We start from the raw sequence: 72,089 nt of genomic DNA, 5'->3' as shown, positions 1-72,089 counted from the left end.
ACTCATATATATTGCTAATAGTTTTAAGAAGCAGCAGAACAGTCATATGTAAAAACGTTTATATTTTTTTCTTCAGGAATTTAATTTCTCATCTTAACCATGTTAGGTGCATATAATTTTAATCTGTGATTTAAGTAGTAACAATTATCTCATGTAAATAAAATGAAAATTATTTTATTTACATCATGATTAAATCATTAATTTAAATTAATACCAACCCTGATTTGTGTATTTTTCGACGATACTTAATAATAGAATTTTGATTGTAACAGGTACCAAATGTGGGCAGCTGTGGCAGAAAATCCTCATCCTTACAGAAGGGCCTATATATGTGCAAGTCATTTTCGCAGTAATCAGTATAACAGTGACTTCAGGTACAACTTACTAAGAGGGGCCATTCCATCAAGAGATGCTTGGTATCCCACTCAGGAACTACGATCCACTTCATCACCAGCCTACTTACATTAACATTTTTCACCTCCTAACATAATTGCTTCATTCATTGCACTTCACTGTGGCATCAATTTGAACCTGCAGCTTCCTCAACTGGCGAGTTTTGTGTGCACTATTTACATATTTTTAGAGAATAAATGTGGCACAATACTCCAGCAATGGGGGCATAACCAGTACAAGCACTGCCAGTATCGAAGCTCAAAATAAGGAAATGTGAAATATCGACTTATCTCTAATAAATTACATTGTACTTTTTCAAATATAGTGGTGCTTAAAAGTACCACTTTTTTCTTTGTATGTGTTTCTTAATGGTGCTTTTATTGAAAGCCTAAGATTAATTTGTAATTTCCTAGAAGACGGGCAAAATCCAACATGGCTGACGAAAACTACCAAAAACGTTCTGCCAACTATGAAGTCCAAATGTCACCAAACATTGCAAAATCAAAGGTGAAAAATCAAATATATATTCGTATTTTTAAAGAAGAACAAGCCCTCAAAAAAATGAAAATATATTTAATTTTTCGCCTTTGATTTTTTTTGGCGTTTCGTGGCATTCGAACTTCGTAGTTGGTAGTACTTTTCTGGTAGTTTTCGTCCGCACTTTACCCCCAAAAATCACAAAAACACAAAAAAAAACAATAATTTATCACCTTATCAAATAAAATTCAATTCTCATTGACGTCTTCATCGACAACCACTTCACTTCCAGTATAAATGACACAGGCTTTAAGGCAATCTAACCTTAAACCATGCAAGCCACAAAGAACTGAACCAACACTTTGTCGTACAGTCAACTGTGCATAAATAAACCACGTCTTTACACTAAATGAAATTCCCTTCGAACACTTATTACACCATAACATCTATAGAAAATTCAGTAAGTAATTTCTTTAAACCACAGAAAAAACAGTTTTCTCCTCAACATTCAACACAATCCTTAATCACCAGCGAAAGAACTAAACCAAAATCGACACAAAATTTAATAAATAATTTCAGAACACGGATTCCTTCCTTTCCCTCTTACTTCAAAGTTCCAACCTTGTGCACACAAAATAAATCATTGGCACTGAAAAGTGCCTTTTCGTAAGCATGATGATGCGCATTCGACAAATGCAGACAAATCTACAATGTAACATCACTCACGTCAAACAACCAGAAACAACTGACAACGTCATTATCCATTCAAAATTAATGAAAATTCTAGAATAAATTACAACTATAACCAATCAAATCGAAAGAAAATCATAAAATGACAAACTTTCAATAGCTTTAGCCATCAGACACAACATAACACTACTCACGTCAAACAACCAAGAACAACTGATAACGTCATTATCCATTCAAAATTAACGAAAATTCTAGAACAAATGACAACTATAACCAATCAAATTAAAAGAAAATCACGGCGACACCTAGTATAAAAAAACCTAGAACTAACATGTAAAAGTCACTAAAAGATCAACATTTAACTCTGAAATAAAAAAGTTGGTAATACGTACTATATTCAACCAAGTGCCCGTCTTCTATGAAATTACCGATTAATTATTACAGTATGTCTGTTGTAGATAAATTGTTTTCTTTGTATTCTCTTTCAGTGAGTGATTCATTCATTGTCTTTATCTTTTAACAAAAAATGTGTTTAATTTTGTTGACAAGTGTATGGTAATGGACTTCATTATTATTATTGTTATCTCATTTCGTTTAATGTCTTGATTTCTTCAGTTAATTGAAGGAATATAAGGGGAATTCATTCATCTGAAAAAAAAGTAGAGTACTTGACTTCTACATTATGAGCTATATAATTTTTGTAATATATAGGGCAATGATAAATCTAACGATCTTTAAGACCCTAAGTTAACATTACATAGTAATATAAATACAAATAATAATTACTAGTACAATGAGCATTTCAGTTGTGTCAGCTATAGGGCATAGGAGGGAGTCCAGTGGCAGCGATACGAATCTGCAGCTTCTGCAACTGGTGAGATTTGGGTGCATTATTTAGAATTTTTAGAGAGTAAATATGTTGATGTTTTCTAATGCCAGGCATTTGACAATAAAGTCATTTAACCTCTTGCACTCCAGTATTTTTCAAAATTATTGTCATGGTCAGCCACTGAAGCACAGATTTTTAGGTGTTCCAAATCCATTTCATGGTTTGAGTAGCACAATGGACAGTTAGGAGACTGATATATTCCAATTCTATGCAGCAAAATAGTCCCCCAATCGGATTTCCGGGCGGGACTACTTTAATGGTACAGAAGCAACTAAATTTCTTATAATGGAATGCTTGTCGTATAACATCAGCTAAGAAGAGAGTAAATATGGTACAATATTTTGTCTCTTCTCCCTTTATAGATCTCTTGGATATGGAACAACAAGTTTTGATGGAGAAATCATTGCAATAAGTGAAAGTCTCAGGAATCTTCTATGCCACATCAATAAATTTAAGAATGCAGTTATATTGTCAGACTCCAAAACAGCTATTCTATCAATAGTCTCTAAACACACACCTTCATCTCAAACAGCAGAAATAACTAAAATGCTCTCTCAATTAATATCACTCAATAAAAGAATTGTATTTCAATGGATACCATCCCATTATGGAATCCTGGGAAACGAGAATGCGGATGCTTTAGCAAAGAAGGGCAGCACTGCTACTTACAGACCTGTTACTAAATCTACGTATTACTCTGTGAAAAGATTTATTAAATCTACATACTTAGACTTCAACAAACAAAATTTGATAACACAATCCCAAGGGAAAAAATGGAACTCTCTGCATCATAATCCACAGTTAATTCCTGATTTACCCCGAAAATCGTCTGTAGCTGCATTTAGATTGGCAACAGGTCATGACTGTCTGGCCAAACACCTGCATAGAATTGGAATATATCAGTCCCCTAACTACCCACTGTGCAACTCAAACCAAGAAATGGCTTCGGAACACCTCAAAATCTGTGCTTCAGTGGCTGGCTGCCATGATAATATCTTCGAAAAATATTGGAGTGCAAGTGGTCAAATGACTTTATTGTCAAACCCCTGGCATTAGAATACAACAACAACAACAACAACATATTTTGAGCAATGGGGCCACAACCAAATCAAACACTCTCAGTATCAAAGCTCAAAATTAGGAAATATTGCGAAGTATAGACTTAACTTTAATAAATTGTATTGTACTTTTTCTAATATGTTCAGTGTTTTGAATCAACTGTGCATCAGAGAATGAAAAATAATTTTTTATTTGTATTTCTTAATGGTGTTTTTATTGAAAGTCTAAGTTAATTTTATGTCTGTTGTAGATAAATAGTTTTCTTTGTATTCTTTATCAGTGGTGATTATTGATTACTTAGATTTTTAATATCCATATATTAAACTAATGGCAGTTACTTTTAAAAATAGATGTTCAGCTCTGACGGTGTAAAACAAATAAAGTGATGTTTTATAAATGTTTATGAACGTGCGTTGTACTATGTCACAGCAAAACATCTTATGACTATTTTCAAGCTAATGTTTGACATAAAAAAAATTAAGAGCGAATTATAATTACAGTATATAACTGACCAATAATAACTTTGAAGTCAATATTCCAAAGTCAATCTTTGTTTTTATCTTCCAGTACATGATACATAACATTATTTAAAAATAGTGCTTAAGGTGTTTTGGAGAGAAGTAGCCTATCCTATCCTGTATCTCAATTACATATTTTATCTAGAAGATGCAAAAACTTTTATTAGTCAAATTTGATAAATTAATTTAATAAAAGGGTTAAATGACGGTGTTAAAAGAGGGAATGTGTTAATGGTTTTCAGTTTCATGTTCAACCATTATATTTATATTCACATGTTAAAACAAAAATGTGATATAAATATTGTGGTTAAACATGTTATTTAAACTGATAAACCATTACACACTCCTTTGGCGATATGAAAAATACTAGTATGTGTTGGTATAATAGGTATCTGCAGTACCGATCGGGCTCTAATGTTGGCATAATGGATACCTGTAATACCGATCGGGCCGTGTAACATGGGATGTAGTTCCGATGTTTTGCCGCCAAGTGTCTCGATGTCGCGTCAATAGCGTGTCGAAGGTAATGAATTGAGTTGGGGGTTTTTATATTTATTTGTCTATGATTACAATAGCGTGGAGCAGCATATTGGTATTGCTGTTATAAAATGGAAAACACTGGAACAAAAATAAATCTTGGGACTAATTTCTCTTCGTTCGAAAGAAACCTTCTGCTGGAAATTATTTCGCAGTATAAACCAATTAATGAGAATAAACAAACAAACTGATCGAAGTTGAAAGCGAAGAGTGAGGCTTGGAAGAAAATAGCCTATAACTTTGTATGAACTTATGGTCTGTCAAATCACAGAAATCATCCGCTCTGTTTAGGTATTCATGGATATCATTTTATAAATAATCCAGATATGTAAGTTCAGCATCTATCGCACCTGCCATATTGGATACTTCTATGCTAACAGAGAGTTAAATGATTTAACTGCATGAAATTGGACAGTTAAATTAACATAGGTTGTAACAGCCTGTTTATACTAACAGTAGTTGAAGAAATGCTTCAACTGTTAAGTTTACAGTTAAAATGGAATAACACACTGTTATAATTTAACAAAGGTTGAAGAAACCGGGCCTAACATAATTACAACGGAAATCGAGAAAAAGAAAGTGTAAGGAGCAGTAATTTTACCTCATATCAGAAATATAATTATTTTAGTAGATCTAGCAATTATATGAATGTAATTGAACTCAAACGTAGTGATGGAACTTTCATTGGGAAAAAGGAACAAACATGGGTCTCTTTAACCCAATATTTTCAATCGCCATTTGGATGTGAAAACGCAAACTATGAAACAAATCAATGTTATGAAAATATTAAAAGAAATGCTAAGACGGGTCATGCACAAGATACAGCGGAACATTTGAAAACTGATGGTGGTACTTTCACTCTCAAAGTTGATATTTGTACGAAGATTCTTTCAATTATCCAGGATCAAATAGAACCAATAGAAAATGAAAATAATTGTGATGCTGAATAAGCGTTAACATTATTTTCATATCTTATATATCTAACATATCTTCACACGTCATTAGTCATAATTACATGTGAACTCTTAAATCAGTGAAATAAAGAAATATCGTTTTGAAAATCTGCAATTATATCTGAGTATTAATACGAAATAATCACAGAAATGCTTACGTTAATAAATACATATCTTCTTTTTACTGTGGATGCAGTGCAAATATTAATATGAATAATTTTAGTATTTATGAACATATCTATTCTGAATAACTAAAAATGCTGAAGTAGTGATTGCAGCTAATTGTTTTCACTGCAAATATATCTCGAATAATAATGCAGCATGTAACATATGTTCTCTGGCAGCCATGAGTCACGCTGTAACAGGACGTTAAGGATTTAACTGAGGGAGTATGCTATGTTAATTTAACAGTGGGTTTAACATGATGATTGCAGTAACAACAGTTGATGAAACATCGCTTCCGTTAAGTTTGCTGTTAAACTGCCTTAACGTAATGTTAAATATTTAACAAGGGTTGGTGCAACTGGGCTGTAGTGTTGCAGACCGGCGCGGGTTGAAAAAGTTCATTGCGCTACGGGTTTCGGAGCGCATATCTGTACGAGGCTTAGTTCATAGCATAATCCGATAGGTAGCGCACATGCATGATGGATAAAATTGTCACGAGCGATAAATCCTTGAACGGTATAAGCCGAGCTTTAGACATTCGTTCTTGTTACAGTGATGAACTGTGTAGTAACATCATAGATGTTTATCAATTCAAAACTTTGCAGTGTTTAACTAACCTCTCCATAGTACAAATACAAAACTTGCTTTAAAATGTAATATAAATGTTGTAAGTAAATGTTTTTTTTCCCCACACAGCAGTGATTTTGTTTTTTCCACATCTGATAAATGTTATTGGATGTAAATAATGGAGAACACAATCACGATAATGCAGGAACTGTATCAAGTTTTCTAGTAATAATAATAATAATAATAATAATAATAATAATAATAATAATAATAATAATAATAATAATAATCTCTAATAATTAGTGTATCAATCTTTGCGTATGTAACAGTTGTGCAGCATGATTATTCGTTTTATTATATTTTCTGTGACGTTATCTCTGTACTAATATTGTTATTAATCTACTGCTATATCAATAATATTTTGTAAAACGTTTCCACATTGTCGCAGTATATAGGCGGAACACTATGTATGGACCTATCATATTATATATGTGGTAAATCAAATATTGAATAATTATTAATTAGCAATAATAACTGTATATCGAAGTTTTTCACACTATTTTATTTACAACTGCATGTTCCAGTTTTGGTATGTTCCATTGACTGTTCCATTAAATGTTTGTCATAAACGCAGAAAATAAAGCCTTATTTTTACCATGTGAGCAAAACATATGTGTATCTTATTTATCGTCTTCCATACAAGATAAGACATGTCAGTGAGATGACCTTGTACTGTGCTTCTATTTATTACGAGCGTATCACGACCGATCGTATCTCACTCGAGGGTGCGACACTCGACCGAGTTCAAGCGAGCAATTTAACTCCAATGCAGCACTCTGATAAGAACATACAAGATAATACAGACTGTCTAACATGAACACAACTAAATTACACTTGTGTTCGTATTTTCAGTTGCAAAGAGGATGTCCGCCATAGCAGGTCACATTCAGCTCAAGAGTGGAAGAAGTCCATGCATTCGAATTTCACGATTTTATATACCGGTATCGTTAATAACAAAAAAAGCGACATGAGCGACTTTTATCACGTTGTTTCTCACACAAAAATTAGCTTGTATAATGTTTTTTATTCAAATACCCGTGGCCCAATTGGGACGGTTCCCTTGTGAGTCGTGGTTACTATTCATAGCGATAAATAATAAACAAACATCCAATTTGATTTTCAACAATGCATTCTTGTTTATACAAGTTTCATAGTGTAATAACATGATACCAGTATTAAAATATAATTATGCAGTTGCACACTTTCCTTTTACTCTCGCCACGACTGTGACATAGCAAAACAATACCCGACTTTCACAAGGTGTTCACAAACAAACTTCAGAAAAGATTTACCAACAAGTGTTTTAAAAACAAATTTCACTGTAAAAATTAAAATGGAAAAAAAAAAAAAAAAAAAAAAAACAAAGAGGGAAGGAAAAAAGGAAGAGAGAGAGAGAAAATGCTGCTTCTTGGAAATTGCCACCTGAATCTGGCACTAGTGTCAATGATTCATATGTCTCAGAAATAGATTAAATTTCCATTGAAATGCAATCAGAGTTGGACCTTATGTACAGCTTGAATCTTTAAGCTGCAATAGTAAACAGCAACAACGTATGTGCCTCTATCACGTTCAGCTGCCTGGACTTTAACACGTGCAGGCATTTACATACACTGCTCTGTTCTCTGTAAAAACAAATCTATCAGTGTGTAAGACTGCTTACTATTCCATTTTATTGAGTGTTATTGTTATAATTTTAATACAACAGCCATTCCAGCTAAATAAGTACAGTACGGTCCATAATATGGATAATGATAATGATATTATTTTCTCCTGACATTTGACATTCCTCCCAGTGTCAAAGCTCTCCATATTTTTAGCGACAATTGTTTAGTACAAAATAAGAACTAAATGTGGTACTGACCTGTCTGCTATGTTCATGCAAACCACTTCATAACTACAGAACACATTTTCATAGTCCAGGCCATTACCTGCCTTGTGACCATGATTTTGGGAACATTGGAAAACATTTTAGACCTAGAGAGATTTTTACAGCAGTTCACTATGGCCAACAAATCAAAATTTGCAGAAAAAAGAACCCATTTAATATGACATTTATGACTAGAAAGCATTTCAAAGACATTGGTGTCCTACAAAGCCATATAACTAAGTGCCAGGTTCAGGGATAAACATTTTCTGAAGGAAGATTTTTTTGTATTTTCGGAGAAATTTAAGTTGGGATTGAGAATAAAACCTGCCTATAGTGCAGAAGAACCACACTACAGTAGATCCAGTTTCAGAAAGGTCGAAGTACTAATTATAAACGGAGAGTTTTCAACGTGTCATCAGTTGCCCTCGAAAACATACAAGAAGCCAGTGCATATAACACCAGAAAAAATTACTGACATTCGAGAGTTCATCAACTACATTTCCCTCCAGTCATCATCACTACTATAATGCCATTTTTGCTGGACAAGAGGACTCACAAGTAGCTGTTGTAGCAGAAGTGGAGGATGACGACATTGTTGGTTATTAAGCTGTCTACAACCTTGCCATCACCAAACGCGCTTTTACATCATATTTTGGTATGTAAACATACACATTCTTGTACAACTGTAAAACTGTTATATTAATTTAGTATTCCGAATGATTTTTTTGAAGTTACAAAATTTAAGAAAATATAAATTATGTCAACTTGCATGCTAAATTTTCAACAACAAGAATTTATAATACTCTGATTTCTATTTCTACTTTAACCACCACTCACCCGACAACAATGTGACTTTTATTCTTAATAATTCACCCTACAACAATGGATATTCCAGTCAACACAGCAACACTAGTAGTTATTGCCCTCCACAGTAGTGACAATGACAATACAGTGTATTATTGAGAAGAGCAACAATGTACTCCTAATTTCAATTAATGTTCACAAAGCACTATGTGCAGAACAAAATTGTCAGTTCACAGTTTGCTTGCCTTGGCTAGTTCTTCTAGCTCACTGTTCAAGGTCACTGCACGTCGAATTCAGGTCTTCCGGATGCGTCGCCCTCGCCTGGACACTGCCACAGTTACGGACTCACTCAAGTTCACTGCACGTCGAACTCAGGTCCTCCGGATGCGTCGTATTCGCCTGGATACTGCCACAGTTACGGACTCACTCAAGTTCACTGCACGTCAAACTCAGGTCCTCCGGATGCATTGCACTCGCCTGGATACTGTCACAGTTACGGACTCAAGTTCACTACACATTGAACTCAGGTCTTCCGGATGCATCGCCCTCGCCTGGACACTCATAGTTACGGACTCACTCAAGTTCACTGCACGTCGAACTCAGGTCCCCCTTGCTCGATGCTGTCCAAGACAAGACTTGAAGGCTGACTTTGACTCTTCTGTCGGCACTAGCACTTTTATTTATTACACCATAACTTGTGGAATCTTCGAGAGGAATATGCTTCTAGATGTTGTCCTTGCTCTCTCCGCTCCGCACCGTTACTGCAGCCATCTCCCCTCGCTCCGTATCGTGCTACAGCTCCTACCGAAGTTCGAGTTTCCGTTTCCCCACGCCTTCCTTCTCACTAGATGCGCGCGCAACTCCCTGACGCGACCAGAACATTCCAGATGGGTGCCACAATACGTTAATAGTTTTCAGTTCATGAAATGGTAAGGAAAATGATTAAATATCAAATTTGGCACTTATGTCGCGTTGATACATAGCGAGACAATCTTTCGAAACTTTAACCGCATTTATCTCGAAAGTAATATTTGGCACATACATCATTGTTATTTTAGGGCCTCAATTTAATTACTACCTATTACAGGCTGACCATATTTCTCACAGTTCTAAATGGAATGTTGAATTTGGGTTTAAAAGCTGTGTGGTAGTGATGATGGTGGAGCAGCATGTTTGGAAGTGAAGGACCTGTAGGCATAATTTTAATCAATTTCATTGATTAGGCTCGTGGTGGAATGGTTGGTCTCTCTGCCTTCCACCGTGATAGCCTGGGTTCGATCCCCACCTGAGTCATGAAGGAACTTATGATGGAGAAAGTGGACACCAGGGCTTTCTCTCGGAGTTCTCCCATTTCCCCTCCTCATTATTATCATCATTTTACCATACTCCACAATCATTCTCACTCTGTGAGATTCTGGGCCAGACCTCCAGAACAAATAAAGAAAATGGCTAAAAAGTTGTACACATTTTGTTTAATAAAGACTATTATTATTAATCGATTTCATTAATAAGACAACCATAAACGTGAAATAAATTAACTTCTGGAATGTACTGCTGTCAAACCTCACTGCTGCTCTAAGTGACGTCAGCAGTAGATGACACAGTCTAAGAAAGAAAGCATGGAATTCGGGAAGAGATGTCCCATCTGTGACAAACTGTTACACTGATTGTACACCCAGGAACAAATCAACATGATCTCACTGTTTTGTTAAGAGAACACATATGAGTAAACACTCCCTGCCATTACCTCAGACTGCAATTAGTTGATTCTTTTCTCTGTCAGTATATGGTGATAATATGGTATCATCTAAAACAAACTTGGCAGCATCGATAATTTTTCTATAGGCATCATGCAAGCTATGCCAGTGCTGCGATTCTGGAACTACATATAGGAGAGGCTCGCATCTACAATGTATATGTGGTCTAACACTCAAGCTCTTGTGCACAATGAGGGTAAAAATAGCGGAAAAGCAATATTAATATTGTGTAGTGTGTTGTTCTAATACATAAACTACTACGGATGACTGTAGTATATCATATATTTTGTACTAAAAGCACAAAACAGAAAAATCTGTGGATACTGGCTGTAAATCACATTTATTAATTTTTTTTTTATTTAAATGAATATATAAACTACCGGTACTATACTAAATTACTAAAATGTCAGTCCCCTATTCTTATAGAACTAAAGCTTAACATGTCATTAATTATAATGTAAAATATATTTTTAAATGATGCTAGTCCTGATGTAATATCACAATGGGAGTCAACTAAAGTTCAAGGATACACAGTGTTCTCTTTGTTGGAAAAAGAAGATCTGGTTAGCCCCAAAACACTGTCCTTGTGCCCGCCATATTTCTAGAAATTTGCAGGAAAGTATTTCATACAGAAGTCCTCGGATAGATTCAAAAGGCATGTGAAAAGACATTTTGATAAATGAATTAATTTCGAGAGAGATCAAATAAATGCATTCACAAGTATAGGCTACAATGTTTATGGCAGTCAACAAATTTTTTGTTGCACCATAACTGGAAATGATGCGTGTACACAAGCAAACATATCTGTAAGTGCTGACCCAATTAAATGTGATGCGAGTTTTGAAACTAATTATGATGTTAACATAAGAGTAGGGTTTCAGGGATATTCTTCTATTAGAGATAACACAGCATTGCATGACTTGACTTCAGTAACACCTGAATAGGTACTATTTAACTTATATCTTCAGCTCTTAACAGAATCGAAGGGTTATGTTATGTCTAACGAAAATGGATTAATGCTGTTTTTAATAAATATGAAAATAGGTCTCTCCTACTGAGCTTTGAGAATAATATTTGGTATGCATTGAACCACAATGTCCCGAATATTTGTATAAACACTGAGGAAATTAGTGTCAAGAACAAACAAACTTATATTCCAGCAAAGTAAACAAAGTGTTTAAGAAACTATGCCAGCTGCCTTTAAAAATAAATATTCCAATTGCAGAACCATTATTGACTGTATTGGAATTAAAGTAAAACGGCCACCCAGAATAGATGAGAGTGAACTTCTTAATTGCTGATCAGCTTTAAATCTAATTTTATTATTATGGTAGTAGAGCTAGTGATTCATTCATAACAAATTAATGGTAGTGGTCTGGGAACAGAGATGAAGTTATGGCTGATAAGGAATTTCTGGGAATAAAAACAAACCTTTCTGGCCATGGTGTTGTTGTAATGACACCACTACTCTTGCAAGAAGAAAAATTAACAGCTGATGAAATCGAAACAACATAGAGTGTAGCAAGTGTTAGAATTCATGTGGAAAGATGTGTTCAGAGGATAAAAATATACAATATCTTAAATAAATTACCAATTAAACTTCTTCACGTTATTCACATACGATCTGTTTTAACAAAGTTACAGCCTCCAATAATGCAATGAAATATGTTGTAAAGCTTTAGTACTCGTAATATCACATCACCTATCATAATATGCTTTGCGTACCGGCCGTGCCTCTTTTTGACCTGTTTCTTTGCGGGGTGAGGCGCAGAGGGGGAGAGTGGGAGGTCTTGGGTACCGGATGTGTCTACTACCCTATGTTCAACACATCGGCCTTTTCAGGATTCCTTTTGTCAGCTATGAAGCAAGATCAGCCATGGACAAGCGAATGTATAGGCTGTCCCCTCACAAAACAAATTATGTCCTCATCAATTCCTGTAACTAAACACTAATACCAGTGGCAGACTACAGTCTCTACTTGAGATTATCGACCTAATTGCGATTACAGTTGTCATGTGTACACATCCGTAAACTCTTTCTTCTATGGCAGTGTTTCTCAAACTTTTTTCACCGCGAAACCCCTTTTAATCTAAAGTGTAACTGCGGAATCCTTGTAATATTTTATTAGTATTTAATAGTTAACAAACAAATTAAAGATAGTATCTCAATAATTCTGTTCAGTGGGACGAATGTATTTGCCTTTTAAGCCTGCAATCTGGTTTTATGATGGAAAGTTGTGGTCTCATTTCTACTGTACTTCTGCATTTTGTTTTAGTGAACACATACACAGAGAATCCAGTGATGAAAGTGATAAATATTATGAATATTTTCCGTTTTAGATGTTCATTAAACGTATTGTTATTACACATTTTATTGGAATACTATTATTACGCATATTCTTGGAATATTATTATTATTATTATTATTATTATTATTATTATTATTATTATTATTATTATTATTATTATTATTATCGGTGGTTTCATGTTATTATTGATTCATATTTTCGTAACATTTATATATTTTTATAGCATCCACTAAGTATAAAATAGCCAACGGAGCAGCCCACTTGGCTAAGGCGCTTGCCTATCGATCCAGAGTTGCACTCGGGCATGGGTTCGATTCCTGCTTGGGCTGATTACCCGGTTGGATTTTTTCCCGAGGTTTTCCCCAACCGTAAGGCGAATGTCATGTAATCTTTGGCGAATCCCTGACCTCATCTCACCAAATACCATTTCACTATCATCAATCCCATCGATGCAAAATAACCTAGTAGTTGATACAATATTGTTAAATAATCAACATAAAATTTAAAATCATATAGGAACCCCAGAACATACTTTGAGAAATGCTGCTTTATGGCAATTCAGCACTTATTGTCCAGAGTGAACGAAGAGTGGCCTAGTGTGTAGATACATTTTAGGAAATCACCATCAGAGATAATAGCGATAGTGGTAACCACAATTAGAGTATCCAGTATTATAAACAGTAAAGACCCCTGCAATGGCACAGGATAATGTTTTCAGAACATGTAATATGCTGCCGTGCCGGTCCGAGCAGACCTAAGAGGCGTGGTTATAAGCATTAGGGAACTCTCGGTTCAGGACGTGAGACATGGGCAATATAAACATTCTTTCATGTCTTACAATTCATAACCTTCTTGTGAAGATATCAATATTTATGTCTAACAAAGTTTTGGTAAGTAGTAATAAAAATAAAAGTCTTGAACCTTACAGAGACAATCTTCAATGAACTTAGTATCTTTTCCTATTGAAATGTTCAACTGCTGAGGTTTGCTATTAATATATTTATACACTGCTCAAAACAATTAGGGGAACACTATGAATTACATAAATATTTTTTCATTGGATGAGAGTACAGACAGAAAAATTAATAAATACATTATTTTTGTGATATGAGATATATATTTGATGTCAACATTTACATCAATGTAATGTGGACCTCACAATTTTGTATCCGGTACTACAATTACATTCATTACAGATATATCTTTATAGAGCTCTTATAATTTAACTTTCGACCCCACTTCGACCCATTCCCAACTTTAAAACCTAACAACTTAATTTAGATCATTCAAAACTGACACTTTTACAACTCTGTTCTTGATTTTCAGTTCACTTATATCCAACATACACTGTTTCTAATAATACTTGTTACTAAAACATACTACACCTTTGTCCAATATATTCGTTATTATGTCTCTTTCTTGTGTACATTCCATTTTCAGATCTCACTAATTTTCTACATATTATACTTCGGTATCCTAGCTAGCCTCCCCACCATACTCCTTACCTATTTTCATTATCTCTATCGTTTTATTTAACTTCCTATTACACTCCTCTAATTCATTCAAAATTGATACTTTTATCACTCCATTGTTGATTTTCAGTTCACTTAGTCTATATCGAACACATACTGTTTCTAATAATACTTGTTACTAAAATATACTACAGCATTGTCCAATATGTTTGTTATTATGTCTGTTTCTTGTGTACATTCCATTTTCAGATCTCACTAATTTTCTACATAATATTATACTTCACTATCCTAGCTAGCCTCCTCCACCATACTCACCTATTTTCATTATCTTACTTAACTTTCTATTATACTCCTCTAATTCATATTTTATTTTAATATGTCCTTAGCCGTCTTCACCCTTTTCTCTTATAAACTCGTCTTACTTTTTCTTCTCTTCACTTCTCACCATTTCAGCCCTTGCACTCACAGAAACAATTTCACTTCTACTCTCGGCACTGACCTACCTTCCTTCCCACTAATCTAGTTAAATCACTTGAATGTTTACTCATCACTAAACTTCATTACATTTGTGGTACTTAAGCTGCTCTTATCTGATTTCTTCACATATGTTTTCTTCTTCTGATTCTTGATCTCAGCATTTCCTGGTTCTGTCTTGCTTCCTGCGGCACGATCTGCAATTCAGCTAATTCTCTGTCATCTACACATACCTGATCAACGATCTTATTATGATAGTTACTTTACAGCACATTTGTTGATTGAGCAGACTGTCCATCACCTGTCACGTATATTTTGTCTCAGTTCGAATTCCGATCTTTGCTTAACCTCTGTTTAGTTGGGCTGCTCAGTATTAATCCAAAATACATTATTTGTGACACCATTAAACACCATGCCAATAAAAACAAATGAATAATGAATTTTAATGCCAACAAACAACTTTATTAAAAAATTCTACCAAGTAAGCACTTGAATCTTGTCCTAACTTTTCATTTTAGTACCGTGTATGGCCTCCATGGCAGCTTGCCACCTTTGTGGCATATTCATGAGATTCTGAATTTCCTCTTGGGTATATCCTCCCATTCCTCCTTTAGAGCATCTCCAAGTTCCTACAAAATTTATGGAGCTGCAGGTCGGTTCCTGACATTCCTATCTAGAAGACCACACAAGTGTTCAATTGGGTTCAGATCTGGGCTGATTGCTAGCGACTCCAATACCTCAATTTCATTCTCCCTTAGGAAATTTCTGGTGACAGCCGCAGAATGTACTGTGGCATTATCGTGAACAAATAGAAATCCAGGCCTACTACAATGGCAGGAGACACTATATGTTATTCCAGAACATCCTCAATATACCGGACAGCATTCAGTCACTGGGGAACAATTGAGGATCGTTTTTGCAAAAGTCGATAGATGCAGAAATCAAGATTTTACAGATATTACATTATTTAATTTAAACATACAAATATTTATTTTATAACAACAATTTTCACAGGAAGCCTTCTTTGTTCTGAGACAATGAATGTAGGTTTGAAAAGTATAAGCACTTTTTTTCATTACTTGTCAGTTTTTGGCGCAAAATGTAAGAATTTTTGCAAAAGTCGATAGATGCAGTCTATCTTCATATGAATCCCATTACAACAAAATAAAATTGAAGAAAATTATTATTAGTGTCAACACAAAATTACAATTTTATCACAAAAGTCTTATGGGACACATCTGCTAGAATTGTTGTGTACAAGTTCTTTGCCTCACCTGTTACTTCGAAATACTGCATGAGTTTCTTAACATCATTCTTTTTTACTTTTTACACCATGTTGACTTATGGAGGAACAGGGGAGTTAACACACTACCGCATGTTTTAATTCTTGGTTTTAGCAACCACACTACCACTGGACACGCTGTATGTGTGTTCTGCACTGTAACAGAAACATTACGATCAGGGGCATATTTTGCGGACTACCGGGGCTACCGGCGGTAGCCCAAGGAAATTACAAAAGAAAAAGTTTATAATATAACATAATGTAATAATTTTGTATTATTAGTTTTACCACAGTAATTAAAATTAAAGTAATTGTTAGATTTATATGCGCTCTCTGCTCTCGAAAAGAAACAAGTTGTCAAGGCGGCATCGCTGGAGAAACCGCTTGCTACGTGAGGTAGCCTGTGACCCTACCGCGCTCGTTGTCCTTCGCACAACTGCCCCCCCCCCCCGCTCTCTTCTGTTCCTATCGTGCAGTGTAGGCGGGTGAGTTGCTGCTCTTGTGATCGGTTTCTTCGCAGGCGCGAAGCAACAATACGCTTAGCACGCTAGCTCATGAATGTAGTTGTGTTCTTGCAGTGCAGTATTTTAAATTTGTGATTTGTTCGAGTGTCTAAGAGTTATATTAATTGTGAATTATTAAGTCTTTAATTTCCCAATTAAGTGATATTGTGAAAAATATGGCAGAACAAGTTTCTGGAGAGGTTTGTGTTGAAAATGACTGTGTAATAGAAGGTTTATTAAAAGTGCCTTTTAACCGTCGTACATACAACGAGGAAGTTGAAATTGTGAAAATGGAAAGACCAACTCCTGAGTTAAATTTGTCCATGGACGTAAAAGAAAAACAGCATGAGTACACACGCCATTTCACTTCAACATCATATGGTAAGTGGAATTGGTTATGTGATAGTTCTAAACTGTCTAAACTATTCTGCTGGCCATGTTTGTTCTTTAGCCGCGAAACTAATGTGTGGTCAAAATAGGGTTTTCTAATATCAACTCCCTTCGAACGGCAGTCCTAAAACACGACAAATCAAAAGCTCATATTTGTAGTAGCATGATCTTTGCCAACTTTGGGAAGACAAGAATTGATTTACAGCTAGATAAGCAAAAAGCTCTACATATCAACCAACACAATGCTCCTGTGGAAAAAAAATCGGGAGATTTTACTGCGTCTTATTAACGCAGTCTGCTTTCTAGGAAAACAAGAATTGGCTTTTCGGGATCATAATGAGAGTGTGGAATCAGACAATAGAGGAAATTATATTGAATATTTAAGTTCCTTAAGTGAATTTGACCATTTACTGGCCAATCATCTTGACTTGAGAGTTCAACAGTATTTCGTGGTACTTCTCCCGCAATTCATAATGACTTAATATTTGCTATAAGTGGGGTTATGATAAAGAACATAAAATCTGAAATAGAATAAGCACCTTTTGCGGCCATTGTTGTTGATGAAACAAGTGACTGCTCTAATCAGAGTCAATTGTCCACTGTTTTAAGATACGTCGATAGTACTGCCAATGTTCAAGAACGGTTTATAGCATTCACAAATGTCAGTTCGGGCAAAACTGCTGCTGCTTGGTTTCAGCATGTGGAAGGTGTTATAGCAGAATACAATGTCGGCAATAAGTTAAATGCACAGACATACGATGGTGCTTCAGTTATGGCGGGAAATATTAATGGCTTAAAAACAAGAGTTCAAGGAAAGTATCCTCAAGCACTATTTGTCCATTGTTACAACCATGTTCTCAATTTAGTTTTGCAACAAACTACTTCATCCATTCCAGAATGCCGCATTTTTTTTCAAAACACTATCGGGTTTAGCTGCATTTTTCTCATCACCTCCTAAAAGATCAGAAAAACTCGAGAATTTATGAAAAAGAAACTCCCAAATGTAGCACCAACTAGATGCAATTTTACATCTCGGCTTGTAAATACAGTAAAGGAATACAGAGAACAACTGACTGCTTTCTTTGAAAATATCATTTGTAATGACTCTGAAAAAAACTGGGTTGATGATGTAATTGTGCAGGCTCAAGGATATTTGTATTTTTTTCACACAGTTTCAGAATATATTTCTTCTTGAAGTCTATGCTAGAGTGTTCGCACATACAGATGTGCTCTACAATATTCTTCAGACAAAAAGTCTAGACATAGCATACTGCTTGCAAGAGGTATCAAAGTTAAAAAAATACTATATTCGAGTTCAGACATAGTGGGTTTCCGTCCATATGGAGTAATATGGAAAATGAAAATTCTTGAGCCAATACAATGGAACCACCATTAAAGCAAAGAAAAGGAGATGATGAATTGAAATACAGGCAGCTGTACTACAGCATACTAGATCGTATGCACATGGAAATTACTGACAGATTTTCTGATTATGGAAAGCTTCAGTTCACATATCTTCTAAATTCTCAAAAATTTTCTGCTTATAGAGAAAACTTCCCGAATGAGGCACTAAACAAATTATTTCAATCCTATAACAGTCACTTTGATCAAGTACGTTTGAAAAATGAATTAAGTGTAATATATTCAGCAGAAGTCTTTGATTTTTCGAACAAGCCTATCCATGAAATATTATCTGCCATATGAAAACCAGCTGAACCAAGTTATTCCTGAAGTCCTTAAATTGTCAACATTAATTGTGACAATACCAGCTACGTCAGCATCAGTAGAAAGAACATTTTCTGCGTTGAAGAGAATAAAATCCTACTGTAGATCAACTCGTACACAAGAACGTTTATCCGGCTTGGCACTGATGTCCATTGAAAAGTCATTTCTACAGAAACTTCGCAAGCGGCCCAACTGTAATTTCAATGACGAAGTCATCAAAGTATTTTCGTCCCAATCAAGACGTCTGGAATTCATATATAAATAGATAATGAATTTTATTATAGGGACTTTAAAATATATTTTGTGTAATAATAGGGTCAGTGGTAGCCCAGGCCCTTAAACCAGTATACGCCACTGATTACGATGTTTTCCCAAAGTTTTAATGTAAGTGGTCACTTGCTGCGGAGCCATCTTAAATGACAGTATCAATCTTAACATCTTTTGAGCACTCGATTTTAAGTCCATGATTTTCCAGTCCTTGTTGAGATTCTTGACTGTGCCATGATTTTCTAGCATCTTGTGGTAGTCACTGGAGTCAATATGTCTTCCATTCTCCTATAGTCTTTTTCTATTCTTTCGAAAACACAATCTAGAGCCATATAGCTATGACGACGTATCAGAAAGAAAGAAGAATGCGAGTAAAAATATTGCTTTGCTCCAAAAAAAGCCATGACAGTTGCCATCATAATGCTATTCTTATTCTGACTAGCACAAGAATAAGAAAACAGATGAATGGTGGAAGGGGCATTAGTTGCGGATTTTTTATAGATTAAATAAAAAATCTAGAAATGCAGATGCGACTTAGTTACATCCCCTTGATGACTGGGTCTCCAACCAAGTATAGAATGACATATCCTTAATTTCTTGTGTTTTTGAATGTATCACAACACAGAGGTTGTAGAGTTATACTTGTCTTGCGTAGAACACTTTGCCCACCGATAATTTCGGCAGAGGTTGATTTTGTTGTAAGTCGAAACATATCTTTATTACTTCTGGATTATCATCTTTCATAATTTTGTAAAACTTGTCTGCACGGAGTTTTTGTAGTCTATATTGGGTCCTGAGTTCATTTTTTTGTCTCTGCCTTTATTTGGAATAGGCCTATCTTGCAGGTTGAGCAGGAATCAGTACGGGGAGTTTTAACTGACTAAAATATATGTTTATACTTTGAGAGTGAGTAAGTCTCAAGTAGTCCCAAGTTTTTTTTCTTTTTTTCACAGGAATTTGTCCACATTTTTTTAATAGAGAGATCTGGAGGCAGATATCTCCTACTAGATTTTCCCCCCAGTATAGTGGCTCTCTCTGCATTTATACATCTTTGTGTAATTTTAACTGTTATTGTAAGATTCTCATGCTTCTTACCTGCAGATTTCCTCCTCTATTTTCCCTTGGTGACTGTCCTGTAGAGTGGAATCTATTTTGCCAGCAGAGATAATCGCTCCTTTGAGAGACTAGTTATGCCTTGGAAACTTGACGCACAAACAGGGATTATCTGTCCATCTGTTTTCCTGATACTGTATTTAACTGACACACTTTGTTTTCCTTTCGAAGACTCGGTATTCACCACCCTACGCTTTGGTGATGTAATAGTCATGAACTTAATAAGTAATTTGTCTTGATTTATTTTGCATAAAATCTTAAATTTATTGTGAAATACACTAATGTCATCAAAGGTTAATTCTGTCACTTTACACTGCTTACTTCCTTTAGTTTTTGGATTGGAGGAAGAGTTTGCAAGTCCATGAGCGCATTTTATATTCGGTTCATGCTCCTTTGTTTTATGGTTCCCTGTACTCTTCTCTTTACTTCTGGATTTCCTACCACCCATTCAGTGGCGGCTCCTGCATATTTCTTAAGAGGAGGAAAGAAGTTAACAGCGCAAAATGACACCTTCTTGAGAGAAACAAGCTACAAATTAGCAAATTAGCCTACATGCATACATGTAAGACCAGGTAGTGTTAGGGTTGGCCTTCCCTTTTGTATAGCAATAATCTGTTTTTGTAAACTGAGTTTCCTAAATTGTCCAAAATATAAAATTTTTCCACTTCCATTCATTGTTGAATAATTGCACAAATTAACAATTACAAGGAAATTCACAACCTCACAGCATTTTTCACGCACACTACAGCATCACACGTGTTGGAAGAGACCAGCTACTAATACATAACCGGAACTGTTTTACGGAAATGGGAATGAGAAATAATGTTAGGAAAGCGAGAACACTGCACCTACCCACGTGGTTTGTGTTACCACATGTATATTTTACAAGTTCAGTATCACATGCTTTTGAAGAATATCAGCTCTTGTAAAGTCATACTACCATTATTGTTCAAAGCTGCCTGTGGCTGATTAATTTTTTTATGTTAAAAATAATGTAGTTTGCAGTACCTTCAATTTCAAATATATTTGTCCAAAACTGACAACTTGGCTGTTGTCCTGTCTAGTAGACAATGAATGGAAGTGAATTTCAGAGGCCAAAATATCTGCGATACTAACTTAGAACTGCTTCCTTTTTGTTTTATATAAATTCAACTTCAACTTTCAAATATCCTCGAAAGTTTCAAACCATGAATATAGTTTATATAAAGTGGAATGAATAATATATTTTTATTTATAATTTAAAAAAAAGTTTATATGGTGTCTTTCATAGCTTTGCGTTAAAACTGTTTTTATTGTGTCTCCTCCTAGATGACGTGTTATAGTCTGGTTGAATGCAGCATCATTAGATGGCAGCGGTAGCGAGCTTGCTGCAAAACCAGTCGGTTTCTATTTCCCGCCCATGCACTGATTCAGAGGAGGACCTCCTCCCTAGTGTTCATTTACTTGCTTTAAAACTCTGCTTCTTTCTCTGGCCCCTAGCGCGCTGTTGTCTATGTGCGTTAGCTGCAGTAAAGGAGGAATGGATTGACTTTCCTCCACACAATCTCGCATCCTTCTCACAGTTTTCTAGCAGCACATGAGTGCACGTGGTTTAAAACTCGCTCAACCGAGGTTTTCTTATAGCTGTGAACTTAAAAATTATCGAATCTTCCTCGAATTTCAAGGCATATAATTTCATTTGGTATTTACTTTCAAAAGAAGAAAAATGTGAGGAGGACGTTCCTCCCTTCCCTCCCCTGAGGAACCGCCACTGCACCCACTACTTTTTGAATCATAATCATTTCACCTCTTTGATCCATTATTCACACACAGAAACTATCTGGAATGTCACAACATTGGAAAATGCTCTTACTTAAAACTTGTCTGAAGTCACTCGTGAATGAATACTGTTTTGAAAAGTATTTCACTTCATATTCGCCACTTCACTGTCAAGTTGAGTGGGAGAAATCCTAAACAGTGAAGCTTTAGTTTGGGGAGGGAGGGAGATCAAATAGCTTCCGTCTCAGCGAAAAAATAATAGCATTCCAATAACTACTGAAGCTTTCCTGGCGACGTGATAATTCGAAAGTCACACCGAAGTTTGTCAGACTCCGCTATCCAGTCAAGAACAATACAACGGCCAAGATATTGAGACACACTAGCCTAGCACTGGTTAGAGAACGGATTAAACATCTCCGGTTCGAGCTGTCAGTAATCGACCAAAAACTGTTAGAATCCTGTCTGGCTCTCTCGAGTAGACTTTCGCCTATGGATTGGGACAGGGTGGATGAGTCCTCGTTCACACAAGGCATGGCATCTCTTCTGTGATGCACGAAACGACACACCAAGAAATTCGAAGGCCTAATCAGATCTACAGAGTCAGTACCGCCATTAGAGACCAGTCGCATCATAATCAACCTCATGGACCAGCAGCTAGATGAGGCCACCATATCAGTACTTGCCAGGGGTCTCAACTTCGCTCCCGCTCCAAAGAAAATTCCAGTCGCAGACATCATTAGCAGTATTGAAGGCGCTATCCACCAGCTCCCACCAGACAGCGCGGAGGAAATACGCCGGGAAGTTGCCAGGGCTGTTACCAAGGCCACCATTCCTAAGCCCAACATCAGCCGAGAGGAGAATAGAGCCTTGCAGCTGCTTGGGAAGAACGACAACTTAGTCGTTCTGCCAGCGGATAAGGGAAACGCCATAGTCCTCCTTTCCTCAACGCAGTATCAGGAGAAGATCGATCAACTACTGAACGATCCGGCCTATAAAATTCTCAAGAAGGATCCCACCAGCTCAGTAGAGAGACGCACCAACCAGCTAATCAAGAAATCCAGTCTCCGCGCCGAGAGTAAGCGGTTAGTTTCACCGTCAGGCAGTATACCACCCAGGTTATATGGTCTACTCAAGATACATAAGCCGGAGGTACCGCTAAGGCCTATAGTGGATGCGATTGGCAGCCCTACGTATCGCTTGGCCCGCTCTCTCACCAACCTGCTGCAACCACTGGTGGGTGGGTGCGTACATCATGTGAAGAACTCTACACAATTTGTACAGATCCTCGACAACATCAAAGTGAAACCGTCCGACCTTCTAGTCAGCTTCGATGTAGTGTCCCTCTTCACCAGGGTTCCACTCTCGGAAGCCATGCTACTGCTTTCCGATCAATTTCCACCTGACATCACGGAATTGTTCTGCCACACGCTCACCTCCACATATTTTCTACAGAACAACACCTACTATGAACAGATAGACGGAGTCGCCATGGGTTCTCCGCTTTCACCAGCCATCGCCAACTACTATATGGAGCATCTGGAGAATGAAATACTAGCTACAGCGCCATTAAAGCCTACACATTTCTTCAGATACGTAGACGATACGTTCGTCATCTGGCCTCATGGACAAGACACATTACCAGATTTTCTCAGGCATATGAACAGTCTACGACCCCAGATCCAGTTCACGAGGTTGAAACGAACGGTAAACTCCCATTTCTGGACATCCTTATCTCCAGAAATAACAACGGATCTCTTGGCCATGCGGTATACCGTAAACCCACACACACCAACTTGTACCTGAACGCGAATAGTTTCCACCACAAAGCACAGAGGATGGGCATACTTAACACACTGGCCCATAGAGCAGTCTCTATATCGGACCCCGAGCAATTAGACACTGAATTTCAACACCTGAAGCTCACCCTCCAGCAGAATGGATATTTGGCTAAAGACATCACGGCCTCTTTGAATAGAGCAAGACACAAGAAGCAGCAGCAGCAGCCCATCACGGACTCACTAGAAGCGGAAAAACCAGCCACAGCCTGTCTACCATTCACAGGGAAGTTGTCGGGAAAGATAAGCAGACTGCTCCACAAGAATGGAATAAAAACAATCCACAAACCTCCGCCAAAAATCAGGAACAAGGTCAGATCAGTAAAAGATGATCTAGGCCTCAGAGTACCAGGGATCTACCGCATCCCGTGTGAATGTGATGCGGCTTACATTGGACAGACTGGACGCACAATAGCGACGCGTCTTTCGGAACATCAAAGAAGCATCAGATTAATGCAGCCCGAAAAATCCGGATTGGCTGAACATTGCATTGAAAAAAGCCATAGGGCTAATTTCAATAACACCGAGGTCCTGGTAAAGTGTGCGGGCTATTGGGATAGAAGAGTAAAAGAAACCCTGGCCATAGCGGCGGAACACGGTAACCTGAACCGGGACTCGGGTCTCCAACTAAGCGCGGCATGGGCACCGGCCATTAAATTTCTCACCGCCCGGATGACGGGCCGTCATCAGCGGAGGACACATGAGAACTCGTCCGGCGAGCCCACCGTGAGACCCAAGGTCATTCAGCCGGAAAGCACAAAGCAAGACGACACGTCGGCAGCATTCTCGCCGCGGTCCGCACTAATAACAGCCAATTGGCGCACAGCTCCTCGGCTGACTCCCTCTGGCACTATAAATTAAGGAGCTAGGTACCCTCAGACATCATTTAACCCTGAAGATGAACATCCTCGAAACGTCGGTGGATCACCAACATGACCTGGCTGGAAGCCCGAGAAAATTTCGAATTAATAGCATTCCAATTCTGCCGGCAAACTTAATAAAAGTAAATTGTCTGAAATACTATGTTGAAAACTATTTTACTTTACCCTGCACATATTTCAAATAAGGACTCGAACATCTATCGAGTTTTGCTTTAACTAACTGACAGCATCTATCGAGTTTTGAAAAAACCTGGAATATACATTGGAAAATGCTCTTACTTAAAACTTGTCTGAAGTCACTCGTGAATGAATACTGTTTTGAAAAGTATTTCACTTCATATTCGCTACATATAGTATGAAACAAGTTTTGCTAAATATGAGTTCATAGATCCAGTGGCGAAGCGTGAGGTCAAGACCAAGGCATGCACTAGTCAATTACCATAATTTCTCTTTGAAGGGATGGGACACTGGTAGAGATGTTTATTATTATTATTATTATTATTATTATTATTATTATCATATTATTATTTCGTATTAGTTATTCCAAAGTAATTTCTATTTTGCATAATAGAAGAAAAGTTAATTATTTTCATTACTCACCGTTCTACTTATATATGAAATCCAGCCGCCTCTCCTGCTTGACGAATTCCTCAATAACTGCATCGTAAAAAGTTGAAGTTGAGACTGTCTTAATTGATTTTAACATCTCCTTTTCAATGGAGATGACAGCAAGTCCACTTAAACGGTCTTCACTCATCGTACTGCGGGCATAGGTTTTGATACGTTTCAGTGTGGAAAATGATCGTTCTACCTCAGCTGTTGTTACAGGAATGGTAAGAATGAGATTGCACAATTTATACAATTCGGGCAACATCTCTTGGAGTCCATTTGAAGTTATATGATCTAGAATTTCGCGGATACTTTTCATGTTCTGAAACGTAGGTTTCTTAAAGATAACATTACACTCACTTCGAAGAGAAACAGTGTCAAAATTTAGCTGCCGTACGTTTCTTGAAGGCTGGTTAAAGCAGACGTGGGAAACTCATTTTCGTACTGCAAGAACTTCGAAGAATCAAGAAGTTCAATGAATTTTAGCGACGCAATATTTTCAAACCTAGTGTTCATTTGCATGGTGATGTTGTCAAGAATTTCGACATAGAGTCTACGGAAGGAAAATGTTGGATCTGCTGGGGTGTCAAGAGCAACTGCTCTTTTTTTTCTCGGCGGCTGCGGTGCACCAGCCATCACAGCACTGCGATTATAGCAATCGGCGAAATTATTTCTCATTTCCGACAACAGTTTACTTGTTCCCATCACTTCCTTAGAGCAAAACTCAATGTCCATATGTTTAGTTTGGAGTATCTTATAAAGGTGCTCCGTAAGATCAAAAATGTCGGAAAAAACTGTGAGAAGAAAACAGTTTGTGAAATCCTCTAAAAAAGCAAGGAAACCCTTGGATGCAGCAACAGAATCACCATCCCAACAAGTTGGATTTTCTAGAATTGAATTAAAAACTGCAATGAAACTCTCATGGTCGCTTTTGATTACCCTGATTAATCTTTCATTATAGTTCCAACGAGTTGGTGCTACTTTGGGTAAATGACGGCCTGCAATTTCGTCCAGCAACTGGGTTCTTTTAGTAGACTGTGAAAAGAAAGACGTTAGACCGCTAAGGGTACTGAAAAATATTTTACTCTTTTATGTAGTTAACAGATTGAGTGAGAACTAGATTAAGCCTATTGGCTAGGCAAAGGACAAAGAGGGGATTTGGAAAAGACTGTCTAACCAATGCTTGTATACCACCCAGCATTCCAGAAAACACTGCAGCCCTGTCATATGCCTGAGCTACAATTTTCTTGGAACAATTCAGATCATTAACTACTGTCATGACATGGGTAGCTAAATGAACTGCAGAACGATCTTTACTTACGTCCATATAACTCAGAAACCTCTCCTCAATGTCTCCAGATGGAGACACGTATCTGATAACAGTAGAAAGCTGGACACATCAGAGGCTTCGTCTAGTAATATGGCTATAAAAGGAGTAGCTTGAATTTCCTTTCTGATGGTCCCTAATAAAACGTTACAAACACACTGTATTATATCGTTTTGAATGTTGCTGGACATGCCAGAAAAAATTGTTGAGCTGCTAAGATGCTCAGCTAACAAATTGTCATATTCTGCTATTAAGTTAATGAGCTCAATATAATTTCCATGGTTAAGTGAATCGAGGTTTTCGCGATGCCCGCGAAATGGAAGTTCCTGATACGCGAGGAAACACACGACATTTATTAAACGTTTCAGTACTTTGCGGTTCCTTTTCACTTTAGTATTGTGGTTTTCAACCGTCAATCGTCTGTGTTCATTTATTGCAATATCTACACGCACTTTACCAAATTCTTTATATGTAAGATACGCATTAATATGACTGACAGATTTTTCATGTCTGCTGATGGCAGTGTGTAGGTTGTTGAGGTCACAGTAGCCTGTACTGGTCCATGGCGATTTAACGTCCGAAATTTCGAACAGTAAACACGGCCAGCAAAATATTTTTTTTAATTCTTCGCACCCTGTCAACCACTTGTGTTGTTCATAGAGTTTTGTGTTAAAATAACGATTTATTCCCCTCTTATTACAGCTTATTAAGTTCGTTAATTTAGGTACTGGTCTGTCCCGAGAAAAAATAATTTGTTTTTCTTCGAAGTTCAATAATCGAAAGGGTTTTGATTTCAGTTTGCAAATGTCACATTCACATATGTCATTACACTCACCCATCTTTACAAAAGATAACAGTACACACTTCACTATAAGAAAAACACTTTAACACTGCACTATGCAAGACTAACTGAATTCAAATTGTGGATAGACACAACTCAAGGCTTCTAGAATGGTGAACAATAGTCCCGTTTCGGTCATTGTAGCCTACTCAGTGTCAGGATAACCATGAAAATTTATGGTCTAACTAGCAGAATGGTGTGCGTTATTCCACAGCATGCAGGGTGGAATTTGCTTTTCTGACGACAAGAGCGACGGGTTCTCACACCCTTACAAATTCCTTCCTTTTGTATTGGCGAAGGTCAAGCCTGTAGATAGTAACACACCTCGAGGCTATAAGGCAGTTTTGCCAGAGATGCATGCCTTGCATATAACATAGTGCAATCTAACCTGGGCGGACTTCAACGTCATTCATACATAAGTTTGCAGTCTAATATGCAACTTTTAAACCTGATATCAAAATCTGTATGAAAAAAATAAACAGAGCACACACAGTCAAACAATATAGGGCATGCACTGCATGCTCTAAATATTCGCCACTGCATAGATCGATTCTGGAGCTAGAAAACATACGATATCCATATATAAGTCCACACCTGTGGAGTAACGGTCAGCGCGTCTGGCCGCGAAACCAGGTGGCCTGGGTTCGAATCCTGGTCGGGGCAAGTTACCAGGTTGAGGTTTTTTCCGGGGTTTTCCCTCAACCCAATACGAGCAAATGCTGGGTAACTTTTGGTGCTGGACCCCGGACTCATTTCACTGGCATTATCACCTTCATATCATTCAGACGTTAAATAACCTAGATGTTGATACAGCGTCGTAAAATAACCAAATAAAATAAAATCCATATATAACTCATTTTCGAAAATTTCTGCATCTATCAACTTTTGCAAAAACGCTCCTCAATTACGAGATCCATAGGATTATAATACATAATACCAGCTCAGATCATTATGGAACCCGTACCAAATTTATAAACTTCCTACACATGCTACAGACAGTCTTTCCCTTGGTCGTGTTCACATCCTTAAATGACCATTACAATGTGTAAGACGATACCTGGATTTGTCAGATAAGAGTACAGATTGCCACTGGTTCAGGTTTTAATCAGTATGGTTAGGCAAACATGTCTTGATGCTTTATGTCGATTTGTTAAGCATGATTTTTTAACAGGCCTTTCTTGCCGTATATTTTTTCCCTTAATCTGTTCGTTATGGTTTGGTCTGAAACATGGACTCCGGAAGCCATATGGAGATCATTTAGCAGGTCTCTTGCAGTTTTTGTATGCTGTCGAAGAGCAGATGTGACAATGTATCTGTCTTGGCAGAGGTTTGTTTTATGTGTACAGCCCTGGCCAGGTATAATACTGACCTGTCTCTCTGTAGCTGTTGCATAACCTGGACATCACAGAAACATCAAACTCTCTAGCCACTTGTCGCAAAGCTTGACTTTCTTGTAAGAGAAGTAGAGCATGATACACTTCAATCTCATTTAAATGTTTTATTTTGTCAGAAACTTTTATAAGCAAGGCAATAATCAGCACTCTTTACCATAGTAATATCAGAAAGCTGACCAATTAGAAGTTGTCAGGGCCTTCCATAATCAAAGATTTCTTATTTCAGATATTTACTCTGAATTCAGGCCATGAATCTTTACAATTATTATCCATAGATGAAATTTATGTTTCAATTTATATATTTACCAATTTTCACTATCACAGCTTCAAAAATCAATAACCTATACAATTTATTATAAGTGTTCTCCTAATTGTTTTGAGCAGTGTATAAGTGACATATATTCAAACATGTCGAGAACATGAACACGTGACACTATGTAATAACTAGGGCTAGGATTTTTATGCCCTAAAAATCGCCAAAATATGCAGTATAATATGCATTTATGAAATTAAAATTCCAGAAATATGCTCTATAATATAAGAAATATGCCGTTACCCATTTTTTTATAGTTTATTTTAGAGATATAAACTATACCTAGAATGACAACCAGAAGAGAAAATGGTGAAATTCAAGGAATTTCACGGCATATAAATTTGTTTCAAAACAGAACTTATTTTCATAAACTTTCATTGTATCTATATTATGAGAGCTGAGTTTTAATGTACGAGGGTGTGCTGAAAATAATGCCTCCTATTTTTTTTATCACTGTGAATTTTTTTTTTATTGGGTTATTTTACGACGCTGTATCAACATCTAGGTTATTTAGCGTCTGAATGAAATGAAGGTGATAATGCTGGTGAAGTGAGTCCGGGGTCCAGCACCGAAAGTTACCCAGCATTTGCTCGTATTGGGTTGAGGGAAAACCCCGGAAAAAACCTCAACCAGGTAACTTGCCCTGATCGGGATTCGAACCCGGGCCACCTGGTTTTGTGGCCAGACGCACTGACCGTTACTCCACAGGTGTGGACATCACTGTGAATATAGTTAAAAATATTAGTGATAGTACATTGTATTCAGTGAACTTTCTGCTTTCTGTGACGCAAGTTTTATATCTCTGCCAGTAGAGAACTCTGAGTTATAGCCTGAAACATGATGGCATGTACCTGCACTATGTCAGTGCGTATGAAGCAGCATGCTGTGATCGAATTTTTAACAGCAGAAAATGTGCTCCTGATAGTCATTCATCGGAGATTGAAGGCTGTTTATTGTGATCAATGTGTTGACATCAGTACTGTGCGACGTTGGTCTGCTCGTGCTCATAATGAACCACAGTCTCACTTGTCTGCACCACTTCGTCAGAATCAAAGAGATGTCCTCTCAGGTGTTCTTTAAGTTTCGGTAACAGATGAAAATCTGATGGTACCAGGTCGGGACTATATGGAGGATGATCAACAACAGTGAAACCAAGATGCTGAATATGTTCTGTTGTCACTGCACTGGTGTGTGGACGAGCATTGTCACACTGTAGGAGGAGCTGCTCCATATCATACAGTCTTTTGGGATATTCAGGGTGTGATGCAAATGGAATTCATGCCTAAAGGCACTACCATTAATTCTGTAAGGTACTGTGAAACTCTAAAAAAAACTGAAGGGTTCGTCCAGATATGGAGCAGCTCCTACAGTATGACAATGCTCGTCCGCACACCAGTGCAATGACAACAGAACATATTCAGCATCTTGGTTTCGCTGTTGATCATCCTCGGTCTCATCTCGCCAAATACCAACTCACTACCACAAATTCCATCGATGCTAAATAACTTAGTAGTTGATACAGCATTGATAAATAACTAACTAAAAATAAGTTCCATACAGTGAATTTACAGTTTTTTTTCTACAATTATTGTTTTTTCAACATTCACTAATAAGTCAACTATTACACTTTGAAAGATGCAATCCACTTCTGTCCTGTTTCTGCTAACAATAGGATTTTTTTCACATACAGTATAACTCTGTTATTACATTCGTCAAGAGACTGTCACCTTAAAGCGTTAAAAGTGGGACAGCGCTATAGATGGGAAAGAGTTATGAAATGGGGAAAACAACTTTAAGACACCACTTCATACAAAGGAAAGTACCAGAAGTGCAACTTCCGACAGTGCACACATGAAGTTTTTTTCAGGAGAGGATGAAATTTCGTTCTTGCACTCGTGGTGCAATGACCCTCAGTACAGTCACAGCAACATATTTCTTCACCATGCTTTTAAACCTTATATTTCGCAATTTATATGGAATTTATTACTCATTTCCAATCTCAAAAAAGTGCTACAAGCAGGACTTGGAAGTGTTACACGAGGGTAAAATTATGCAGGATTATATATGAGGTTAGAAGCCAAGGGATTTAAGTGCATTTAAATTATATATTTGAGAAAATGTGGTTGAAAGTACTTAAGCCTTCGTAAATTCAGTGAAATTTTGTATTTCAATTCTAGTGTGATGTGGTTGAAAGATATATTCTAGTGTGATGTGGTTAAAAGATATATCTCTTTGTCACTAAATATGAGATGCTTTACCTTGCCTTGGATGCACTCAACTCATGTTCTTAGAAATGTCACTTGTAACCCTTGGCTTCTCACCCACTCATATGAAAGGTTGAGGGACCATATAAAAAGAGCATAATGAACAGGATAGTGTTATAAGGGGGAGCGTATTAACGAGGTTTTACTGTATTTATAATTCAATTCAAAAGCAGTAGGAGCAACTTTTCCCTTGGAAGAAGATCTATAAGCCTATTTTTTGAATATGATTCTGAGTTCTATGCATTAGGCTTTCTCCACAGTTGAGCCCGATCGTCTTTAAAATAGTATATTCATTGTTTATGTAACATATGACTCCAGTGATATGTTTGCTGGTCCCTCCAAAGCCTGCAAGAGATTGGCACATATATATTTACAAATATTTCGATCCCATAAAATAAAGATGTCATGTTATGGAATCCGGATTATTTAGATTTTTTCAAATTGTTGTCTTACTTGGTTAACATACTTACTTCAATAAGAGTGCTGAAGGAAGTTATTACAATGGTAATGAAGATAATGATGATAATGTTATTGTTACTATGATTATTTTATGCTTACATCTAATTTTCCTTTGTAACATAAGAGAGTTGCAGACTTCCAATTACTTCTGCTGAAATGAAACTGCTTTGTAAGGTAAGAGAGTTGCAGACTTCCATTACTTCTGCTGAAACGAAACTATGTTCATCTGTCCACTAATGCAAAGATTTTATCGCCGTTTCAAGTGAGCTTTTCAAAAAAGCTGCCTACAAGCCCTAATTATTGATTGAAAGCCACATTCAATGACAATATAGCACATTTCTTCAGCTGTTAACGTAAAACAGTAATTGAAACGGATCATACTGTCTCCTCAGCCAGATGCCACTAGTAGTACATGCACGGTGCCCTGAATTGTATTAATGTAAAAATTCTAAATTCTGTTATGGTTAGTATGAATACTTACACTTTAAAGCTTTCTCTTCCATGAACATCCAGAATACTTATTGAAGGACTTCTTCAAAAGTGTAAACAAACAATGAACCAGCCTGAGTTATGATTTGGTGAAACAGTGTTGTGCAGCAATGATGCATAGGATTAAGAATACTGCATCACTTGTTGACTAAAATTATAAAATTGCACTGTGGTTGATGACACCTTATGCAAGTCTAGAGAGACAGAAGCAAGTAGCTTACTCCAAATTAGCGATAGAATGAGCTACAATGGAGCTTTGGTCAGTTGAAAGAAAGTTCCTGTATCTTGATTATGGTGTAAGAAAGATTTTATCCACTATGTGAGCAGCATGTTCGACTGCAAAACTGCGGGCCCAGGTTCAAATCCTGGTTGGGACAAGTTATCTGATTGAGATTTTTCCTCAACTCATTAAGCGCAAATGCTGAGTAACTTTCAGCACTGGATCCTGGACTCATTTTGCTGGCATTATCACCTTGATTTCACCCAGACACTAGATAACCATTGCAAAAAAAAAAATAATAATTTCAATGTACCATTATTATTTATAATGTGTTCGCATGTTGCAAAACATCTTGAGAATGATTCTCTGTTTGATGAAATGAGTAATGTCAATGATTTAAATAGTGACAAAGATCATAGTGATGATGAAGTTGCAATATTGAATGTGGTCAACAAAAAGGGAACAGAATTACAGGAACTGTATGCAACATGATGGTAGACTTTTTTAAAATAATAACTGTAACTATACTTACATGCATCATGATCTTAAAAACTACAAATGGAACATCGTTATTAATGAATTATTTTTCTTATAATACTTAGTTTCAAGATTTATTTAACTTAAGTTGTTTGATAATCACCCTCTATGTTATAAGAACTCTAATGACAGCATAGAAACTGTATCTGAAAGTTTTCACAATAGATACTTATATAGTGTTAAGCACAATTGGATTTTTCATCTCTAATTACTTGGGCAATAGCTTAATTTTCCTGATGCTTTCAAATCAACTTTGGACTTGACTTTAGACATATTTTTATGATTATCTTAAGAGTAATGTGTCTTATACAGTACATATCAAGGTGATTGTTCACTGTCTGGAATACCTTTCTTTTATTGTCTAATCACAAAAACACATAACATGCCACAATCAACAATGTCCATCATAACACAGAGAGATTTTTTCTGGAAGTTTCATTGACTTGCAGCCGGAGAAATCCCTGTGCTCTGATCATACTGTGTCTTGTTCTTGAGCAGATATCCAGCTAGAAAGTTGATAGGGTCTGGTGGCCTGAAAACATCACAACAAAAGAATAATGAGAACTGGCATTAAATTGAAGGGCACTTTCAAGAAATATAATATTATAAACATTACACTAGTACCAACTTGAGGTCAAAATGAAACCAGAACCATCATATTACTTCAAAGCCTATCCTCTTACAGTTTTAACATTAAAAGTTCAATTTTCACATTTTAATCCCATTTTCACTCTTATTGAGAGAGAGAGGGGAAAGGCAATGCACCAAACACAAACACAGTATGCAAACAACGAAAGAAATCTCTGTGTACAACAAATATTACATAACTCTATATGATCATCTGTGCATATTTCTACATACAGAGTGACTCATACAAAGCTCATGCTTTTCTTCATTCAACTGAACAGGAATACATTTCAATCATTATCACTATTGCTATTATTATCGTCATTACTATTCTTATTGTCACTATTATTATTATTATTATTATTATTACAAAGTAATGCTTATGAGTAGAGAGCTAATTTTTAGACACAAAACAGAAATCACATTACAATAAGCCATAGTAATGTCCACGTTCGATTCACGACCTGAACCTACCTCCATATAATGTGCCGAATACCTACTGGTATAAAGTCACATGCTATAACGTCAACAACACAGCTTCAGTGTTGGAACATACTACAGACAGTATAATTATACTGTATCACAGTGCTATTCAAAACACCAAGCTCTTCATGTATATGTAGATTCTAAGAGGACTGTAAAAGTCATTTTTTGTAATGAAATGGGGAGAAAATGTGACATGTTTATTATGTAGTAAAATAATATTACTAAGTGTATAATTAATCTTTTAATTTATTTCTCTTTGTTTTTGTCAATCTATTTATTTTAGGAAACTTCTATTCTGTAACTAAAAATGAAGATTCGATAAGTGACCTCAGATTCTTTAGAGGTACTGAAGTCTGTGAGGATCTTAATCATCTCAATTGCAGACTTCAAGAGAAATATATTTTAAACATAAATCATGCTTTGCAGCTGTAAAAGCATTCCTATACTGCTTAGATTTATGGAAATCCCAGCTTCTACATAAAGTGCTTTACTATTTTGTATGTTAAAATCACTAAACAATATTTCTAATCAAAAGAATGAACAATGTTGCAACCTTTTGGAAAAACTTAAATCAGAATTTACTAGCCATCAATGAGTATCTGAATATTTTCAGGCAATAGATTTTTTATTATTTGCAAACCACATGTCGATTGATGTTAGCAGTGCTAATTTAAATTTACAGCATGAACTAATACAAGTGCGGAAAGATGTATTTTGAAAAGTAGAGATTTATGTGAAGAGCATTTTTTAGAGCACGTGAAAAATCACATTATCCTAAACTCAGTCATTTTCATAAAAAATAATGGCAATATTTATTTTACCTATCTCTATGAAAACTCTTTTGAAAGTCAAAGAGAAGGCTGCATTTATCTGACAAGTTAGAAGCATCACTAAGCATTGCTGAATACACAAGTGAACACATTTCTTAAGATGTTCTGTCATAGAAAAAATAAACGTTATTATAAACACAAAGAGATGGCTACTCCATTTGCTGCCTGACAGTTGGTCTATATGACATTTTTTTAAGGTCGTGAATCCAACGTGGTTATCACTGGCCTATGCACTCACTGAAAGTCGCAGTTTGGTGGGCAATATCAGCAGAGAGAATAGTGGGTCCAACTTTTTCGACGAAACAGTGAACACCATACAATACTGATGTATTTTTATGAATTCGTTGAGCAACTGGATGATATTGAGCTGTGTCAATGGTATTAACAACTTCTCATGAGTTCAAAGTACTGATCCAAAGTGTCTTTGACAACCACATCTTCTGCAGGAACTTCTTGCCATCAAGATCATTGAATTTGACCTCACCATACTTTTTTCTGTGAAGTTACCTGAAGGAGAGAGTCTATCCTACATACCCTCAACTTTCAATGATTTGAAGGAGAACATTACACGCAAAATCAAAGGAAATGACAAAACCATTTATGAAAAAAATATTCTATTTGACTACTTAATTGCATTACAATTTAATCAACATAGTAACAGAACTGATAAAAATTCCTAAACAGTCTATGCAGCTGTCAGACAACAGTGCAACAATAATGAAGACACATCAATCTGTTCAAACATTACATCAATGAATCTCGGTGAATCAACCAAGTTGTATAGTATATTTGCCCTTTCTCAATTAGACCAATATTTCACTTCAATCAACATTATAAACTAATTTATATTCTTCAGTATATATTTTAAAGATAATAAATTGTAACAATTATATCAACACACACAATTTTAATTGATGATAAATATTGAAAAATTACTTCAAATCTCAATTTATATTAATCAAATACATGCCATATTTATCCGCTTCAAACACATTATTTCATTTTTTAGTAATTTAAGGTAATTGCATTACAGTACAAAACGTTACTGAGGATGGGGCAGCACTATCCCCAAAATATGTAAAACAGCTGAGAATCAACTACACTCAAATTTTAAGTCTTAAAATAACTATTTATAACTATTATATAATTTCAATTATTATTTTGATTAAATTGTGATTATAAAAAAATCTTGACCTTATTGTCTATTTTACGATATTACTATCAAATAAATAAAATCTCGTTCTTAATAGGGAAAATTGGATAACACAAGTACATCATTTTTACACATTCTAGCACTGAGGTCTAGTGCTCTACCTCCATGCCCACCAAGTGCTTTTGTGGTGTGTAATTTGATAAAGGCTTTTATTTGAATTTTTTTTTTGTTTTATTTACTTCTTTATTTAATGACGCTGTAGCAGCTACTAGGTTATTTAGCGCTGATGGGATTGGTGATAGCGAGATGATATTTGGCGAGATGAGGCAGAGGATTCGCCATAGATTACCTGACATTCGCCTTACAGTTGGGGAAATCCTTGGAAAAAAACTGAACCAGGTAATCAGCCCAAGCGGGGATCAAACCTGCGACTGAGCGCAACTCCAAACTGGCAGACAAGCGCCATAGCTGACCAAGCTACACCAGTGACACTTGGATGTTGCATAACTTATTTTGAGAAATGTAATATTTCAAGTTCACAAACATAAAATTTTGAAAAGGAGAAAAAAATAAAGTATGTACATATTCACCAACCAGCAAAAACGAACCCCTGTTTTGTACGACCTCTAATATTAGTATCCTTTCAATGACGTTCACGTACTGTATTCAACGAGACTCAGTGATTGTGAGGTAAGCCATGAGTGAAATCTGACCAATTTTTATGAAAAATGTTATCTTTAAAAAAAATACTCCGTACTTTTTATTGTAAGAAACTATATTTGTTTTTTATTTTCCGCCATTTTTAAATGTTTACAGGACAGCATTTAACTGACGCTGCGTGTCACTAGGTTTTAAATTCCTGCAGTCTCCATGCCCATTCTTTTGTTGCAAATGTGTGTGTGTGTGTGTGCCTAATGCCTAGACCCACTTCACTTTGCGTGATTCGGGTTCCACATACTGTGGATAGATGGCAGAACTGTGACCCTTTTCAAGTTGCACACCACATCGGCGAGCCACACTATGCATGATGTGGATCTGTGAAGAGTTATGTCGAGTACTATTCTGAGTGTATGTGTAAGTGTTCGTGTAAGTGTAGTGTAGGGAATGGGTGAGGATGATGAAGTTGAGAAAGGGAGAAGGGGAAACCCGGTGCCAGCACATAGCCTACTCCTCTCGAATAGCAGCAAGGAGCCACCAGGCTTAACATCCCCATCCCATGGACGAATCACTATCAACAGTGACATATGCCTTCTCTTCATATGCACTGCGGAGAGATGTGGGATTTAACCCAGGCATATTGGTGCACAATTTAGTGATTAGAAGTTCTACCGCTGAAGTAGAAATTTTACATGAAAATCTTTGACCTTGCCAGGAATCAAACCCGGGCCGGCTAGTCTGGAGGCAGATGCACTACCACAAAGTTAACTCGGTGGACTTTGTTGCAAATGTCATCTCTAATATTTTGAGTTCAATTGTCCTAATTTTAAATTTACCACTTGTATAGCTCGTTGCCTATTTCAAAAGCAGTGTTCAATCTAATTTTAAATTTACCACTTGTATATCTCGTTGCCTATTTCAGAAGCGGTGTTCAATGTCTTGAGGGTTTAATTTCTAATAGCCCTTTTAGTCAAAACAAATTCCTTATTCACTTTACATAAAACAAACTTTTCGTGACAACTTTTGATTTGGTTATGAAATGTGCAGTATATTTTAGATATATAATATTTCTATGCTTTATGAAGCTCACATATTTTAGAAAGTAAAATAAGAGATTTGATTTATGTACTTTCTCTGGTGGAATCATTGTTTACATTTGAACAGTATTCTCGCACTTGTGTTTAGTTTCCATGAATTAGTTTTACTTTCTTGTGGTGTTTCGTACATTTCAGTGTGTTCGTGTGACATAATAAGTAACAATAAAGTACATTAATAATATTTTAGTGTTATTTTAATTACTAGTAGTGTGTAGGCTGAATTCAGAATGGAGTTACAGTTATAGAAAAACAAAAAAAGAGGCCTTCGAAGAAATCCAAGTTAGGTAAGTTAGCTTATGCTAAAAAAAATTAAGTAAAACTGCAGAAAATCCAGTTTGTACTGTAAGTGAAGCAGAAACATCAAAACATGGTGCATCAAATGATAATTCATGTGTAGGCCTAAGTAGAAGTGAACAAAAAATACATGCATTTTCCAAGTGTGTGACTGAGAATGAAAATCAGTAAAATGGTTGTGAATATACATTAGTGCATACCAGTGTCTTGAGTAAAATAGTGAAAAATGTCTAGTCCGGATCAGCTTACTTCATATCCTAAGGGTGAAACCTAACAATTTTTCCCCCATTACTACATATGCTAGTGAATTGTGGTGATTTTCATGTTTGCAAGTTGAATTTTCTTTTGCTAACTTCGTTTCGAATTTCGATACTGACAAATCCTATAAATGGTAGTGATTTTGTAACTATTTATGTTGGCAGCTGAGACACACTGGAGTTCCATGAAATTAAAATTGTACTAGATTTCTGAGCCAGTTACTGGAAGCTAGTGAAATTTGAAAATAGTAATAATGAATTAATATCAGTATTAATACATAATAGTTATTTCATGTGTTGCGTTGTGGTTACAATTCAAAACTATAGTTAGGTAAGTATAAAGAAATAACATACTTGGGTGTGATAATGTAGGTGGGTAATTGATAGAAATACCATTTCATATTTTAATGAATTTCTTTCGTGTTTAGATTTTTATTACAATAATGTCAAAAAGAGGAAAAAGCATGGCAGATGGCAGTGTAAAGTGTGCTGCGAGAGTGGGGATAACTTCCCCTACTGGCGTTCTGTTCTTTCAGATTTAACCGAAAGAAGATAATGAAGAAGTAATAATTATGCTCACAGAGACAGCAATTGTAACTAGAATAGCAAAATTATTAGGAGTAAGTATTCTTAAGCATACATTTCATGGTCATATTCGGTTTTCGGAGTTAGTACTAATAATTTCTTGTGGTCAAACAAAATACATTTTTAGGTTAGGTCTCATGAATCAATTGTTTAGTCAAACCAATGAATTTCTTATTGCCAGACAAAATACCAAACATGTTGATCTCTTGCTCGTATAGTTTGCTTACGAAAATATGTTACAAGTTATTAAATTAGCTAGAATATCTTTCCAACATAATGGTAAAGTACAGTAAGTAAATAAGTCATTCAGTACGTAGGATTGTGATTTTACTTCATATGTGATATCTGGTAACAGTTGGCAACATTGACAAGACGGCAATATTTACTGTTTAGGAACTGTTCTTATGTGACCCTCACTATACTTTGTGCAGAATGTAACAGTAAAACTGTCGAAAATGAAATAACTAAACAATTAGGATTTCTTCTAAATTTATTGTGAAATGCAGTGCATGTGAATCTGTGGCAGCAAATTTATATAGGTCACCAAGAATTTCAAAAGTTAACATTCCTTGACATAGAAAAAGGTCATGCTGCAGTGCAAAAATTTTATCTGTGATTAGGGATGAATTGATTGGGAGCAAAGCCATATGCAGAGGATTTGAACAGTCTGATAGAAGAGGAGAAAATTAAAACAAATGAAGTTTTGAATTTGGCCTCTGAGACAGTTCGTCGTGCCCACAAGGAAGTTGATGTTGATGTAAAAAACAAAGAAATTATTGGTATATGTGTCTCATATGATGTAATCTGGCATAAATGAGGTGACACAAGCAACTATGGCATTGGTGTGGTTATAGATTTTCTGACTGGGATAGTGTTAGACTTTGATATACTTTCCTAGTATTGTGGGAAGTGTGCAACAGTTCAACATGATCTTGACAAGGATACCCCTGAATATTATATAGTCCCGTCGCTCTAATTTCCGGCAGCCAATCGTGTTGCAGGTGGCTACATTTAAACGTGTGCGTCTTGTGATTCGCTTATGAAGACGTTATTCATTTCTTAAGGCTCGATAAATGCTTAATATAATCGCCCGCCATTTTGGCTCTTTCATTGGCACATGAAGACGTTATTTGCCGCTCAATTATTTGCTCAATTACAGTGCGTTTGATTTATTATCATAGGAGCTACGACATGATAATGTTTAACGGTGTGGCAAATAGATTCCTCGTATGGTAGCTCGGCAACAAAAGAACAAAAATGGCGAACGATACTACCTGCCTAGACTTTATAGAGCCTTCACTTCCTAAGACATAAGCAAAGAGGAGGAGTCACGCCAGGAATAACAGCATCGCGACTATAAATGGCAGGCTAAATATGTTGCATCAGGTAAATGTGAGAAGAATAATTATTCTGGTTCTTCTAATGCAATGGACAGAGATGCTGCAGAAGTTCTATGGAAACGTTCTGTTGCAGAGCGATAGATGAGATATATATACTCAAATGGTCTCAGATGGTGATGCCAAAACACATGTCCATCTGAATGACATCCAGGTGTTTAGAAGGGGAATTATAATTGAAAAACATGAATGTGTTAATTGTGTTGCCAAGCGACTGAATACTGCTCTTTGAAATGTGGTGAAAGAGTGGAGTGTGAAAGGGGTCACTCTTGGGGGAAGAAAGGAAGGTAGTTTGAAAATAGACAAAATCAACATGTTAACCAGTTATTGCAGGAATGCCATAACAAAGAACATTCCTGATGTGCAGAAAATGAAGGCTGCTGTTTATAGTACACTGAAGCACTATATCTCCAAAGATGATAATCCGCTCCACGAATCTTGTCCTAAGGGACTTGATTCCTGGTGTTGGTATAACAGACAGTCCTCTGAAGGATGTGTTGACACATATCAAAAAAAAAAAAAAAAAGTGAATCTTACCCAGCAAATTGTGAAGATAATGCCAATAACAGACTTATTCATGTAATTTGGCACAATTGCGCTAAAGAAGTGCTTGTCTCAAAAAGAAATTGGAATTCTCTGTTGTTCAAACTGTGAGTTCAACATGGATTGTGTAAGAAGTCTGGAATTGAAAGACTCTACGAAATGACTCCATTCTAATCCCTGCCTTTCACATGAGCTAAAAGACAAAATGCGCATCAGAAAAAGTAAATCAGTGGCCTCTCCAGCAGGAAGAGAGCAAAACCCAGTAAAATGTCCAATGAAGAAAAGAAGAAGGTTTCCAAGGGGGTAACATATGGTACAGGGTAGTTCTGAACAAATAAGATGCATGAAAAACATTACTTGCTTATTTTTCAAAAACAAAATTTTCTACATTTCCCAACATGTAGAAAGTTCCAATGCATTGTAATTTTAGTCCTATTGAGACAAAATGTTGCATCTAAGTGACGAAAAGTATGAGAATGAAGACTGAGTAAGTGTGTTTTGATGAAAAATTTATTTAAATTCATATTTCAGATAATTAATTATGTATATGGAATATTTTTTTCGAAAATGAAATATCACAAAAACAAAAAAATCCACAAGTCAAATTATTAACCAGAGACATGAATCAGGCTAAAAGGCATCATAAATAGCTAAAATAGGCAGGCAAAAAGGCATTATAAATAGCTAAAATACGCAATAAAAGGCAATTACAAAAACTAGACCCATTTATTTACTAGATTACACTATTCAATAACTCGATCGTCATATTTTAAAAAACTTTGAAGTTTTAAATAAAATGCTAGTGTTGTACTTGACACAAACATGTTTTTAAAAGGCCTATGTATTCCAATGCCTTATTCGTTGCACACAACAACCAAATGCTTTTTTAAGTTCTCTAGGGTTATGTTGAGTCTCCTGTCAGATAACACATATCTCATATGAGAAAATGACCTCTGAACTTCGACAGAGGTTATTGGAGCAAATTTAAAACATAGCATCATTGTAGGATCCATTTCAACTGCAATAGAATTGTCACCTTTTTTAAATGTTTCTAAGTTTATCAAGATCACAATTTTTCGAAAACACATTTTTACACTTTTCCCTAACTAATGAACCCCATTTCCCTGGTACACTGTTCAATCTTTGCACTGCATCATCCACAATTTTCACTGACTTCGCCAAAGGCTGCCCTCTTTCTTGAAGCTGGCAGATCACTTGTGGTAGGAAACCAAACTCGGCCGCAATGAAAGTTAAATCTCACTTCCGAAGAATTGAGAAGTTTCTTTGCTGCTACAATTGAAGATGCTTCTTCTTCCAGTGCATTCACCACCTCAGTTATAGTCAGGAAATTTGAAGCATAGTAAAGTGCTGCTGAGACCCATGTCCCCCATCTCGTTATGATAGGTTTGGGGGGGCAGAGGTATATTTGGTGCAATGGATTTAAATGTCAGAATTCTTGATGGGGCTTTCAGAAGATCTTCTTAATACTGGAAATCAAATTATCGACATCTGGAAACAAGCATTGTATCTCTTCTGACACTCTGTGAAAGCCGTGTGTTATGCAGGTCACATGAAGCATGTTTGGAAATAGCACTTTTAAAGTTATTCCAGCCTTTTTCATGGATGGTGCAGCATCACTGATGAAAAGTAACACGTTGTCATATTGAATATCTTCAGGCCACAGTAACTGTAACGAACTGGTGAATAACTGCGCGATAGTTGAATTGTTAACTTTCTCCAGACACTCTGTTGTAAGCAGGAATGGTTTCATTGATTCATCTTCTGAAGGATCTAATGGCCCAACAATGACATTGGCAATGAAAAGACCCATAGGATCAGGTGACTCATCAATATAAAATCCAGATCTTATTTTTAATTTTATCTTTAATGATTTTCATTGTGTCATCGTAACATTCACTTAAATATCATTTTCGCGAACTTGACTCGCTAGGCAGAGATTCGTTTGTATACTTCTCCAAAAACTGTCTTAATGTAGGATTCTGTAATTTCCACACAAAGGGATTTCAGCAGCAAGAAAAGCTTTACATAAATCGAATGCAAATTGAGATTTTCGACTCGATGTTGCAATTACTGTTGGAAGCAAAGAAATCTTCTTCTCAGTAGCCTTGGAAAGTGCATTTTTGTGTTTGGTTGTACTGATATGAAATATTTCTTTTCGTAGTTCACTGACTGCTCACATATGTTGCATGTAAGTACTTTACCGTCAGTACAAACTATGTCGGATCCAAAAGTATTAACGTAACTTTGCAATTTACTGCGTAAAGGAACACTCAATTTCGGCATCTTGCTGCTAGCTACAACAACATCGCAATGAAAGCTGAAAGAAAAATAACTGTTAAAAATAACATTAGACCCCCACTCATTGTTGCCTTGTCAAATAAACACAAGCGATAATTAAAACACTTACTGTTATACATTTTTTGCACGGCAGCACTCATTGTTGCAAAGAAAATATGAACTGACTGAAAGACAATAATATACATTCGGTGAAGTCACTTTCATCGTAGCAGTTATAGAAATAAATTAAAATATACCTGTACGCAATTTAATAATAAATTAATAAATAATAGATAAATAATCGAATAAAGGCAAAAAAAAAAGCATTTATTTTGTAAATCAGGCATTTATATTAAAAAAGGCACAAAAGGGCAACATAAAACTGTGACGTTTCAATCACAAAGGTACAGATTTACTTTCAAAATGAAGATAGATTTAACACATTTAAAAAGGCATTCTGCCAAATTTCCAGTCTCTGTTAATAACATTACATAAAACTTGATAGCACATTAAAGAATCACATGCATGGGGGATATCTTGATCAAAAATCAAAATATTTCAAATAAAATTATAATGCAGGTGGCATTTTTGTATGTAAGTTATATATATATATATTATATATAAAAGGTAAATATTTTATTCCTCAGAAACTATTAACCCTAGCCAGTCTTAAGGAAGTTGGTTCGCTTTGTGCAAGTTAGCAGATAGTAACGTGTAGTAGAGGCGTTGACCTGTGTTAAACCAGTGAGTAAGTGTGCATAATAGTGAAATGGAGGACAGTACAGGGAAACAAGACCTAATGGAAATGAACGAGAGCATGGCAGAGCTAAGGAAGAAAATGGAAGAAATTCAACTGGAAAATGAAATTCTGAAAAGCAAATGGGATCAATTTGAGGAGGAAAAGAGGAGAAAAACTAGTTATTTTTCAGAATAGAAGAAAACAATAGAGAACAGAGTATCGATACATATGAGAAGATATTAGGAGTGTGTTGGGTGTGTTTTGGCATGGACGTGAGTGATGGACAAGTGCAGGAGGAAAGAAGCAAATACAAAATTCAGAACAAGTTAAGCCAATATTAGCATAATTTACGAGTTTGGTTATGAAGGAGAGGATTATAAAGAATAGAAGAATGCTAGGGAACACAACGATCAGAACAGATGACTGGAGCTACGAAGTGATAAGAAAAAGAAGAGTTTTAATCCTTTTTCTTAGAGCAGCACGAAAAAATGGACAATTCGCGAAACTTATCAAGGACAAAATTAAGATTCACAATTTGGTTTTTAGTGTAGAGGAGTGCTTAGTAACGTTAAAGGATACAAATGTAGGCTCAAAAGAAAAGAAACAGAAAAATTTTGAAAGAAAAAATCAAGAATATCGTATCTAAAGGCGAGGTTAGTGACACAAGTGTGGTGAGTGTACGCGAGACAAATTGCAAATGTGTCAAACTCAGCAAAAATTTCCGGAAAGCAGGCAGCAACGTCAACTGAAGAAGAAACAGGAGTGATGCGAACTGGTTTTCAGCAAGCACAGCAGAATAAGACCTCAATGCAAGCGAATGGAAATAGTGGACATCAGATGGGAGCAATTCCAAAGTGGGTGAAGAAACTAAGATCTAAATCGAGGCTGATGAGAAGTAGAGTAATGCAAGTTGGAAATAGTCCAGGGAGCAGTGATGAAGAAAGAGGGGAAAACAAGGTGAAAAAAAAGTATGACTTAAGGAAATGGTGTGGAGGGGAAATAAATCATGAGAAAAGAAAACGAAGACCTAAAAAGTAGCAATGTGGAAGAGTGAGTAGTGAAAAGTGCAAATAATTAGAGATTTAGAGTGAGGGATTGTGTCATACAGGAGGGAGTTATAGTATTTTTGGTATAATAATGGGTTAGGAGTAAATTTGTGGAAGAATTGATGACAGACAAGGAAAGACTAGTGGAAGAATTGCAATAATAAATTAAAAATAAGTAATCTCCTAAATGACTTGTGTAAAACGGTGAGTTGGCACTGTATACTAATAATGTGAAGTGCCGCCTCACCGAAAGGTATATTGCTTAAATACCAATATACATTCATTCATTCATTAACCATAGGAAGATGAAATTTTATCAGTTTTTTTATTGCAATCAATAAGAATGTGTGGTAAAAATTTCACTCATGGCTTACCTTGCAGAGCAGTTAAGATTAGAGAACTGTTGGAAGTTTGTTAGATATGCAATGCCAACTATTTCAGTAAATTAATTAAACATGCATTCAAAATGATTATGGACACTTTTATATTTTAATGGATTTGTAATGTAATACTAAATTGTGTCTTATAAATCCAAATGTTTTCCATTCAGGAACTCTCATAGAAACAGTAAAAATAATGCCGAATCTCAAGTGTTTATATTCGAAGAACAATTTCTTCTCCTGCTAGATATTTCTAAATGCATCTTTAAATGTTATATATTTATAATACACAATAATTTCTAATAACTTGGCATGGAAAATATTTCCGAAAGTTTGGACTCTGCAAAATCTGGAATGAGATTCAGTAAAAATTCAAATTCGATATTTGTAACTTAGTAAAATTTTATGGCCCATTAAGCATACTAATCAAATCAAAATTAAAAAATTTGTAATTAAATTTATTTTATGCAGAAATCTTCTATTCTGCATTCATTTTGAAAATAGCGCTAAACTATAGAATATATGTAAGGAAATTGTTCCAGCATTAGTCACCATGTCAAGTCTTAAACCAAAAGACAGCAGAAACAAGTAAACATCAGTGAACATGGCTATGCAATATGTTCCAAACAATATTCCTAGACCAAAGACTTAACTAGCTTAGTAGATGTTGTTGCAAAATATCAAGTTAAAATGAGTAATGTGTTTAATCAGCAAATAAAGGAAAATATTTTCAAACAGCGCATGATAAGGAAGTATTTTCTCTGGAATGATTACTGTTCAGCTGGCCTTGATTTCTCGTATGTTGCAGCACAGATCTAAAGTCATTCCAGAAAGATTCTTAGAAAAGCATTTGGCTAAAGAAGTAATCCATTATTGAAATGAATGTAATAACTTTGCCCCATCAGTATGTTAATTTTATCTTATTCAACCTACTATGTATAAACTCAAATGCAACACCTGCAACAACTTCTACATAGGACAGACAGGCAGATCATTTCAAACACGTTACAAAGAACACATCACAGCCATAACAAAACTACAAAACAGTTCCACATATGCAGAACACATCACAAATGCTAACCACACCTACAGAGACAAACACAGACATGGAAATTTTACATATTCAACCAAAAAGCCAGAAACTAGACCAATACGAACTATATAAACACACAATAACACATCCAAATGAAATTCTCAACACACAACTCATTTTCAGAACACACTCTCTTTGACTCCACATTACACTACACAAACACACCCCCACAAGAAAAACAAACAAAAGCCTCCAAAACCAGCACCAATTCTGGAAATGGCCAATAACAGACTGAAACTAGTTAACCAGGTACTGTAATATTTAACACGCGACAGATATATAATACATATTCCGAAGTGATATAGTGTTAAAAGTTGTACAATCAAGATTTATTTTATAATTCATGCATAAAACACGTCAATAACAATTTTATATTTCAAATACACCTAACATAATCTCCCCACATTTACAACACAAAGGCCATCCACAGTTAACAATAACATAGTTAAAGTTTTAATAATATACTTATAATACTTAAATGAATCTTCGATATCATTACGCACCATACACAGGACTGACATCTGATATGTGTTGCATTATATAATGATAAAATGAAGCTGAGAGATGGTATAACTTTACAAATTTGCATGTATCTGGAAAAATAAATATGCACGTTTTCATAATACCGGTAGTGACAGGTTAGGTTTGGTTTGGGTCAATGTAGAGTATCCACCGCCCACTGAACGAATATTGGTTAAACGAGCGTTGAGCGACTTCCGCCGATTTTGGAATAAACACCGACGCACTTAGGTTAGGTTAGTTTAGGTTTTTATTATCCCATCAAGATGTTTAGGATTAGTGTAAAACTGGCCTATCTCCAATGTTATATTAGTTATGTGTTAAATAACGCTATGTCACAAAAAATGCACTATGTGAATAATGCAACACTTGCACGTCAACTACTACGGTATTTTCCCATTATCAGGAGTGTTTTCGCGCATAGTGTAACATAATGGTGAAACCACTGCGTTACGTGTAATTTAGTGTGACAATGTCTGAGAAAATCATCGATCGAGTATATTACAAACGAAGGTATTTGGGGTGGGTTTGCAGCTTCCACAGTGATCACAACGCGTCATTCGAGTGGTATGCTACAATTTTTAGATTATTTTAAATGATTTCAATACTTTTTCCTCAGTGTGTTGTGAGTAGCAGGATCGAAGATACATCACTGCTTCAAACTGATATACCTTTCCTTGGCTAATGTTGATAGAGCTTGAAGTAAGATAGGGACAACAGTTTGATCCAAATATTGTCTAGTTGGCAAAGACTGTAAATCCACTCGTGATTTCTTTGTTGTTACATCACCCATTGCGACGTCCTTTTCGCACGATATTACTTTCTGAAAATAAAAAATAAGAACATTCCAATCTTTCCCAATAAACACAATAAAACGAACTACAAAAACAGATTGAAATCTACGTACGTGTGCTGACTCAGAAATACCGTTACTTCCAGAAGGTTGAGGGTCAGTTTGCTCTTCAGTCGTCGGTTGATCTAGATAATAAATAACACGTGAAATAACATAATTTATTAACACAAAACATAACCGTGTTGTTTTCGTAAATCATACATTAACATTTGGAACTCACCAACATTTAAGACTAAGAAGTGGACAAATATGATGGTATCCATACTGTAAATTAACTTATCCTAATATTCAAGGAAATAAATGTTCACAATTCTTACACAGTCACTTATACTTACCCGTTGCGGATGCCATGTTCAATTCAATAACAACTCCATAACTAAACAGCCATTACATAGCTTCATACAAGTTGTCTTTAACAACTAAAGTTTGGCAATCCTTTTTCAAGTTGACTGTTTATTGACAAAATAAATTGCAAAGTTGGTAACAAATAGTGATCGGCAGGACCACAGAATGGCAGGACCCAAAACATTTGAAAAACTTACAAAAACAACCAACTCACAACGCAGCTTCGGACGTCATCCACATGGCGCTAATTACACTGAATTTCAAATTTAATTTCAACCATTTGTTTTACACTCGAATGAAAACATGTAATTCTGCACAACAATTTGCCTATGCTGAGTTCAGACGTTTTAAAATTTGTCACAAAATTGACAAAGGATTTAAGGAAATCCCAATGATTGCGTGAAACCCTTGATCACAATATAGCAGATGACCACAGAGATTAACCATCCCCCAGCTAGAATTAACCCTACTTACAAAGTTTCCCTAACAGATGTTAGAGGCGCTAATGTAGAAATTGATCTTGCTGCCATCTGTTGACCGATGAAGAACTTATTACATCTAGCAGCGCCCCAAGTAGCGAAAAGAAAACCTAATTACTCCATGCACGGCCGACTTGATGCTCGCTTCACTTCTCTTTACCGGCCTTGACAATTCATTTTGATTCCTGTGTGTTTCTTTTTAAACAGATTGTTTCTTCTTAAGTACCAGGTCATATTTGACCCTTTCCTTTTAAAAAAAGTGTAGGGAATCATATGGCAAGTTTGAGCAATGCCTGTGTTAAAGCTATAATGGAGAAAATATGAAATTCCCGCCAGATGGCACTGACTCCCAAGGTTCACTGAGGAATGTCTTTATGGTTTCTTGTACGATTATTATTAGTAATATTGCGCTTCTTTCTACTGGTATGTGAGTTTATTGTGATATGATTCAAAATGACGTATTGTGTACTATTGTGTACTTCGAATAGAAAAAAAAGAGTAGAGGAGCAATACCATTCCACGAATTTCCGAGTGACAGGGAAAGATGATTATATTTCGTGACCATAATATTGTACGAAATGAAAATATAAAAATTGGAGTTGTATCCTTCGAAGAAGTGGAAAAATTCAAATATTTTATTTTAGTAGGTTATTTTACGACGCTTTATCAACATCTTAGGGTATTTAGCCTCTGAATGAGATGAAGGTGATAATGCAAGTGAAGTGAGTCCAAGGTCCAACACCGAAAGTAACCCAGCATTTGCTCATATTGGGTTGAGGGAAAACCCCGGAAAAAACCTCAACCTGGTAACTTGCCCCGACCGGGAATCGAACCCGGGTCACCTGGTTTCGCGGATAGACGCGCTAACCGTTATTCCACAGGTGTGGGCAAAAATTCAAATATCTTCGAACAAGAGTAACAAAAATAAATGACACTCGGGACAAAATTAAACGCAGAATAAATATGGGAATGCCTCTTATTATTCGGTTGAGAAGCTTTTGTCATCTAGTCTGCTGTAAAAAATCGGAAAGTTAGAATCTATAAAAACAGTTATATTACCGGTTGTTGTGTATGGTTGTGAAACTTGGACTCTCATTTTGAGAGAGGAACAGAGATTAAGGGTGTTTCAGAATAAGGTTCTTAGAAAAATATTTGGAGCTAAGACCGATGGAATTAGAGGAGAATGGAGGAAGTTACATAACGCAGAACTGCACGCATTGTATTCTTCACCTGGTATAATTAGGAACATTAAATCCAGACGTTTGAGATGGACAGGGCATGTAGTATGTATGGGCGAATTCAGATATGCATATAGAGTGTTAGTTGGGAGGCCAGAGGAAATAAGACCTTTGGGGAGGCCGAGGCGTAAATGGGAGGATAATATTAAAATGGATTTGAGGGAGGTGGGATATGATGATAGAGAATGGATTAATCTTGCACACGATAGGGACCAATGGCGGGCTTATGTGAGGGCGGCAATGAACCTCCGTGTTCCTTAAAAGCCGTAAGTAAGTAAGTAAGTAAGTACTGTAAGTAAGGGAAAGATGCGAAAATGGCTTAAAGTGATTTCACGCCGAGACTTTGTTCCTAAAGCAACTCCCCATTTTCAGTCGTTTGTAGTTTACATTTCAGGGAAGAAGATTATTCTAATAATGCGAAATTTAGACTATTAAAACCAAATCCTGTGCCAACAATATTCCCTCATTGTCCTAGGTATAAAGTGACAGATATCAGAAGACCATGACGAACAGTTACTAAAACTGATCTCCCTCCACCCAAGAAACGCAAATGTTTTAGTAATATTGGTTTTTCACTATTTTAACAAGATGTTCCGAATGGCCCAGCATCAGTTAATGACATTCCCTTCTTGCTAGTTGAAAATTACCATAAAGCGACGCAAACAGACGTTGTTAACTTTGTGGAGCTAAAAAGAAATAATTAACAGATTGCATGTGAAAATTACAAAACTTAATCAGGTGTTACAAGGAAAAAAAAAAAAAAAAAGGATCGTATCGTTCAAGGTTTTTGGTTGCCTCTGACAATAGTACTTATAAGAAAAGCCATCATGAACATAACAATTTAATAAACAAGAAACAAAGTAGAGAGAAAAGAAGTTACAAATGTTATACAAGTTAAGAACTGTGAATACATAAGAATGAATAACCCCAAGAAAGGGGGTGGGGGTAATAAAAAGATATTAAAGGTATAATAACGGCATAAATTGCCGAAAGTGAGAGAACTAATAACTAAAATAGAGTAAGAAGTGAAAACAATGGTAATATACACTAGGAGTGATCAAACACCCACAAGAAAGGTACAGTTCCCCGTGGCACACGGGCTCTGATAAATTCAATAAAGTTCAACACTCCAACCTTTAGCTGAATGCCGGTGCTGGTCCGCGTAGAATACGCAGACTCACAAACTATTACCATTAATGCCACCATACACTCGGAGAAACTTCACTGTCGTATAAAGGATGTTAACTATCTCACACTGTCTAGAATATTGTAATTAACAGAGCTGGCCAATGCTCTGTTAGAGACGAAGCAAACAGTCACCGCAACATCAAAGCGGCGTTCTCTCGATAATGAGTCCCACGCGTAATCGGAGTCGTTCCCTTTCAATCAGGCGGGTCGACTCAAACCCGACGATGGCGAAGTGCAAAAAAGCGACGAATCCTCCAGTGAAGGTTGGAGACTCCGTGGTCCTCTCTCTCTGTCTCGCTGCCAAGAAGAGTGCCGTCTCTTGAGGCCGCTCCTAGCTCCTCCAGCAGACAGCGCACCGCTCTCTTCTTTCTCCAATCAGAGGAGGAGAAAATAGGAGTGCGTTCACAAAATAAAAAAAAAAACAATGTAGCCACCAATATAACATAGAAATCCCCGCAGCATAAACTGCACCACAGAAGCAAGATGAGACATCGAAAACAACCGAAAAACTCCAACTAATTGAAAGAGATCCGTTACATACGGAACAGGAAAATGTGAGGAAAGAGGCCGATGAAGGCAGTATTCGTGGATTCTATATCAGCTTCTTAATCATCGAAAGAGAATACCAAACAAGAGTATATTAGAAAATTTTTGTTCAGAAATTGAGCCGTTACTGTGTAGATGCCCTCTCTTGCAATGCCAATTTGTGATGAAGACGGCCAAAATCGACTTGCTAAAATCATTACTGTGAAATTTGTTACACCGCTTCTAGATAACATTGCAGCAGCTTTAACTGAAAAGCTTGTTTCTTCGAAGAATGCGGCTTATAATCCACTGGATCGCAAAATCTTGAAATTATGATTCTTGAATCTGCTATATCAAGTGAAATGTATAAGTGCAGAGAGTGAAATTATAAAATTCAGTACAAGTTATAGTAAATATTTACCCAAGTGATTACTTTGAAACATCGTAGTTTAGCCTAGGGGTGCTAATGAATGAACTACAAAATTACGCCTCCTTCATCATGTTACTTAAACTGAACAGGTTACTATGTGGTACCTTCCCTGCTTTTAAACTCACGCTTTTATCATAATTAACAGAACTAAACATAATAATACTTATTATTTTCATTAATTATTTATAAGTGTTATTATTACTCTTTAATCATTTATTTTAATTCATATTGAGTATTTCTTCTGTGGACACAAAAGCTTGGCAGCCAGCGCCTCGTGGTGGAATTGAGAAACAACCAATTTCAGGAAAATATTACAATTGTCAAGGCCGTATACAAAAAAGCGAAGGTAACATCAAGTCGGCCGTGCTCCATGCAGTTAGCACCGCACGATAATTATATTGAACTATAAAACGTCTTTGATTATAGCCATTAACTTTGGTCAGATTAGACCTAGCGGTCCGAATGTCGATTTTTGGGTCTGAATGGCGGATCTTTTGAATTTGCATTCTGCCCGGCATAAATACATGTAATCAGTGTTTCGCTTTAATTTGATCAGTATTTTTGTGTTTTAATTGTTTAAGTGTTGTTTGTGGTTATAGTGTAAATTAATAACAGTTGTCCTTGACATTAATAATGTGTTAAATAAGACATTTTTTCGTGCCCATAGTTGGGTTCAGTTTTATTGTTAGCAACGCATTAGACATACGATATTGAAATGGCTAATGAAAATATCACAAATATGCGTCAGTTGCCCTCGCCTGAGGATACTCAACACATTGTGGATAGTGATTTAGAATTACGATATTGTTCCGTAAATTCTCCTGTGCTAAAAACTTATTCACGTCAATCTACTTCTAAACTAAAACCATCAACATTCAAATCAAAACAGGTAACATCTGTACTGTCAAAGAAATTTAAATCAAGTGATGAAAATAAGAGTGATATAAATGTCACTAATCCACTATCTGGTGTCTTGGATTCAGTAGTTCATCCTGACGTGGAATTAAACAATTCATTTGAACCTCTAACTCACGAGATGAAACTAGAACCTCAGGTCAGTCAAAATGATTCATTATCTTCAGATTCAGTAACAAAATGTACCAATGATGATTCCTTCAAAAGAAAACTAAGAATGCCTCCTATAGTAGTCAGAAAACCTTCCGAAGGTAATCGAAAATTACAATGCCTTTTAAGTTAACCCATGAAAATCAGTTATTCTGCTGACGGCATTAAGTATCATACTCAACGAGTTAGATACTATAGAGAGGCTGCACAGTCTAGTATATACAGTCGCGAAGCTCAATACGTAGTAAATATGCAAACATTAGATAGTTGCTCACCACTAGTATCGCTAATATCGACTCATTACAGGCAATGCAAAATAGTACCGTCACAGTCTATTGTTTCTAGCACCCTCAAAACTCAAGCTTCGTGACTGTATATAGTAGACTGTGGAGGCAGTATACGTCTGATAAGCGCTCCCTGCGGAGTCTGACAGTACTATGGATCGTTCCCTACAAAACATGGCGGTGTGTAGTACCGCCAGCCTCCGCAAGGAGTGCTTATCAAAGGTATACTGCCTCTCTATTATTTTGATAAATGTAATGATTTTTTTTTTCATTTGTGTTTATGTACTGGTACCATTATATCATATCATTTATTTTTGTTAGCTGCCATACAATGTACAGATAGACATGTCAGTATATTTAATTACAATAATATTCTTGATGCGAATAAATATTATGAAAACAAATAGTCCTTTAACACCACCTTAAACTTATTACAAATTTGAAATTATGTCAAGTAGTAATTTGGTTATAATATGGCAAACGGAAACAACAGGAGACTTTGAATAATAAGGTGTCTCGTAGTTTCTAATGGATACTTTATTTCATAAATCTTGTATGATACAGTTTCAATAATAATATTTCACAACATATCTATTATTATTACGATTACTATTACTAATATTATGTATTTCTATTAATTGTAGACTTGGGTCAGTGGAAGAGCAGGTCTTAACTCTGCCGGGTAAAATAAAATAAATTATTATTATATTTTTCGGATACATCAATATTTAATTTAAACATTTCGCTATTGTTTTTGTAAAAGGATTGATTTATAAATGAAAAAGTAATAATTAAGACTTTAAAATTTCCAAAAATGTCTCATTCACTCGGATTTAAATGAAATGTATCATAAATCGTAATATTCGTTTCTGAATAATTAAACTCTCTCAATACAGGTACCATTGCCCCAGAGAATTATAAGATAAGACGGACTGAGAATCAGCGAAATATCTGCATTAATAAGTAAGTAAGTAAGTAAGTAAGTAAGTAAGTAAGTAAGTAAGTAAGTAAGTAAGTAAGTAAGTAAGTAAGTAAGTAAGTAAGTAAGTAAGTAAGTAAGTAAGTAAGTAAGTAAGAGTTTAGTATTTATTGTGTTTATAGGGCGTACTCCAATTTTCTTTTTATTAATGCGTAGGGCCACTGCCATCGTGATCTAGACCAGGCCGTAATGCAGGTTGTGTGACGTCACTCGATGAGTCGGGCTTTTCTATTTGAGTATACGGAGCTGAGTGAAATATATTACTTTATAGCGTGTCGGCGCTCAATTTTATTTAGTGTAATGTGTGTATAAGACCCCTTCACACTTCTTATTGCATAATATGTTGCAGAAATAATTACAAAACTGTGTTATTTTAATGTGAACGGAGTTTTACATGGTAACATAACCTGGTTGCATCAACATTTTAAGTTTGGAATGGAAGCTATTTTGAGATTTAATAAAGAAGAATTATTTATATTGTAATTTTAATTTAGCACGTCTACCTTCCTTACTTGTAGGTACAAAATTTACCACAGTCCCTCCTATGAAATTAGTGTATGTACAGTTGTGTGTTAATCTGGTAGGTTAGATAAATACAATTCATTACAACCCAGTAAAGTAGGGAACAAATAAATAATACAATTACATTTTCATTCAATGTAATATGTGCATAAGTTCCATTTATGTGTTGCATAATGTGGCAGGAATAATAAATAAAACTGTGTTATTTTTATGTGAAGAGAATTTACCATGTTAACATAACCTATCTGCGTCAACATTTTAGGCTTAAGTTGAGAACGAAAACGGTTTTGAGATTTAATAAAGAAGAATATATTTTTAGGATAAACTTCAGAACACGGTTACCGTCCTTACTTATAGGTTGAAAATTCACCACAGTCCGTCATATGAAATGTACATACGTTATATTACTTAGTAGCGCTGAGGTATAGTTCCGGTAATTTCTGAACTGAAAACAGTTGAATTAATTTTTTGTGGAGATGCATTTGATCCTATAAGCAAGGCATATTAAAATCCTGAACGAACCGAACTAATTTGTATATGCAAGATGTATGAATACGAAGGGAACTACTTCAGCGCTAGTTTAGCCCTAGTAACATTTAAACTAATCAGACTTCAGACTGGAGTACCGTCTGAAACGAATAAATACAATTGAAGTGTAAACAAATTGCATTTATAAGTTATACGTAGCGTTATGCTTAATTATAATGCATAATTGCGAATATGGAAATAAGGCAAGTACTGATAGAATAAACATAACCTATAACTTCAACATATTAAAATATGCGTGCGATGCAACTGAAAATTGTTGAAACGTGCATAAATGAATGTGCAAGAATTTCGTAATGAAGCATGAGTGCTTTATTTCAACTAATTACAATTCTAGATACTGTAACAGTAATGAAAACTATAGGGTATAATTTTTCGTAATATACTATATGTATCTCGTTTTTAGTTCAAATTGTGTATATTATCAAACGTCGTATTATTTACTCGTATAATGTAGGTTATTCACAAATAAAAAGGGGGCAATAATTTAAATGTAATAAGACAAATACGGTAAACTAACAATAATGGATTAGACAAGAGTAACATCGGTAACGCTGCACTTAGGCCTAATCACAACTTACTTTACATGCCAGTCAATGTTTCACTTTCACGTATATATTATTACACATATTTAGCCTACTGTTTATAAGACCAAAATTTCACTTAACCACATAAGGGCGCAATATTTAATCGAAATAAAGGCAGGTATTACACATACGAACTTTGCCTGCAATAACGTAATTTTCACACCAAAAATAATATTATACCTTAAATTGCAAGTAAATTGTGTCTCAAGTGTCTCACAATCACTGTTTAAAATTTTACTGACGCAATTACACTGCATTTCAGAGAAATATATGTTATTCTTCATGCCCTGCAACTAATTCATATGGTTGAAAGACCGCCTTTCGCGATCAGCTGTTAAGCGAGTCACGTGGTCTGCCTTACGGCCTATATTAGATCACAATGGCAGTGGTAGGGCTCTTTTCGTTGACAAAGAGGAAAGTCAGCACTGCATCACAAACAATTTGTCATTATTGCGTCAAATGTAAGAACAGTTTTATTCAGCAAAAGCCTCTGCCTAGTTGCGAGCATAGACAAATAAATAGAAAGACCCCCAACTCAATGCATTACCTTCGACACGCTATTGACGCGACGTCGAGACACTTGGCGGCAAAACATCGGAACTACATCTCATTACACATAGCGGCAGAATGCGGAACTACATCCCTTGTTACACGGCCCGATCGGTATTACAGGTATCCGTTATGCCAACATTAGAGCCCGATCGGTACTGCAGATACCTATTATACCAACACATACTGGTATTTTTCATATCGCCAAAGGAGTGTGTAATGGTTTATCAGTTTAAATAACATGTTTAACCACAATATTTATATCACATTTTTGTTTTAACATGTGAATATAAATATAATGGTTGAACATGAAACTGAAAACCATTAACACACTCCCTCTTTTAACACCGTAATTTAACTCTTTTATTAAATTAATTTATCAAATTTGACTAATAAAAGTTTTTGCATCTTCTAGATAAAATATGTAATTGAGATACAGGATAGGATAGGCTACTTCTCTCCAAAACACCTTAAGCACTATTTTTAAATAATGTTATGTATCATGTACTGGAAGATAAAAACAAAGATTGACTTTGGAATATTGACTTCAAAGTTATTATTGGTCAGTTATATACTGTAATTATAATTCGCTCTTAATTTTTTTTATGTCAAACATTAGCTTGAAAATAGTCATAAGATGTTTTGCTGTGACATAGTACAACGCACGTTCATAAACATTTATAAAACACCTCTTTATTTGTTTTACACCGTCAAAGCTGAACATCTATTTTTAAAAGTAACTGCCGTTAGTTTAATATATGGATATTAAGAATCTAAGTAATCAATAATCACCACTGATAAAGAATACAAAGAAAACTATTGTCTACAACAGACATAAAATTAACTTAGACTTTTAATAAAAACACCATTAAGAAATACAAGTAAAAAAATTATTTTTCATTCTCTGATGTATAGTTGATTCAAAACACTGAACATATTAGAAAAAGTGCAATACAATTTATTAGAGATAAGTCTATACTTCGCAACATTTCCTAATTTTGAGCTTTGATACTGAGTGTTTGATTTGGTTGTGGCCCCATTGCTCAAAATATGTTGTTGTTGTATTCTAATGCTAGGGGTTTGACAAAGTCATTTGACCTCTTGCACTCCAATATTTTTCGAAGATATTATCATGGCAGCCAGCCACTGAAGCACAGATTTTGAGGTGTTCCGAATCCATTTCTTGGTTTGAGTTGCACAGTGGGTAGTTAGGGGACTATATATTCCAATTCTATGCAGGTGTTTGTTTGGCCAGACAGTCATGGCCTGTTGCCAATCTAAATGCAGCTACAGACGATTTTCGGGGTAAATCGGGAATTAACTGTGGATTATGATGCAGAGAGTTCCATTTTTTCCCTTGAGATTTGTGTTATCAAATTTTGTTTGTTGAAGTCTAAGTATGTAGATTTAATAAATCTTTTCACAGAGTAATACGTAGATTTAGTAACAGGTCTGTAAGTAGCAGTGCTGCCCTTCTTTGCTAAAGCATCAGCATTCTCGTTTCCCAGGATTCCACAATGGGATGGTATCCACTCGAATACAATTCTTTTATTGAGTGATATTAATTGAGAGAGCATTTTAGTTATTTCTGCTGTTTGAGATGAAAGTATGTATTTAGAAACTATTGATAGAATAGCTGCTTTGGAGTCTGACAATATAACTGCATTCTTAAATTTATTGATGTGGCATAGAAGATTCCTGAGACTTTCACTTATTACAATGATTTCTCCGTCAAAACTTGTTGTTCCACATCCAAGAGATCTATAAAGTGAGAAGAGACAAAATATTGTATCATATTTACTCTCTTCTTAGCTGATGTTATACAAGCATTCCATTATAAAAAATTTAGTTTCTTCTGTACCATTAAAGTAGTCCCGCCCAGAAATCCGATTGGGGGACTATTTTGCTGCATAGAATTGGAATATATCAGTCTCTTAACTGTCCATTGTGCTACTCAAACCAAGAAATGGATTCGGAACACCTCAAAATCTGTGCTTCAGTGGCTGACCATGACAATAATTTTGAAAAATACTGGAGTGCAAGAGGTCAAATGACTTTATTGTCAAATGCCTGGCATTAGAAAACATCAACATATTTACTCTGGTCATGATAATATCTTTGAAAAATATTGGAGTGCAAGAGGTCAAATGACTTTATTGTCAAACGCCTGACATTATAAAACAACAACAACATATTTACTCTCTAAAAATTCTAAATAATGCACCCAAATCTCACCAGTTGCAGAAGCTGCAGATTCGTATCGCTGCCACTGGACTCCCTCCTATGCCCTATAGATGACACAACTGAAATACTCATTGTACTAGTAATTATTATTTGTATTTATATTACTATGTAATGTTAACTTAGGGTCTTAAAGATCGTTAGATTTATCATTGCCCTATATATATCAAAAATTATATTGCTCATAATGTAGAAGTCAAGTACTCTACTTTTTTTTCAGATGAATGAATGAATTCCCCTTATTTTCCTTCAATTAACTGAAGAAATCAACACATTAAACGAAATGAGATAACAATGATAATAATAATAATAATAATAATAATAATAATAATTCATTCTAGTACAGAGGTCATGGAAAGCATGGGGCTCTACCTCCATGCCCCCCAAATGCCTTCTTGGCATGTTACGGGGATACCTTTACCTTTTAACTTTAATAATAATAATAATAATAATAATAATAATAATAATAATAATAATGAATGAAGTCCATTACCATACACTTGTCAACAAAATTAAACACAATTTTGTTAAAAGATAAAGACAATGAATGAATCACTCAATGAAAGAGAATACAGGTTCAAATTGATGCCACAGTGAAGTGCAATGAATGAAGCAATTATGTTAGGTGGTGAAAAAGGTTAATGTAAGTAGGCTGGTGATGAAGTGGGTCGTAGTTCCTGAGTGGGATACCAAGCATCCGTTGATGGAATGGCCCCTCTTAATAGTTATATCTGAAGTCACCGTTATACTGATTACTGCGAAAATGGCTTGCACATATATAGGCCCTTCTGTAAGGATGAGGATTTTCTGCCACAGCTGCCCACATGTGGTATCTGTTACAATCAAAATTCTATTATTATCTTAAAAAAATACACAAACCAGGGTTGGTATTAATTTAAATTAATGATTTAATCATGATGTAAATAAAATAATTTTCATTTTATTTACATCAAATAATTGTTACTACTTAAATCACATATTAAAATTATATGCACCTACCATGATTAAGATGAGAAATTAACTTCCTGAAAAAAAAAAAATATATAAACGTTTTTACATATGACTGTTCTGCTGCTTCTTAAAACTATTAGCAATATATATGAGTAGCAAACTTGCATCTCTGCAATGAACAAAATATTTTCTATGGTGAAATATATTTTTCTTCCTATGAATTCATATAAAATTTCACCACAGGAAAATCTTTGTTTATTACAGACATATAATTCAAGCATTTTCTGAAGAAATGGACAGGTTTTGAAAGTTTGCTTCTCATATGTCTTTTCCCAACTCCTAATTAAGGAGCAACAGAACACATGGTACAGGTAGTCAAGTAGAGCCTACTTTCGGAATCACCACCTAATTAAAGTACAGTATGATGCTGAGGATTGAAACGAATAGTTGTAGCTCATAACAATATTCAAAGTAAAAGTTGCACAATGCCAAATGGACTACGTATTTATTCTGAAAACACACAATGCTAAGCTCTTCTGATAAATTTATTTGTAAATATTAATCTCCCTAAATAGTTGAATTCTTTTCTAATGAATAACAAACTGAGCATAATATCTTGCCTAATCCAAGCTAATTATTATTATAATTAAGTGCAGGTTATTAGTGCTGTAACTGTTCATGTATTAATAATGAGGCCTATATGTAAACATAGTAAATTATTTTTGAAGCGATGTTGTTAATTACTTAAAATAACACATTAAGAAAATACACAATTATGTAGGAACTAATGCACAAATTAAGTTTAAATGAATTACAAAAGAAGGCAAAAACTCATTTTAATAAACAAATATGAATTTGACAAATAATTCTCACTTAAATTTAAAAATCACTACAGTTTACCAACCCTGACTATTTACTGATGATATATAAGGATATCTTTGCATTGAGCTTATGCCAACGCCATTGCTTACCTTTTAAGCTGTGCTGCATTACTTGGCACAGGAAACAGGAATAACCAGATCTTCTCATTACTATCCGATTTCTGACAGTACACTGCAGCACATTCACAGTGTAAAACTCCGCCATTTGTCTTTCTATTAACTGAAACAAACCAGCAGAGGCTAGTATCATATAATGCCTTAATAACACTACATTTCATAGAACAATTGAAGGATTGCAGTATAATCAACGTTTGTGAAATATTCCTGGAAGAATTCTATCCACGAGTCTATAAAAATAATAAATATCTCCGGCAATTTAACTCTTTTTATTTTATCAAAATTATTCCAGTAAAGGTACTACTGTTAACTGTAAAGTCAAATTTCTAAAATATATCATTTCGGGAACAATACTTCTTTACTATTGCGTTACCAAGCTAAGGTAGAACGCCATCCTTTGGTAACGCAACTGTAAAGAATTACACCGGGAACAACATATTTAGTCATATCAGATTCTGTCCCACGAATTTTAAGATGTCTGGCCAACTTAACTTAGCTATATACAAAAATAAGATGTTCGTTCATACCCAAAGTTTATATTAACTCTGTTAGCTTACCTTTAAAGCTCTTGGCGTAATTGCAGTTAGGCCTAATACACTGTTGTAATTCAACACAGAAGTCAGTTCATCATGTGGTAGTGGTAGAAGGATGGTAATCGCGTTCTGAAGTTTATCTCTGAAAACAATTACAGATCTCAGTTTAATAAACGTTTAAGGTATGATGGAAGAATTCAGTTTAAATTAGAAAACATGACGGTGCAGTTAAGCTGCATCTACACAGTTCAGTTTTTCATGCTCGTACTTACGCAGTCTGGGAAGAATATTGAAAGAATAAAGTTTAAAGAGCATGTTGAATTAAGATACATTAAGATTGTCTATCTACAAGGTACGCCATATTAATATTAAAACACCAAAATACCATGTGATGGAGTGTAAAAACCGATTATAGTTTCACTGACCAAGTTCTGCAGCAGCGAAAGCTAAAATAATATATTATCCTGCACATTGTGTGCACTTCCGTTATTAATACCAATCTTGCAGGCATTGCTTGAATGTGTGAAGTTGAAAGAAAAGTTGAACCGTGTAGATGTAAACATATTTCTTTCTTACCTTTAACGTTGCGAATTATTTCTTGTTGCAGGAAAGCACCAGTAACTTCTCAATTAACTCGATCTGTTCAAATTTCTTCCTTAAGCAGCCATGTTCGTCCATTCCATAATTTATACAAGATTTAAACAGAATAGGAATGCCAACATCCAACAATTGATCATCTGAACAAATGAAGTTAATAGGTCATACACAGTACATTAATATGGCTACTTTGTCCTCGAATGAAAATCCAAATTAGCTATATAGTAATAGTAATAATAATCCGAATATTATAAAACTGACACATTCTGTAAATAATGGATATTAATAATATCTGTTTAAAACTGTCATATTGGCAAAACTTATAACCAAAGAACTTTCGAAACCAAAGAGTTTTGTGCTGGTAATTTTACAAACTCTGTGATCGAAATACAGCCAGCGCTGTCCTGACCATATGCGGCAAACTATGGAACATCTATGAGCATCCAACATCTATCATTTGAGTTAAACCCCCCTGGTTGCGAGACACGTGTGAGACAATATTTGTTTCAAATTATATTAGACTACACGATGTGTCCATCACGCGAAAAGAAATGTAGCTAGCCGTGGCTCCTGTTAATCGTATCTTATCGTTTCAATAAAATGTGGTGAGTTATGATCATGAGTACCGGTAACTTTCTATTAGTGTCATTCTTTAATTATTATGTTGCGTGCTAAGAGGTTATTTGTAGTTTTAATAATTGCAGTTTTGAAAAGTTCTCTGTATTAGTTCCAATTTCAAATTAATTTTTCTAAATGATTATTGGATTTTTTTTTTTTTAATTTTCGCTACTAACTTTCCTATATTTTACTCCTAATAGTTACATACATCGTCTCTCTTGAAATCACCTGGTGAGCACTGAATTATATGATTTCATATTAGGTTATATTAGCTGTAAGGTAATTAAGTTTGCGACGAAGCCAAACAATTATTTATTTTTCTTCTGCCGAATACATTCATCCGTGTTTAGGTGCTTCGGTTTGGTTGCATTGAGTGTAGATTGCCATTTAATATCTGGGCTATATTTAGTGAAACTAATAAAACATAGGCCTACAGTTGTTATAAAACGTGATGTTTTGTGTGTATTTTACTTTTTACTTATTAACATAGGCTTAATATGTAACTCAATTCACAATAATACTAACTTCATCACAGTCATTTCCTACAATATCCGAGCCCTTTGTTTTGACTAACCAAAACATGGCGGACCAATGTTCAATTGTCTTCAACCTTCAGAGTATCTAGCTCGTTGATCATACTTCATGCAGAACTGTTTATGACAAGTTATATGAAATACTACAATCTGAACATTAACAATTCTATTCTCACGAACCTCGTGAAACAAAACTTCTACAGGTTGTTATTAAAAGTCTTCCCACCAGTGTTGAGGCTTCAACTTTAAAGACTGAGCTAGAGGTTTTAAATTTTTCTGTTGAACATGTACGCCAAATGTCTGTATCTGACTCTCATGCAAATGGTACCCCATATGGAGACTAATAACCATTTGGGTAGTTACGCTACCCAACGATGAAAAATCTAGGACTATTTATCAAATGCAGGATTTAAATCATCATATTACTGAAGTTGAGTCATACAGACCAACTCCTCGAGTCACTCAATGTCATAAATGCCAAGATTTTGGACATACTTCGAGGCGTTGCAACTTACAAATAAAATGTGTGATGTGTGTAAGGACCACTTAACAGGGGCGGTTATTCAGGGGAAGTAGGTGAAGTGTCACTTCACGCATTTACGTGTAAAACACAATGTTATCTCATATTAATAATTAATTCTAGTTATTACCTATACCGTAAGTACAACATTCCCCCATAAGGATATACATAAATATACTTGGACTTCTCCAGATGGATTGACACACAACCAAATAGATCACATCTTGATAGATAAACGGAGACATACTAGTATAGTAGATATTCGAACTTTCAGGGGTGCAGACTGTAATTCTGACCATTATTTGGTGATTGGAGAATTAAGAGAAAGATTATCAGTAGCCAAGCGAGTAGAGCAGCAAGTTAATATTACTAAATTCAATATTTTGAAATTAAAGGACGAGGAAGCTAAGCAAAATTATCAGGTCGAAATTTCGAATAGGTTTGCCACTTTAGAAAGTTCCGACGAAGTTGAGAAAGAATTAGATGTTAATAGCGTGTGGGAAAATATCAGAGATAGTATCAAAATTGCAGCTGAGCAGAGCATAGGTTATTATGGAACTAAGAAAAAGAAACCGTGGTTTGATGAAGATTGTTGCATGGTAGTAGAAAGAAGGAAACAGGCAAAATTGAAATTCTTACAGGATCCAGTTGAGGAGAAGAGAGATAATTATTTCAATGAAAGACGGGAAGCAAGTCGTACACTTAGGAATAAAAAGAGAGGTTACTTGAAGGAAAAACTGAATGAGGTAGAAACAAATAGTAAGAATAAAAACATTCGAGATTTATATAAGGGTATAAAGGAATTTAAGAACGGATATCAGCCAAGGGTAAACGTGATCAAGGATGAGAATGGTGACTTGCTTGCAGACTCTCCATCAATCCTAAACAGATGGAAAAACTATTTTGCGCAATTACTAAATGTACATAGGCCAAATAGAAATGATCGGGACGAAATTGAAATACAAACTGCTGAGCCATTTATACCCGAAACCACACTTTCAGAAGTCGAAATTGCGATAGAGAATCTGAAAAAGTACAAGTCTCCAGGTATCGATCAAATTCCAGCAGAATTAATACAAGAGGGTGGAAGTGCATTATATAGCGAAATTTATAAACTTGTACTTGCTATTTGGGAAAAGGAAATTGTACCAGAACAATGGAAGGAGTCCATAATTGTACCTATTTTTAAAAAGGGGGACAAAACCAACTGTGGTAACTTTCGAGGAATATCACTTTTGTTGACGTCGTACAAAATTTTGTCCAATATTCTTTTGAGAAGATTAACTCCGTACGTAGATGAAATTATTGGGGATCATCAGTGCGGTTTTCGGCGTAATAGATCGATTATTGATCAGATTTTTTGTATTCGACAGATAATGGAGAAAAAATGGGAGTATAAGGGTACAGTACATCAGTTATTCATAGATTTCAAAAAGGCATATGACTCGGTTAAGAGGGAAGTATTATATGATATTCTTATTGAATTTGGTATTCCCAAGAAACTAGTTCGATTAATTAAAATGTGTCTCAGTGAAACATACAGCAGAGTCCGTATAGGTCAGTTTCTATCTGATGCTTTTCCAATTCACTGCGGGCTAAAGCAGGGAGATGCACTATCACCTTTACTTTTTAACTTCGCGCTTGAATATGCCATTAGGTAAGCTCAGGATAACAGGCAGGGTTTGGAATTGAACGGGTTACATCAGCTTCTTGTCTATGCGGATGACGTGAATATGTTAGGAGAAAATACACAAATGATTAGGGAAAACACGGAAATTTTACTTGAAGCAAGTAGAGCGATCGGTTTGGAAGTAAATCTCGAAAAGACAAAGTATATGATTATGTCATGTGACCAGAATATTGTACGAAATGGAAATATAAAAATTGGAGATTTATCCTTCGAAGAGGTGGAAAAATTCAAATATCTTGGAGCAACAGTAACAAATATAAATGACACTCGGGAGGAAATTAAACGCAGAATAAATATGGGAAATGCGTGTTATTATTCGGTTGAGAAGCTCTTATCATCCAGTCTGCTGTCCAAAAATCTGAAAGTTAGAATTTATAAAACAGTTATATTACCGGTTCTTCTGTATGGGTGTGAAACTTGGACTCTCACTCTGAGAGAGGAGCATAGGTTCAGGGTGTTTGAGAATAAGGTGCTTAGGAAAATATTTGGGGCTAAGCGGGATGAAGTTACAGGAGAATGGAGAAAGTTACAGAGCGCAGAAGTGCACGCATTGTATTCTTCACCTGACATAATTAGGGACATTAAGTCCAGACGTTTGCGATGGGCAGAGCATATAGCACGTATGGGCGAATCCAGAAATGCATATAGAGTGTTAGTTGGGAGACCGGAGGGAAAAAGACCTTTAGGGAGGCCGAGACGTAGATGGGAGGATAATATTAAAATGGATTTGAGGGAGGTGGGGTATGATGATAGAGACTGGATTAATCTTGCACAGGATAGGGACCGCTGGCGGGCTTATGTGAGGGCGGCAATGAACCTTCGCGTTCCTTAAAAGCCATTTGTAAGTAAGTAAGTAAGTATTACCTATACTGTATTTCTAAAATACAAAAAGTTTTCTTTTCAGTCGTTGTAAACAGTGTTTAGTTGTATAGATAGTACCTGTAACCGTCCGCTGAATAGAATAATGTCAACTATTACGAGCGCCGAGCGGTGACTATTGGAACTTATAATACTGTAAAGGTGAAATTATTTAGGCTCCCATTCTCATACAGCACTTGGTTTCCATGGTAACGTGACGTCACGCACTAAAGAAGGATTGTATGAGTGAAGTGCGTTTCTGAGTCTTTCAGTTACGGAGAAATGTCAGACTTCTTGTAGGTGGAGTAACCAGTTTGCCGATCTAACGGTACTAATAATACAGAAGGGTCGAAGCTTGTCTCCGAGGCTGGGGCTATTGTTCAAGGGCTGTGAAATTTTACAGTATGTACTACCTGACTCGGGAATAGTATCCTCATTCCTTGTGTCTAAGCAGCCACCCCTGCAGTTGTAAATTAGTTGGCTCTATGTTATTTCATCAGGAATACACCTCACATGCTTTCGCAAAGTTTAAAAGCTATTTTTCCGCGGCGTGTATTATTTCTTCTCATGAGCTCATGACCTTGCCTGTTTTGTTCCAACTCTTGTATTTGAAAGTTTAACGCTCGCGTAAATGTACACATGTAGTTTAATATTGTGTACGTAGCCTATATATTACCTTATTATTTAATGTATTTAGAGTATATTAGTGATAAGTGTATATAGTGTATTAATCCTATATCATAATGCATATTATATGCTTAATCACTATAGTGCTATTATACAAGTACTAGTACATAGAAAATGTTGATAAATGAATGCGAAATATGTATCCCGAAAATGACACGGTTTGTAATTTATTAGAAATGCCGTTTTGTAGACTTAAATTTGAGGACAAAAAAGATGTTTTAAATTCTCGACGACCTACGGTTCCATTTGTTATTTGTTTTAAAAAGTGCTAAGAAAATAGAGAAGTTGTATAAAATAATTTAAAGAAGAAGCTTTTCTGTTTGAAAATATTGAAAATTTCACTCGGAATGCTACATCACAGGAGAGACTTTCATCATTAGCACCATAGCTTTGCATAGAGATTTACTGTCCACCAGTGGCGGCTGATTGACTGAGGCAAGTGAGGCCGGGCCTCAGTCACTTGGCTTAACTGAAATCAAATGTTGTGTTTTTATATAATGTATTAATTACTTGAAAGAAGCATGTATCGCTGTAGAAGCATTTGAAAATTTTGTGATATATATAAACCTGTTTTCCAGTAAAATTTGCTCCTGAGGCCAGGATCGCTCGTGCTGGGTCTGGCTTCTGAAGTTCCTGTATTTTCGCGGGCTTTGAGCTTGCACTTAAAACGTTGTAGCTGAGGCACAATTCGTCTGGCCTCGTGGCCTGGTCAGGTTTCACTCCTCCCATCTATGGGCCAGCCTCAAGGGTAGTGTGGGGTAGGAATAACAATGGTGACTTGTCTTCCTAAATAGGTCATAAATAGCACAAATTCCAGCTCTTTGGCAGGCAGAGACCCACACTATTCCCTCCCCTTATGTCTTAGTTTATGACTTCAGCTAGGGTGTTGTACTATCCGTAGTACAGTAGTGAATTTGGGCCAATGTTATTATGTATTTCGAAAAAAAATATAAACAGAAACAAATGCGAGAAATAATGCTGGTGTAGTTAATTCATTGTTAGAATGTCCTTTTTCGAGAAGAAATAATATTGAAAGAAAGGAAGTTTGAAATAAAGAGAGAGTCTACCGAGATACCTACGACATCGCTGACAATTTTTCTGACAGATAATCTTAAAACGCGAGTTTCTATTGCATTCTGGTATGGGCAACATAAATGGTTAAGTGGTAATGTGGTGTAAAATAAACTTCTCTGTTGGTCTTGTTCGTTGCTGTCAAGGGAAAAAAATAAAAGAAAGAAAGGGGATTTTCAACATATAGTGTGGGTTGCTTCATCACACTGAAACAATCACTGAAACTCACAGCATAACAGCTTATTTGGTGAGTAAAATTATTATTTTTCGTTAACAGTAGGCTAATAATAATAGATTAATAATAATAATACAGAAATAATGATATTAATAATATGATTACAATAATAATTAATCTCATAAATAAACATTTCCTATCGGAGGCATTTAAACTAGTTGCATCTGGCCTCACCGAGGATTTCGATCACCGGCCGCTACTGCTGTCCATCCTCAGTTAAACTCAGACTTTTATGAAGACATCATCGACAGGTTTGCTGCTTTAAAATGTAGGAGGATTGACTTGGTATGCAAGAAATAAAGTGAGTCCTGAAATAAATTAATTTTCCTGTTTGCATGTGTTCTAGAACTAGTAAAATTGCACGCAGTTTACGAATAGTAGGCCTACGTATTATATTGGTAAAAGTGTTCATGCATTTGTGTAAGTGAAAGCAATTCACCAATTTTTTACGCCGAGCCGCTACTGCCACTTATTTGTAAATTGCCCCTTCAAAGGACCAGATCATACACTTAACTATGCAAATTGTGGAGGTAATCATACAGCTAGTTATGGCAAATGTCCACATCAACTGAAACAGAGATAGGTTCTTGTACAAAACTTAAGAAATAGATAAGTTCTAAGAACAACAAATTTTACTATTCCAACTTGGCTCCCCACAGATTTTCCTTCACTACCTCGTTCACAAGCGCCAGCTGCAAATTCCCAACCTCACACTCCTGGTATTGAATCATCTACCTCGATCATAAAAGATATACTGACTTTACTTCAAGAAATTAATTTAATGCAAGTCAGTCAGACCATACGATCAACTCTTCAGCGTTTAAAAGGTGCAAATGAATTGGTATCAAAGGAGCTAATATTAATGGAAGGTTTCACTCTCATCACAAATTCTCCTCAAAATAGCCGTTAGGTATAAGCTGTTTCATAAAGATATGAAAATATTTAATTTTAACGCCAATGGTATAAAAAGTCATCAGTTTGAATTTAAACAACTACTAAACTCCCACGATATTGATATTGCATGTATCTCAGAAACACATCTTAAACCAAACATAAAGATGAGAATCAGAAACTACACAATATATAGGAATGACAGGGATCGACATTATGGAGGTGGAACAGTCGTTTTCATCAAATCAGATATTCCACATCGATTAGCCATCATCCCCACCTTCAATGTACTAGAAACTACAGCTATTTATATTAGTTTTGAGGATTTAGAAGTCTTGGTTGCATCTGTATACTACCCACCATATGATCGCCGGGATAGAAATGATTTGGACGCTTAACCTCGGCACGTAAAAACTTTCTTATATGCGGGGATCTCAATGCCAAACACAGCACATGGAACTCTAGAATCAATATTCCGAAAGGCGAACTTCTTTTAGATCATTCCTTAACACACAATTACACTGTGCTCGGACCACTGGAACTAACGAGATATCCCTGGATTTCTATGCATCACCCAGACGTTCTTGATATCTGGTAAAAACATTGCTATACAACAACATAGACTAACAGCACTAGATTCTGATCATATACAGGTGCTTATAACTTTCAGCAGATCCATCACTAGATATTGTAAACCAGTTACAAACTTTAAATTGATGAATTGGAACAACATACAAACGCTTACATGAGAATGTCCCAGGAAATTCTTCAATTAAAAATAAATGTGATATTGACACAGCAATACAAATGTTTACTGATACCATAACAACTACCCTTGATGAAACAACTTTCTTACCTGAAACGTATAATACAAATAACAACACAGAATTGCAGTTACTCGTCAAAGCTAAAAATGAAGCAAGACGCCGTTAACAACGTTTTGGAGATGTTCAGGCAAAGAGAGCTTACTATCGTTATAAGCGAGCAATATGCAGGAAAAGTCAAGCTTACATACTGTAGTCCAAGAGTTTACAAACGAAGCTCAACGTCTTTCACCAGGATGAACAGATTTTTGGACTTTCACTAAAAGACTTCTTGGAAAATCCAAGTCAAAAATTCCAACTCCCATGCAAGATAATGTAGGCAATATGATTTATGAACCCCTAAACAAAGCAGAAATTCTGGCCAATAGTTTCTATGAAAGATTCCGCCCATGTACACAATCCTCAGATGACAATTTCGCTATGAATGTTACTCAGCAAGTAAAACAAATAATTACTAGACCTCCATCGAAGATCATACCTCATGTTGACCCCTAAGGAAGTTAAAATTATAATTAAAAACTTACCAAATAATAAAGCACCAGGCCCAGATTCAATCTATACTGAAGCACTGAGACGACTACACATTACTAAAATATTCAATTTATGCCTACGCTATCACTATTTTCCTCTAACTTGCGAAACAGCTCACATCATAGCTTTCCTAAACCTGGTAAAGACCCAATAAATCGCCATAGCCAAAGGCCAATAAGTTTGCTGAACTTCCTAATTAAAATTTTTGAACGCGTAATATTAAATCGCCTCAGTCCAATCTTAAATTCACCTGAAAGAATAAATCACTTTCAATTTGGTTTTAAGAGTCTTCATAGTATCACGGATGCTTTGTTTAGATTGACATCGTTTATACAACATGGCTTTCAACAACATAGTCATAGAGTTGCTACCTTTCTGGACTTCGAACAGGCGTTTTATGAGGTATGGCACAACGGTCTTATATACAAACTACATCAATTAAACTTCTCCGATATTTGCCTTCATCTGCTAGGTGACTACCTTCAAAATCGCAAATTTCAAGTTCGAATAGGAGCAGCCCTCTCTACCTCCAGAAACATCGAAGCAGGCGTTCCTCAAGGATCTGTTCTTGCACCTGTTCTTTACTCCATTTATGTCAAGGATATGCCTACAATGCAGGACTGCCTACATAGTGTCTATGCTGATGACGCTGTAATATTTACCAGACATTTTGATATTCATATAGCGTGTGTCAACATGCAAAATGCCCTAAATATATTAACACAATGGTAAACCAAATGTAGGTTAAAAGTCAACAGCGAAAAATCTGAATTGATGGTCTTTACTAAACGTTTTCAGAACTGAATATTCAAAACCAAATAATACATTTTACCACAACAGTTATATATCTTGGAGTACTTCTAGACAAACGTTTACCTTACAGACATCACATTCAAATCATAAGAGACAAAGCATTTGAAAGATACATGACAGCTTATCCACTTTTCAAAAGTCTGACTTCAAGGAAAGCAAAAATCCTGCTGTATACATTAGTCATCCGATCATACATCCAGTACTGCTGTGAGATATGGGGCCAACCTCATCCTCGTTACCTGAAGAGCCTGGAAGGAATTCAAAGAGCTCTCTGCAGAACAATGCACTGGTACACACTACCTCACAAACAATGTCAAACTCTACAATGAAATGTGCAGGTTGTAGTGGGACACCATTTTCGTGTTGCGAATATTATGATTTATTTTAAATGTTTTACGTGATGTGCATATATTTTGTAGCTATTAGATGATTTGTACCTTAGTGGGTGATATTACTTTACGTGCCTTTTAAGCTTTTGTTGTTTGCTGATGGCTTGTGTAATGATGTTTGTTGCTGTTGTTTGTTCGTTACGTAGAGCTGTGTACACGCATTGGCAGTTGTGTGTAATGGTGTACGTAGAACTGTGTATTCGGATTGGCTGTTGTCTGTAATGATGTATGTAGAACTGTGTACACGGATTGACTGTTGTCTGTAGTGGTAGAACGTGTTAGTAGGGATCGAATGTGATAACGTCAGCTGTTGTCGTCATA

The 72,089-nt window shown here is 35.7% G+C and overlaps 1 protein-coding gene across 1 annotated transcript; it reads right to left on the bottom strand.

The window, feature by feature from the left end:
• Positions 1 to 33,255: 33,255 nt before the first annotated feature.
• Positions 33,256 to 48,787, bottom strand: LOC138699725 (protein dpy-30 homolog). The gene is made up of 4 exons (XM_069825828.1): positions 48,387 to 48,787; positions 48,106 to 48,176; positions 47,870 to 48,021; positions 33,256 to 33,729 (listed from the first exon to the last, which is right to left on the bottom strand). The coding sequence occupies exons 1-4, from the start codon at positions 48,400 to 48,402 to the stop codon at positions 33,633 to 33,635; spliced, it is 336 nt and encodes a 111-aa protein (XP_069681929.1). The 5' UTR covers positions 48,403 to 48,787; the 3' UTR covers positions 33,256 to 33,632.
• Positions 48,788 to 72,089: the final 23,302 nt, after the last annotated feature.

The sequence above is a fragment of the Periplaneta americana genome, chromosome 1 (genome assembly GCF_040183065.1).
Source record: "Periplaneta americana isolate PAMFEO1 chromosome 1, P.americana_PAMFEO1_priV1, whole genome shotgun sequence".
Lineage (NCBI taxonomy): Eukaryota > Metazoa > Arthropoda > Insecta > Blattodea > Blattidae > Periplaneta > Periplaneta americana.
This window is presented reverse-complemented; position numbering and strand designations above follow the sequence as displayed.

Bases quoted from the DNA above. Each gene is read 5' to 3' on its own strand.
- LOC138699725 (XM_069825828.1), bottom strand. The intron at 48,022-48,105 runs GTACGTAGATTT...TTTTATTTTCAG, and splicing joins GTATTTCTGAGTCAGCACAC to AAAGTAATATCGTGCGAAAA. The intron at 33,730-47,869 runs GTATATCAGTTT...TGATGTTTTCAG, and splicing joins TCAACATTAGCCAAGGAAAG to GCCACCAGACCCTATCAACT.